The sequence below is a fragment of the Populus alba genome, chromosome 3 (genome assembly GCF_005239225.2).
Source record: "Populus alba chromosome 3, ASM523922v2, whole genome shotgun sequence".
Taxonomy (NCBI): Eukaryota; Viridiplantae; Streptophyta; class Magnoliopsida; order Malpighiales; family Salicaceae; genus Populus; species Populus alba.
In genome coordinates this window covers 669,436-741,524 of record NC_133286.1, presented here as the reverse complement: position 1 = coordinate 741,524, position 72,089 = coordinate 669,436, and the positions used below count along the sequence as shown (strand labels likewise).

Sequence of the window (72,089 nt, the reverse complement as noted above, 5' to 3'; positions counted from 1 at the left end):
GATCGGTGAAGGGATCTCAGTTTAGCCTAACCACACAAAGATTTTGATTCTGGTTAAAGGGGATCGGCGAAAGGGATCTTAGTTTAGCCTAAACACACACAGACTTTGGTTCTGGTTAAAATGGATCGGCGAAGGGATCTCAATTTAGCCTAACTACAAAGGATTTTGGTTCTGGTTAAACGGGATTGGTGAAGGGATCTCAGTTTAGCCTAACCACACACAGACTTTGGTTCTGGTTAAAGAGGATCAGCAAAGGGATCTCAGTTTAGCCTAACCATAAAGGATTTTGGTTCTAATTAAAGGGGATCGGCGAAGGCATCTCAGTTTAGACTAACCGCGCAAAATTTAGCTTTGGTTAAATGAAATCACTAGATGGGATTTCAAGTTCACCGAGCTACACACCGATTTTGGTTCTTGTTAGATCGTCAAATGGGATCTCAGGTAAACCCAATCAAAAGGGTAGGTCGCCTTTGAAAATAGACCAAAGTGAGTATATGTGGGCAGGTTGCTCGTGAAAATAGACTAGTGTGAGTGTGTGGCTGGTCGCCCTTGAAAATAGACCACTTTGAGTATGGGTGGGCAGGTCGCCTGTAACGGCCCGGCCCAACTTGCCATATATTGTCCACTTTGGGCTTTACCGCCCTCACGGTTTTGTTCCTGGTGACGCGAGCCCACTTCTGAGCCTGACGCCCCAAAACACGTACAGCAGAGTTACGCAGCGGAATGGGCCCCACCGTATATTGTCCGCTTTGGGTCCCCCCTGGCCTGAGTCGCAGCCTACCACAAGGGAAGCAACCCGCACGGTTTTAAGACACGTACAACAAGTTAGCAACCAGCACCACTTATAAGGCCCTGGCTCTGGACACTCGCTTCCGATGTGGGATATCACAATCTCCCCACCTTAAGACGAGTCGTCCTCGGCTCTGATACCAAATGTAACGGCCCGACCCAACTTGCCATATATTGTCCACTTTGGGCTTTACCGCCCTCACGGTTTTGTTCCTGGTGACGCGAGCCCACTTCTGAGCCTGACGCCCCAAAACGCGTACAGTAGAGTTACGCAGCGGACTGGGCCCCACCGTATATTGTCCGCTTTAGGTCCCCCCTAGCCTGAGCCGCAGCCTACCACAAGGGAAGCAACCCGCACGGTTTTAAGACGCGTACAACAAGTTAGCAACCAGCACCACTTATAAGGCCCTGGCTCTGGACACTCGCTTCCGATGTGGGATATCACATCGCCCGTGAAAATAAACCAGTGTAAGTGTGTGGGCTGGTCACCCGTGAAAATAGACCACTTTGAGTATGTGTGGGCAAGTCGCCTGTGAAAATAGACTAGTGTGAGTGTGTGGGCTGGTCACCCGTGAAAACAGACCACCTTTCTTCAAAAGAACAGGTCGCCCAAGATAATGAGATCGTTTTCATTTTCTTTTCTTTACAAAGCTTACTATGCAAAACACGAAGAGTTTTGCTTCGTAAGCATTGTAAAGAGGGGGCATCTGCTGTTACCTAATTTTTTACCCACCTTTTTTATAAAAAATTTCAAAAATCCAAAAATAGCTAAAAACAACTAAAATCCAAAAAAAAATGTTTTTAATATATTTGTATCATTTTTTTAGTATTTTCAATGTCGTCTGAAAATAATTTAAATTTTCAAAAGTCTTTCGAACACGTTTCACTTTTCACGCGTCATTTTTAAAATCATTGATTTTCCTCATTTAAGCCAACGTTGATATTGCTCGTTTTCAAAAAAGACAAGAAAAATCAAAATTTACAAAAAAAAAAAAAAAAGAAAGTTGAGGGACCAATTTTGAGGCCCAAACAACATTTTACCTATAAATATAGGTCCACAACTCAAAATACAGGGGGCCAATTTTGAACATTTGGGGGAGGCAACACCAAAAACAAAAACCATAAAAAGCTTAACTCTTTCTTCTCCCTCACTCGAAGTAGCCGCCGCCCCCCATCATCCAAAATCTTTTCTTCTTTCCCCAGCTTCCAACTGTCGCTCACCATCTCCTCCCACTCTTCCTTGCCTTCTGCCCAAATAAAACCAGCCGCTCAAGTTCCCCCCAGCGGTTGCCCGATCTTCTCCTCCTTACCCGGCCATCTTCCCCCTTCCTTTTGAAAAAAACTAGAAGACCAAGGCTGCCACCCCTGATCTCCTTCATCCCTAGCCTCTCTTGGCCACGCCTCTATTTCGGTTGAAAATCAGAGAGCCCTTCCATGCACAAGCCTCCATTTTCACCTCTCAACATCGTCCTCACCGTTAACCGCAGCAGCACCGTCCTCACCGGAGATCTAGCAGCCAACAGATCTTCCTTCTTCAACCGGCCTTTAATAATGCCCACAGACCAGCCTCTAATAGCACCCACAGCCATAGCCCCTCCCTAAAATCTCTCTCACTCGGCCAACCACGAACTCCATCTCCACCAAATGCCACCCAACATTTGCTCCTCCTTATCGCAAACTACCTAAAGTTGAGGAGAAGACGGCGAAGCCCAAAGAACTGATTTGAGAAAGAACAAAGTGAAGCAGAATAGAATGGAAAGCAGAAGAAAACAGATCTAAAAAAACAACTAAAACAGACTACTTGTGCGTTTTCTTTTTGTTGTAGGTGACGGGGATCTTCATCACCGGCGAGGAAGGGAAGGAGGAGGGAAGCCAAGCCAGATCCACCCATCTTCCCTTTTCTGGCAGCGGCGCGTGGAGCAAAGTTAAGGTCATCACTCTGTTTGCTAGGCCATCTCCAGGACAAGCTCTTCTTCCCATCCCGAAGGGGATGAACTTGCATGCATCAACTCTGCCTGCAGATTCAAATCTCTCAGGCTTGAAACTCGTGTAGGGTCTCTATGGTTTGATTTCAGTTTGATTATATGGGTCGAACATTGTTTGTTTCCTTTGTTTTGTTTGGGCTGTATTAATTCATGTCATGGGCTGAGTGTATATATATTTATATTTTTTTTTTTTTTTTTTTTTTTTTTTTTTTTTTTTTGTTTACATGGGTTGCACATTTTATTTGAGTTTTATATACAAATAACAAAAAATCAAATTCCTTATATTTTTAATTATATATGGAAACGTCTCTCGAAAATAAACATAAAAAATCATATTTTTCATAAATAATAAAAATAAAAACAACATACAAGGCATGATTTAAGGTGTATTTGACACCCCGTTCCCTCAAATTTTGAAAACTTTTTATTTTTTTACTTAAAATAAATTATTATTTTTATGTTTTTGGATCGTTTTTAATTTGATGATGTCAAAAATAGTTTTTAAAAAATAAAAATAAAAACTTTATTTTAATTCATTTCTAAACGAAAAACAATTTGAACTGCCACCGTTACCACAATCTTAAACACACCCTTAACATCTTTAAATACAAAATTTCAAGAAAAATAGTTTTGTTGATATATTTGCAATCATTTTTAGATTTAATAACTAATTTATGAAATACATTAGAACTTGGTTTGCATTTTAAAAAAATTAGTTTGATTGTTTGAATATCAAGTATTACAAACTTATATGTAAGGACGTATTCCAGATATTAAAAGAAAATTATAAAAGAAATGGACATTAAAATGGTTAAGATTTAACTTGATAGGATAAAGATTTTTTTATTAATAAGAACTTTTTCTAAACCTTATAAACATACCAATAGTTAAAAATACAAAACAATAAATTAGTTTATATTAGACAAACAAACAATACAACTTACCTTAGGTAAGATGTACTAGGAGCGATACATCCTCCTTATATACAATCAAATCCTTTATCTAGACCCTAAAACCAGTAAAGGTTTCTAGTAATCAAAATACTAAGTGGTGACTCCATTCTTTTTTTCTTTTTTTTTTTACTAATAAGAAATAAGAATTTCTTGTTCTTTTCTTCATCACCACAAAGATCTTGCTTCGACAGAAGATCGTCGCAACGTCACATATGTGCAACACTTATTATTCTAGTTCAGTCTTGGAGTGTGCTACAACGTCTTGCTTCTTAATTGTACATGATATTTATTCGACTGTAAAGAGTGTTTGGTGTAATGTATGTTGTGGTCTAGAATCCCCTTTAAGTATTGAATAACTAGTTTAACAACAACAACAAGATGATTTGTACAAATTTAAAAATAGAAGAGAATAATTTTATTTAATAATTTAATATATATGAATTAAGTTAACTCATGTGGAGTTTATATAGCTATATAACAAGACATATAAAGAAATAGAATAAAATAAATTATATAAAATGCTTGATCATCTCTTTTAATTAGATAATTGAAATATTTTTTTTTATCCTTTTATTAATTAGGAAATGATTAAGAATATTTACCTTGATTATTTTCTTAGCATGTCACAATCTCTTAACGCTCTCCCTCAAACTCATGATAATTTTACTTTTCATGCGTTTGATGTATATTAACACTATTTATATTGCCGTTGTAACCTCATCTACTTGTCAAAATGATCACAATCGATAAACAATCTTATTTGGTCATTAAATAAAATTTTTGTTGAGGTCGTTATATATGCTTGCAACAATAAAAAAGCGGAGGGAACAAAAATGTTCAATAAATCAAATTCCAAGTCAAACTTTCATGCTTACTACTTGGATGTAACAATAAACAATGAATACCATAAAGGCATAATGATGGTTTTTATAACAATAACAATGAGAGTATTCAAACTATTTAAATAATAGAGATTTTAAGGATGATGAATCAACAAATCATGAATTGATGTATCATTAAAAAAGATAATAAATAAAAAATCATCTAAAGAATGAAGAGGATTGAAACAAATTGTTTTAAAGTGGTTAAATAAACAGCTTAAAATAGCCTGAAATAAAAACATAAGCTAATATTTAGAGCAATAACTTGCTTTGATACCAAATTAAAACTAAGAAATGAATAGCATGGTTCAAAATGGAACTCAACAATGTTATATTGATCCATATATATATATATATATATATATATATATATATATATTATATTCAAAAATTATTGCTCTAAATATAGAGATGTTATCTAAAACTCATAGTGTGATCTCCAGGAGATCTAATCATAGTTAGTTTAATCCTATCATGATATTTAGAATTATAGAATATACATACTAGCTAGCATTATCTTCACAATCTTTAGCATGATGTTCGATTGTGAGATATCAAATCTTTAGCGTTGCAAGGTACTGTATCCTTCTTCCTTGTTTAAGTTGCTTGATTGTTGATCAAGTAGCGATTCTTTCTCAGTGGTTTGGTGAGGTTCAATGCTTGTCAATTAATCCTTTGAATGATGAGATATGCATGCATTCAAAATGAACATTTATCATAAATTAAAGATATCTTATATTATCATACTTGTTATTATAAAACATACTTAAGTTAGGGAATTTAATGATACTTTAAATGTAATATGATGATATAAAACCTTAATGAAAATGCACTTTTAAGTACTAATCACCTCCTCTACCAAAAGCTAATGGGTCTGGTTTAGTAGATGGACCCAACGCTATTGAGTCTAGCTTCCAAGCCAAGCCCAAAACACTTCCAAAAGGAGCCAACAACGTTGGATCCTACTGCTCAACAGGACCCAATAGTATTGGGTTTAGCTTAGCCAAATCCAAAATACTTCAAAAGGGATGTGGGTCTAGCTGCCTAGTAAGACCCACCGATCTTGAGTCTAGGTGGGGAGCTGGACTCAATATTCTTGGGTCTAGCTATTCACCCATACCCAAATAAATTATTATTTGTATTATAAATATTATAAATTTTATTATTATTAATATTATAAATTTTATTATTTGTATAATAATTTTTTTGTATATAATTAAAAGCATTAATGTAAAAAAATAGTATTATTGGTATTATAAATAATATTATAATTAACAATATTAAAATTAAAAAATAGTATTATTCATGTTATAAATATTATTGATTTTACTATAATTAATAGTATTACTATTAAAAATAGTATTATTTATGTTATAAATATTGTAGAGCCCCGGGAGGCATTCCTCTGCTATGTTTTTTTGTCAAGAATTGCGGTTGGGGGCATTGCCCCTCCTCTACTATGATTTTTGTCAAGAATTACAGCTGGAGGCATTGCCTCTTCTGTTAAAAGCTATGGGGCTGGCTTGGTAGTTGGAGTCAACGCTCTTGGGTCTGGCCAAAAACACTTCCAAAATAAGCCACTAGTGTTGGGTTCTGCTTCCCAGCATGGCCCAATAATGTTTGATTTGGCTAAGTTAGACCCAAAACACTTTAAAACGGGGCTGGGTCTGGCTAGGTAATAGGATCCAATGTCCTTAGGTCTAGTTGTGCAGCCACATCTAAGGATATTATTATTTGTATTATAAATATTGTTTTTTTTTATTATAATTAAAATTATTAATTTTAAAAAAAATAGTATTATTCGGGTTATAAGTAATATTATTTTTATTATATTTAAAGGTATTAATATAACAAAAATATTATTATTTGTGTAATAAATAATATATTTTGTACTATAATTAAAAGTATTAATATAAAAAATAGTATTATTTGTGTTATAAATATTATTTTTATTTTTATAATAATTAACAGTATTAATATAAAAAATATTATTACTTGTGTTATAAATAATATTATTTTTATTATAATTAATAGTATTAATATTAAAAATAGTATTATATGTGTTATAAATATCATGAGAACTTAGGTCAAATGAGTTTAATATTATTATTAATATTGTAAATATTATTATATGCATTAATATTATTAAATTTGTAAAAAAAAATTATTATTATAAAAAAACATAGAATGAATTTGAAAGGTAAAATCAATTATTTTTGTTGTTGTTGTTGTTGTTGTTAACTTGGGTCAGACATTCCCTTCTCAGATCTAAGAAACTTGGAGCTGGAAAACAACACCTAACCTAAAGAGTTCGGTGTAGCTAGAGCGCAGACCCAAATCTCTTGGGTCACCACACCTGACCCAAGACTTTTGGTTTTTTCTTCTGGACTCAATCTCTTAGGTCTTGTGTTAGGATCTAAGGCTAATGGGTCCTGTTTCAGGACCCAATGTTCTTGGGTCCTGCGTCAAAACCCAAGGTTCTTGGGTCTTGGGTTTCTAAATATAATTATTTGTATTATAAATATTATTATTTTTATTATAATTAAAATTGTTAATATCAAAAATATTATTGTTTGTGTTATAAATATTATTATTTTTATTATAATTAAAAGTATTAATATTAAAAATAGTATTATTTGGGTTCTAATTATTATTATTTTTAATCAATAATAATCCATTTTAGATTTCCACTAAGTTATTTTCCACAGGTGGATACAAGGTTTTTTTACATAAAAAATAAATATTAATTATCTACTTATACTTTGTCATGGACATAAAAAATAAAAATACAGATTTTTTAAACAGATTTTTTACATTAAAAAATTATAATAGTAGATAAAAAAAGCTGATATATATATATATAATTAGATAATTTGATAGTCCACGTTTATTATCATCAACCTTCATTTTTATCCCTTCTGGATGGAAAAAAAAAAAAAACCCTTTGCTGAAGTTTATAGTTTAATATCATTTTGACATTTGGTATCATCATGTCGCAAAATAATAAGAAAATCAAACCCTAAGGGGTGATTTATTATTATGTTTTGAAAAATAAAAACATACATATAATATTGGCAGCACTCTTGACAATTTTATATTTTTTGACCACTTAAAGAGAGAAGCATGTCTAGAATCGGGCGAGCTCTACACATGAGCTCTAAGGGCTCAACTTTGAGCATGGTCATTGCTGTCTTCTCTGTCATGTTTAGTGAACAACATATTTAGTGAATTAAACTCAAGCCAGCTCTGACCCGAAAGCTAAGATGAGAAGGGTTTACCGGGTTGATACACAACCCAGAGCCCTAGAGTTTCACGTTGATGAATTGTTTAATACGCTGACACAAAATTTGATGAAGCGGTGGAGAGAAAAACAAGTGGCTTTAGGCATCATTTGTGGTTTTGTTTCCCTCTTTAGTGAATGAAACTCTAAAAATTGAAATGGGAGATGATACCAAAAATTGAGTGAATCAAAACAAAAACATCATTTTTCCTTAACAAGTTAAATGATTGAATCAACATAAAAAGGGTTAGGTTTGACTAACCAGAAAGTTGAGAATAATTAGGAGGCTTAACCTAATAGGTTAGCCAACCCTTTCTATATATATAAGTAGGGCAATATACAATAGTAAAGGTGGAGATTACCACATAAGAATATGACTACCATATTTCCTATATAATTACATTCTATAATACGCCCCCTCAAGCTGAGGGTGGAAGATCAACCCGAAGCTTGAATCTAAAAGCAGTAAATGAAGCAGCAGGAAGTGGCTTAGTGAAGACATCGGCAAGTTGATCCTGAGAGGAAATAAAATGAATCTGAATCTCCTTCTTCGCAACTCTATCTCGGACAAAATGATAATCAATCTCAATATGTTTTGTGCGAGCATGAAATATAGGGTTTGCGGACAAATACGTGGCACCAAGGTTGTCACACCAGATAATAGGGGCAGAAGGAGTCGGAATCTAAAGATTCGTTAACAAGTACTGAAGCCAGATAACTTCAGCCGTGCCATCGGCTGAGGCTTTGTACTCAGCTTCCGTCGAAGAACGAGCAACAGTGCGTTGCTTACTCGATTTCCACGAAATTAGCGTCTGACCAAAGAACACAAGATAACCACCTGTAGACTTTCTATCCTAAATACTACCTGCCCAATCTGCATCTGTAAAACCGTGTAAAGCAAAGGAAGAGCTGCGAGTAATATGTAAACCATGTGATGCCGTACCACAGAGATAACGCAAGATGCGTTTCACGGTAGCCCAATGGGATTCTGTAGGAGCATGCATAAATTGACAGACCCGGTTAACAGCAAAGCAAATATCCAAGCGTGTGAAAGTGAGATATTGGAGAGCACCAACAAGTTGCCGAAAACGAGTAGCATCAGAAAACAATGGATCCGGCATAATGGTGGCTTTGGATGCCGAAATAGGAGTATCAACTGGTTTACAGGATAACATACCAGCTTGTGTGAGGATATCAAGTGTGTAGTTATGTTGACAAAGCATAAGTCCCAGACCAGTACACTGCACTTCAATACCCAAGAAATAATGAACATCACCCAAATCCCGAAGTTTAAATTCTGAGCTCAGTAGCTGAATGAGGCGTTGTAGCAGAGTTCCATTATTACCCGTAAGCATAATATCATCAACATAAACCAAAAGATAACAAATATCACTACCAACCGAGAAGATAAACAATGAGGTATCCACTTTAGAAGCACGGAAACCAATGGATAATAGAAAATCATTCAGACGAGTGTACCAAGCCCGTGGAGCCTGTTTTAACCCATATAGAGATTTATGCAATCGACATACATGACCTGGGAGTGCAGAATCAACAAAACCTGGAGGTTGTTTCATGTAAACCTCTTCATCAAGGACTCCATTTAGAAATGCATTATGAATGTCAAGCTGATGAATTTTCCAACCACTCGAAACTGCAATGGAGAACACTAAGCGAACTGTTGCCTGTTTGATAACAGGACTAAAAGTTTCTGAGTAGTCAATACCTTCTTGTTGAGTGAAGCCCCTAGCAACCAGGCGCGCCTTATACCTCTCAATGCTACCATCAGATCTGCGTTTAATTTTGTAGACCCATCGGCTACCAACAACATTCATGGACGGATGAAACGACACTAAAGTCCATGTTCTGTTTTCCCGTAAGGCCTGAATTTCCTCTCGCATAGCATTATGCCATGCCTCATATCTGTTAGCATCAGGAAAAATAAGTGGCTCATGCGAGGGAGGAGAAGTTACCCGACTGAAGGAAGCAGCAGAGGTGGCTGCCGTGGTGGTGATCAGCGCTGTCTTGGGCTGTCTCGGATGAAGAACCATGGGGTGTTTAGGAGCAGGTGGACATGGAGTAGCAGCACCTGTACCTGGAATGTGCTGAAGAGGATAAGAGGAGAGATCAACACAAAGTTGCAGACCAGGAGGTGAAGCCGGGGAGGTGCGGGGTTGTGCCGCTACTGAATCCTGCAAGTCAGAACTTGTTCCTGCACAATAATCATTGGAAAGACAAGCACGTGGTGATAGTATGGCTGTGTGGGGTGGTGAGGCAGGGTTGGCTAAATCAACGGGCAGGGGAGTAGGCTGGGGGGTTGAGGCAAGGGGCAAAGGTGGGTTGTGTGTTTTGCCGAGTTGGGAAGGAAGAGGCTGAAAACAGGAAGGGGGTTGCAGTGATGGAAGATAGGTAGGTGGAGTGGGGGGAACCGGGGGTGTTGTTACCTGTTCAGACTTTTTAAAAGGAAAGACACATTCATGAAAACGAACATGACGGGAGACATAGACATGACCAGACTCTAAATCAAGACACCGATAACCAAGATGAGACGAGCTATAGCCTAAAAACACACAAGGAGAAGACCGAAAATCTAATTTATGAGCATGATATGGACGTAAAAATGGAAAACAAAGACACCCAAAAGTGCGTAGAAAGTTATAATCAGGAGTGCGATGAAACAGACACGCAAAAGGAGATTTATTTTGAAGAACAAGAGTAGGCATGCGATTAATAAGATAGACCGATGATTCCATAGCATAGTTCCAAAAACGCAATGGGGCATTACACTGGCCTAAGAGGGTTAGGCCAGTTTCGATAATATGTCTATGACGACGTTCAACTGTGCCATTTTGTTCATGAGTATGAGGACAAATTAATCGATGATGAATACCAATTGTTTGAAAAAATGTATTTAATTTACGATATTCACCACCCCAATCAGTTTGAACAGATTTAATTTTAAGAGAAAACTGACGCTCAACAAGTGTCTGAAAACGTTGAAACGTGGAAAATACATCAGATTTCGTAACAAGCGGATAATACAAGATATATTTAGTGGGCGCATCAACAAAGATAACAAAATAACGAAAACCATCAGAAGAAAACATTGGAGCAAGGCCTCAAACATCACTAAAATTAATTCAAGTGGGTAGAAGTTTTGTGACCGTCGGTCGTAATGACAAACGGGATGACTTGTGACACGACCAAAAGCTTGATGTCTTCTCCCAAGTGCAGGCGTGTCGAAGTAATAAATAACCCGGCAAGACCGGGGTCGAACCACAGAGAGGTTAATTGTATAAATTATAAATAATAACACAATAACAACAACAACAATAATAACAATATTAACGATAATAATAACAATAGTAGTAGTAGTAGTAATAATAATAATAATAATAATAATAACAACAATAAAGAAGAGAAGGAAGAAATTAATGAGAACTTTGAGTTGGAAGATTAATGTAAGGATTAAACAATGATAAAAATAAATGTCAAGGTTAGAGGATCCACTAATGGTACTTCAAACAAGTATAATATAAAACTCTTATTACTCAATTGGAAACCACAATATAAAGGAGGTTCCAATCAGATTATAAATTGTTAACATGATTACATTAGTTATCTTATTCGAATAAAGCTAATACTTGTAAATGTTGGCAGGCATTCATGATTATAACTTATGTTAACAACAAATCAAGTTCCTTTCATAGCTCAGGTGTCGGTTATACCATACAGTATGGGCTATGAAAGTGCCAAGTATTTGTTGTACCAAGTGTTATACAACATAAAATCTAGATTAACCATTTAACAAGCAAAAGAATTAAAAGTGAACAAGATAACAAATATAAAACATGTTAGTATCCAACGTTAAGGTCCATGTTAAGTTTATATTATACTTATTCTTACACCATTAGTGTACCCTTTTCACCTTGACATAATTAACTTAGCTAAACATAATGAAAGAAAGAAACATAAATGAACAAGATAAGAACATAAATGAGAAAGAAGTTAACTAAGTAAAAGGAAAGGAAATGAAGTGCATAAACTTGATATTAATGAAAGCAAAACATAAGCAATACAAAGAGAGAAAGCAATAGCATGATCTTGATCTGGAAACCAAGATGCCTCAATACATGGTAAGTGCCTCCTTTTATAGGCCAAAATTTGGAACTATTGATTTGTTGACTAATTGATGAGTGGGTGGCCATATCTTGACTTGATAACAATCCTTATCTTCTTGTCTGAACAAGACGTCATTGCTAACATCATAATTTGCCCAGAATCCTCAAGAATGTTCTAGGAAATTGTCTCAGCTTTCCAACAAAAAAAAGATGAGGTCATTTGAACTTCTAGAACTCAAGATATGGGCTGAACACTAAATAGTGTCTGGGCTGCAGGACAGCTTCGGACTTCTTTGTTGTTCCTATATTTTGGACTTGAAAACGGCCTTCTTAGATCTTGGTGTCCGAATGAAAGTTGTAGGCCTATGTTTTACCTTTCCATCCATATAAAATGGACCTAAATCCGAGATCTAGAGCTCCAGATATGATCCAATTACCGAGCACTGTTCCGGTTTGGACTGCACCGACATCTCTTTTCTAAGTTTGGCCATCTCTTTGTCCTTTAACTTTCAATGCTTAAACTCATCAATCAATCCTTTTATTTATGTGATAGTCCTGCATTTAAAATGAGCATTTACCATAAATTAAGGTATCTTATAATATCAAACTTGTTATTATAAAACATACTTTAGTTAAGGAGTTATTGATACTTCAAGTGCAAAATGATGATATAAAACCTTGATAAACATGCACTTTTAAGTACTAATCAACTTGCCTAATGAACATGCTTGACATTGAGTAAAAGATCGTTTAGATGTACAAATAATTTTATTATCAGAAACTAACAAATTTAGAATGTGAGGAGTTGGATGACCTAAACGACGATGCCACAAGTCGGCAGTCGCGGAAATGCAAGGAGACCAAAAAGCTTGAGGAACTGACATAGCCGAGGACTCGGAGAGAACATAAAGACCATCATGACTCTGACCGGAAAGAAGAACTTCCTTGGTGACGAGATCCTTCACATAAAACACAGAATCATGAAATTCAAAATAAACATGATTATCACGACAGAATTTTTGAACAGATAACAACGGTTTGGTAATGTGAGGCACACGAAGAACATTAGTTAATGTAAACAAGCGTTTGGGGGAATATAAAGTAGTATGTCCAACATGGGTTATGTCAAGGGCCTTACCATCACCAACATGCAAGAAATCATTACCAAGATAAGGAGTAGAATCAGTTAGAGTTGCAAGATCGGGCGTCACATGTTGATTCGCGTCGATGTCGGGAAACCAAGTCGTTGCAGCAGAATTATTCGCAACAGCAAGGTGAGCAGAGGGCTGCTGTGTGCTGCTGCGAAACTGATAGCATTGAAGAGCTGAATGGCCAGGAGTGGAACATAATTGGCAACGGACATGTCCAAACCACTGCCCCTGATTTGGCCGGAAATCTGCAGCAGAGGTGCTCCTGTTCTGCCACTGATTTTGCCTCCAATCTGCAGCAGAGTGACCTCTGTTTGGGGCCTGAAATCGGTTAGTGTTTGAGCGCCAATTACCTCTAGAATGTCCCCTGTTTTGGCTGTGATTAGTCATGGCATAATAAGCAGAATTCGGAGGTGTTGGCAGCAATGGTGGCTGCTGCGGCAGAGAAGAAGAAGACAGCAGTGATGAAGAGGATGAACCGACAGCCATGGAGTGAAAGGAATTCTTGTGCAGAAACTCATGGGTAAGAAGATGGTTATGAAGATCAGCATACGATAGCGGTTCAGCCTTGGTTATGAGACTAGTTACCAAGTCTTTGAACTCACCGCGAAGTCCATGAAACACATAGAGATTGAAATCTTCAAGGGACATTGGGCGACCAGCAGCAGCCAATTCGTCAAATAACGATTTGGCTTACTGCATATACATACTAACCGATGCATCACCTTGCCGAAGGTCTTGAAAGGAGCCATGTAGTTGCATGATCCGAGAATTAGATGGAGAGGCAAGTGCCTTCTCAAGCGTACGCCAAACACAATGTGAAGTAGAACAATCTACTACAAGATGCAGCACATCCACAGAAAGAGAGGAGAGTAGAGCACTCAAAATAAGTTGATCTTGTTGCTTCCAACGAAGAAAAGAGGGGCTGATGGCAGAAGAAGAATCAGCCGAAGCATCAATCATATGAGATGGAGGACACGGCAAGGAGCCGTCAACAAAGTGAAAAACACCTTGACCAAGGAGATATGGCTTCATCTGCATTCTCCAATAAAGATAGTTTGTGTTCGTAAGTTTCAACGACACAACATGGTGGGTGTTTGATAGAGGAACCATTGTTGTAGATTGTGTTCCCATGAGAGGCAAAGGAACGGCAGAGCCAGCAGCAGGAAGAGGGCTGGCCGGTGATGATGCATCACCGGTGGAGGGAGAGATTGGATCAATGGCAGCAGGAGGAGAGTCCATGGGGGAGAAAATTAGGGCCAGCTGCAAAGAGAGAAAAAATTAGGAGGCTCTGATACCAAGTTGAGAATGATTAGGAGGCTTAACCTAATAGGTTAGCCAACCCTTTCTATATATATAAGTAGGGCAATATACAATAGTAAAGGTGGAGATTACCACATAAAAATATGACTACAATATTTCCTATATAATTACATTCTATAATACAGAACATAGCCTTTGATTATGTCATCAGTGTAGTATTCAGGCTGTTCTTCTTGCAAAGCGAGAAACCGGTTTATCATAGTGTTTCTGTCCCTGTCATCTCGATGCTCATCAACCAGTCCCTGTAAGAACACATCCATCTTCTTACTTAGTCTATCCAACTTCTTCAAGTGGCCTGTAATATCAACCCACTGCAACATTGGAATCAGATCCCCCACATTTATCATGGAAAGCATGGAAGAAGAAGAGAGTAGCAAATGGTGAGGGGGGTTCTAAGGAATGTCTCAGAAATCAGTGTTGTTGGCTAGTATGAAGCAGAGGGATGCAAATACAGGGAATAAGATGGTTTATGAACTCCATCCTGTGATGACACTCACATCCAGTAATCCTACTTGTATGCAGGGATTATGATGGGAAAGATACTCCTGAGGAGGTGGCAGCTGCTGCGATGTACTTGAAGGATACATCAGGCAAGGAAGGCATCCAAGAACTCACCAGCTGCGGCGATGTACTTGAAGGATGTATCATTTTGAATGTGTCTGCATGTTTCAACATTCATCACTTTCTTCTTATTAGAGGATTAATGCATTTGTTCTCTTGAGCTCAGCTCCTACATGCAAACTGGTTTTGGTTCTAAGAAGCCACACATCTTATTTTGCTGAATTTTAGAAGACATCTTATCATCTTTCCTCTTTTTACCATGCCACATGAAAAAATATTTCTTCGCCGCCAAAGCAAACAAGTCATACCTCTTATTTACCAAGAACCTAGTCAACAGATAATTTTCTCAATCCAATTGGGTGTTTTGAGTTGCTTATGAAAATCTATCAAGGGTCAGAAAATTAACATGATGCTTTTCTTCTACCTTGTAGTTTTTCTCTGCTTCTTGTCATTTTGTTGAGCATTTGCTAAATTTAGTATTTTCTTCTTTTTTACCTTGTATAACTGATGCCTAGATCATTTTGAATCGAACAGATGGAAAGATTCTTGTGGAAGACATTGTCAAATTAGGCAGTTGGACGGAAGATGCCAAAGCAACTGAAGAGAGGGAGATGTAAAACAATTTTCCTTCAAATTCTTTCCTGCTGTTGTCTGGATAGTACCCTACCTAACGAATAGTTTATTTAACGATAAAATGGCATGCCATCTAATGTGATTAGGTCCCATATCTGTTAGGGTCATATATATACAAGTAACCTTGGTTTTCCCAGCTCATTGATAAAGCTGGACATGCTTGCTAGTGCTGTAAAAGTGAATTCTGATGAATATATAATGATCTAATGATCCAAACTAGATTTGACAATTATACTTCTCGTGCTATTATATCTAGTTCGATCTCCAGGGGGGGGGGGATGCTAACTTTAAAAGATTATAGTATGATGGTTATTAAGAATGTTTACTACATTTTTGGATTTAAACTTTAGCAACAACGTCCAAAAAAAACAATTAGATCTGTTAATATATGTATTAGGCTGGCATGGGAGTGCGATGTAAATACTACAAAAACACCTTGGATCAAAGAGGAATTCTTTAATAGCAGCTTGTTATCACATGCTTAGCAAGACTGCACGCTACGAAAAACAAGTAGTAGATTTTTCTCAGCCTTAATTCACACCATTGAGATCAAGTACAAGCATGAAATTCTTCTTGTTTTGTTTTTTTCTTGAAGCAGATAATTATATTTGGTTTATTGATAAAAAAAAAAGATATATTTTTCTATTATTGTTATATGTTTATATTTTATTTTAAAATCAAGTATATAAGATGGAAACTTGTGACAAAATCATAAGATTATTCTTAGATGTAATAATATTATGTACTTATCTTCGTTTTATATTTATATTTTTATAATATTTTTTTATGTTTTAAAATCTATTTTTATATTCCAAGATATATATATTTAATCACATTTCTAATAATATTGATTTAAAAAAAAAAATAATGACAACCCTTGCAAACTTGAGTTCGTGACACTTTGATCTTACAGTAAAAGTCTTTTCGGTGCGTTTTTGATTTTTGTCAAGAAGGATAGATTGGAAGTATCCATTAATTTTGTGTATTGTAATAGAATCGTCTGTTCAGCTTGGCTTAACAAAATTAATGAAGCAGAAGGAAAACAGAGAAATGAGAGAAGAAATATGACTCTTACATATATATTAATCCTCCTACGTACCATTATATACTTACTCTAACCGACTCCTACCCTAATTAATCTGCACTAACAGTTCTCCAACTTGTTGGGTAAACTTCTTTGCTTTTTCTTCATAGACATGCATCAACTTGTTGTGTTCTTGTGGAATAAAAAAGTTTCTTCCTTGACTTTTTTAATGGATTGAAGTGATTTGCCGACAGTTTCATCATCCACTTGCACTTCTTTTTCTTCGTGGACTTGTGAAGTCAAGATTCCCGAAAATCAATATCATCAATTAATTGTTGCTAATTTGGTTGAAGAAAGAAATATCTGTTAGGCTGATGTACTTCCATATTAATTATTGTTGGATTCTTAATCTGAATTTTAGAGTGGTTCTAACTTCTTAATCTGAATTGATGGAAACAATTTGCTTTCTTAATTATTGTTAATACGTTGGATATGTAATTACCAGTGTATTTATATACCTTTTTTCTCGACCAAACCCTTCAACTCCATAATATTTGACAAAAATAAAAATAAAAACCTATTAATTCTCTGTAAATTATAAAAAAGTATAATTTCTGTAAGCAAACAATCATAATTGATCTTTGACATTTCAAGCAACTTGTTGTCAATCATTTTTTCATGGCCCTACAATTATTTTCATTAGTCTATTACTTGTTGTTGTTTTTCTTCAAGCTTGTGGAACGGGTGTTCTTTCGACTTGTTGTTTAAGCTACTTTGCTTCTTTTTTGTTTTGCATAGACTTGGGAAGTCATTTTTGGATTAAAATAAAAATTTTAAAATAAATACAATAACTCAAAAATAAATAAAATAATTTTTTGGATTAAAATAAAAATTATCATAAATTTTGTGTGAGGCAAGTAATTATTTTTCTAGTTTTACTTTTGGGTCCTCTTTCTTTAAGTTTTATTTTATTTTTTTTATGATAATTTGAACCTAATTCAATTTAATTTGGTGTGAAATTAAAAGGAAAAAAAGGTTAAAATAAAACAACAAGCAAAATTAAACTGACGCATGTCTTTGCTAATATTAAAGTACTATGCTCTTCACTGTGTTTAATTTATAATTTTATATAGATCAAAGTCTGTTCATATATTAGTTGACTGAACGGTCCAAGACGATCACTACCTTGATTTTGTAATTGCTGCAAAGTCGTAAAAGCTGCCTTCACTTTCATTGGTGGGTACCCCTTCTGTGCATTTTTATAAAATTCAAAGTTGGCTTCCCCTTTTCTTTGGTGGGAACTCATCTTGTAATTTCCTAATGCTTCAGTAGGAACCATGCCATAATTAATTCGTAGACTTGACCCATGATCGATCCCCTTTTGTATTGTATAAAACTCCTCCTGTTTATATATATATATATGTGCCCTGTTTATATATCGGTCACTTTCGTATTGAATGAGGATGGACCCTGTTTATATAAATATCCAGTTTAATTAATTCATATAATTAATTACTGTTGTTTATAAATAAAATTACTGAGATTAAAAAGTTGTTAGTGTTATTTAATGATTTTCTAAAAAAATTAAATAAAATTTAAATTAAATATTATATACGGAATGATTACCAAATTAAAAAATTTAAAAGTGATCGTTGATATTTTGTAATTACTTTCACTTTCGTTGGTGCGAACTCCTCATGTAATTTCCTAATGCTTCAGTAGTAACCATGCAATTATTAATTCGTCGACTTGACCCATGATCGATCCCCTTTTGTATTGAATGAGGATGGACCCAGTTTATAAAGTAGTATTGTTCTCAAGACCACATAATATATATATATATATATATATATATGCAGGCAGCGTAACAAAACAAAACCATTATTTTATTTCCCTGCAAGTTTTCTCTCGATGTTGAGTGGAATATCAAAGCACCTTTTCGGTGCATACCCAGCCCTTCTTCTAGTCATCCTAGCCGGCCACCAGAGTTGCAGTGCTAGAAAGAACAGTGTTTACTGCGCTCCATCTTCTTGTGGCAACATCCATAATATTAGCTTCCCTTTTCGACTAAGCACCGATCCCAAAAGCTGCGGCAAAAAAAAATATCAACTTACTTGTAAAAACAACCGCCCAGCTTTATACTTGAAGAAGAAGACGGTAAAATATTACGTTCAGGCAATCCATTACAGCAACTTGACGATTCGACTTGTGGATGCTGATGTTCAGAAGGGTCATTCTTTAATCATAGATCCCTATGACAACACGGATTATCTTCCATATAATCTTGGCTTGTTCGAATATTACAATGATATTTCCCTCGATTCATCAAGTTTTATTTTTATAAGTTGCCCAAAGCCAATAACGAGTCCTTCAGACTATATTGTGGATGCTTCTTCATGCAAAAATGGTAGTACTCTTTTTAATTCCCACAATATGGAGGGTTATTCCAGCTATGTCTTAATTGATTCTTCCTTTAGGGACATACCGGACTCGTGCCGTGTAAATTTGATGTATTACGCGCCTTTTACTTATCAGCCGAAAAATTGGACCAATATTTCCTGTATAGATGTCCGCGATAGTATTCTATATGGGTTTGATCTTTCATGGTCTGGGTACTGTTGTGATTTTCTGAAAGAGAACCCCTGCAAACTTGATGCAGCCAACATACGCACGCGTTGCGGTACGTTACTCTCTCTCTCTCTCTCTCTCTCTCTCACACACACACACACACGCACGCACAGAAATATCTCAACAACACAGTTTGCTGATAAAAAGAGAAAAATAATGCGTTACCGTTTGTCTTAAGCTCGTGTTAGCTCTTTCATTCATATCAGTTGCATAATTATTCTCTTAACAGGATTTTAATTAATTTCATTAATTTAACTCTTTCTTTTTTATATATATATATATACATGTAGGATTAAGCGGTTTCTCCAATCCAAAATGCAATAGGTAAGTACCTCTCTTTCACATCACAGTTATATTTTTTTATATCACATATGCGAATATAAACGTGATTGTCATATTTATTTTATTTTATAAATCTATTTTTTTGTTTGAAATAATAATAATAATAATTAATTGTTATTATTATTACCAATACATGGAACATTAACATTTATTATCCAATGGGCAATGACCAGATTTTTAAAACACCCCCTCAAGACCACATAAAATTGCATGGAAGATGGTGAAAGGTTGAGTATGAAGTAAGGATATCCATTATAGATGCCTATTTCTAGCTAAGTTTAAAGTAAATTTAAGAAGTTTTAGCGTTAAAAATATATGAATTTGTTGAAATGATTAGCTCTCAGAATGATAATCCACTCTGTTAATAATGAATTCAATTCGATAATCTTTTAGTACATTTCTTCTTAATTTTGCTTTAAACTCTCCAAGTCTATTTCTAGCTATCATGTTATTTGAATACCAAAACACACTTGCATGCTCTTTCCTTCAGTTAAATTTATGAATTATAAGATTCTGAATATTGACGCAATGTTATTATCTTTTCCTTGAAATGTAGTTGTCGCTGTATGGCCGCTATATAGGTATTTACCAGGTGAGGAGTCTTTATTTATTATGGTTCAATTTTGCAAAAAGAATATACGGATTAGATTTGATACATTTATCTCAAAGGCATTTTCTTTATTTTTTTGTATACCAAAATCTTAGACACTGACAAGTGACAATACCTTTTATTCGTCTTCTTTTTTTATGAATATAGCTGGCGACTTGACATTTTATAGAAGCTCGGGTGAGTTAATTTATTTTATCTTATTATAACACTTTCTAAGAAGAGTAGTACTAATAAATTTATTTGTGAATTGTGATATATGAAAACAAAACATATATATATATATATATATATATATATCCTAAAGGATTTAAATAATGCCCTTTTTGTTCATGCTAGCCTTTTCACTTATATTTTTTATATATATATTTCACATATTTACTTTGCTTTTTTTCTGTTATTGTAGGGCGATTGGAATTAAACTTTTATAAAAACGGTGAGGATTAATTAGCTCATGCATGTCTTATTTAGGCTAAATTACAATCTTTCTCTTACAAAAATGGATGTGAAAGTTTTCTTTTATTCGGTTCAAAGAGTTAATCTAAATATTTGGTGTTAGTTTAGATAATTATACTTAATTATATATTAGTTTAATTAGAAGTATCATAAAATTATTACAAAAACCATACAAAAGTTTAAAATTACTACAATTCAAAATTCCTTAATAATGTTTCTTGAAGGGATGGTTTTAAAAAACGTTTAATGCATATATATTGGGTATAAATAGAATTTTTTTTTTAATATTTTATTTTCCTTATAAGAGGTTATTATAATTTAATTAAGAATCTTACAATTGCTAAAATATGATGTATAAACTACGTACATTTTCATATGATTATACATGCATTGTTTAGCGCATGAGAGCATCGCGATAGAAGTTTTTTTGAATTTACCAGAGATTCTTAGCAAGTTTATCCATATAATCTTATTTTAGTCCTTATCTATTCTTGGTTATAATTATTACAATTTTAGTTTCTCTCTTCAAATTAGAATTTTGTTGAAACTTTCTTGGCTCATAGAGGAGGGGAGTGTCCAAGGCAACTATCCAAATTAAGCGACTGTCAAGAGCATAGCCTTTATGTAATATTGTTTGTGTTTCTTAGTTTTCTATTTGTTTTCATTCCCTTCATTTATTTATTTGGTAGGAAAGTATGGCACGAAGATCATCGCTTCAAATGCACTAAGCATTCTCATACTTTTGCTCATTACACTACTTGAGCTACTTGTGTTCATCGGTAAGTGTTCTCTTTTGCTTTCTTGGAATAATTGTGAACCATTAAATGTATGTATATATTAATATGCAAAATCTTTAAAAGATAATATCAATTTTAGAGATACATATTTAATGGTTTCATCCATGCATTACCTTTTGCTCATTTTCATCATTTAAATTGTTAAAAAATAAGTCTTTCAAATTTAAATTCCTCAATTCAATTCTAATTACTTATTCTCTTGCAACCGATGCCAATTTTTCCATTAAATATGGATAAGTGGCAAAAATTTAGAAATGCAAAGTTACCAAAAATAAAAGAAAGATAATACAAATTATAAAAAATAACAAATGGGAAACATTAGGGAAAAAAATCAAACTTAAAATCTCTAAAACTCTTAGAGACAAATTAAATACTAGATTAAAATGGAAAAAAATAAATTGTAACCCTTCATTGAAATTTTAAAATGGACAATGAATGTATATTAAGATTCGAAACCATTAAGTGCGATATTATCTCTAAGTATTGGTACTTCAATGGTTTCAGCCATTATCTTTTGCATATCTAAAACATTATCAATTAAAAATAGAAAAAATAAATTGCAAAGCATCTAGTAAAAAAAAAAGAAATGGAGTATTTAAAAAAAATTTAAATATTTAAAAATAAAAAATTTAAATAGAAAAGAATGACTTAACATATTTTATTTTTCTCTTTTTATTTGTTATGAAAAAAATAATATTTACAATACTCTATGGTGTTTTTTTTTTCTCTAATGGTTTGTCAATTTCATTTTCAATCTAATTTTTTTATTCAAATTTATCTCAATTTTCAAAATTTGAAATGTTTTTCTAATATTTCTCAATTGTTGATTTTATAAAAAATTTTAATTATTCTTTTTAAAAAAAAATTATAGGTGTAAAATTCTATATTCTTGGCGTGCGTTGAGATTCAATGGAAACATTGATCAAATCACAATAGAGGGATCATATTAAAAAAAATATCTAGAGTAAAGGGATTGAACGAATAAAAAGATAATATTAAAAATATCAAGAATGGAGGTGTGAAATATACAATTATTTTCATTGTTTATTAGAGCTCTGAGTTTAAAATTAGAGGATTAGGATGGAATTAAGAAAATGAATTAAAGTTTGAGGACTCATTTTAATTGTTGTTCTAAGAAATAAAGAGAGATATTTTATAAGTTAATGAATAAAATTACAAAATTTGAAAACAACATATATTGGCAAGAAAAACTTGATATATATATATATATATATATATATATATATATATATATATATATATATTAATGTTTTCATGTTTTGATTTTTCCCTTAAATCAATGAAATCTCAATTAAATTTTATTTGGTGATAAGAATTTCAAATTAAAAAAAAAAATCAATGCTTTTGTTGATACATGTTTGAATTAAGAATCATAATTTCATTTAGAAAAAAATTTTACATGGCAATCTAATAACAAATAATATGTTTCCATAATTGATTAATGTTCTTATAATGTCTATATGCAGGGATATATCATACATTATTATTCATTTGTGGGCTTCCATGTCTCATAACCTTATTGCTCTATAAATGGCGAAGAAGACATTTATCAATGTATTGTAAGATTGAAGAATTCTTGCAAAGTCATGATCATAATCTCACGCTTATAAGGTACTCTTACTCGGAGATTAAGAAGATAACTCACGGATTCAATGACAAGTTAGGTGAAGGAGGTTATGGCTCGGTGTACAAAGGAAAGCTTCGTAGTGGCCGTTTTGCAGCTGTAAAACTTTTGCGCAAAGAAAAAGGTAATGGGCAAGAATTTATCAATGAAGTTGCAACCATTGGAAGAATTCACCATTGCAATGTGGTGCAGCTCATAGGCTTTACTGTTGAGGGCTCAAAGCGTGCCCTTATATATGAGTTTATGCCTAATGGATCTCTTGAAAAGTATATTTTTTCTAGGCAAGGTACCATACCGCTGAGCAACCAGAAAATATATGAAATTTCTCTTGGGGTGGCTCGTGGCATTGAATATCTACATCAAGGTTGTGACATGCAGATTTTGCATTTTGACATCAAGCCTCACAACATTCTTCTCGATGAAAAGTTCACTCCAAAAGTCTCAGATTTTGGACTTGCAAAATTGTATCCAACTAATAATAGCATTGTGTCCCTTACTATGGCTAGAGGAACGATAGGATACATGGCTCCTGAGTTATTTTACAAAAGTATCGGAGGCGTCTCTTACAAAGCTGATGTCTATAGTTTTGGGATGTTGTTGATGGAAATGGTTGGTAAAAGAAAAAATCTAAATGCATTGGCAGATCATTCAAGTCAGATGTACTTCCCTTCATGGATTTATGACCAAGTTAATGAAGGAAAGGATATACTTGAAGATCAAGCGACAGAGCAGGAAAAGAACACAATAAAAAAGATGACTATAGTGGCATTATGGTGCATACAATTGAAGCCTATTGATCGTCCATTGATGCATAGAGTTGTACAGATGCTTGAAGCAGATATTGAATCTCTACAAATGCCTCCTAAGCCTTTTCTCGTTCCACAACAGACATCAAATGATGATAGGATCAATATGGCTAATCCAACAAGTTTAAGAGATCCGTCGAATGTTTGTAGCGTTGATTCTTCATATCAATTTGGTCGTTGATAGAAATACTCTTATATGTTTGTTTATTTAAGTAATATGTTAATTTTGTATACCTTAACTATCTAAATTTTGATGATAGTCGTGTTTGTTGTCGCATGCGTGCAGCGTCGCGGCGATCGCTCACCCCCCCATCATCGAGTGTGGTAAGTCTATCTATTGTGAAAAATATGGTGAGACAAGGAATTCTTTGTCTCTTAGCGGTGAAAAATAGAGTGGGAGTCGCCACCTAGTATTTTGGTCACTAGGAACCCTAACTGGTCTTAGAGATTGGGTACAGAGACTGATTGCGTAAAGGGAAGGTATTAGCTTTTCAAATACGCCCTGCCTAAGGTAAGCTGCATTGTTTTATTGTCTAAAAGATTCTAAGGTCTTATCATGTTGGTCCGTCTAGGGTTCAAGAAAAGCCCTCCTCAATAAGGAGGTTCTTATCTTTTGGGGTAAAAATCTAACCGGTCTAATACTATAAAGGACTACCTTTTTAATATTGGGAATACATTTTACGTATAAATTCGTAATCGCAGACATTAAAACAAAACAAAATATTTTTTTGAAATATTAGCCAAGTTCTCATGACTTTAATAAATTGGTTATTAAAACCAAAAATGCATGCTAAAATAATATATTTTTTTGAAGTTTTCTTTGTTGTATAAAAAATAAAATATGAGTTTTTTTTTTTTAAGCTTTGAGAGACTTGGCCGTATGCCTAAAGACAAAAGTTCTTTTTTTGAAAATCGGGTATTTTTAATACCGGATTTGTATTTTTATGATATAAAAATACAGACCAATCTTAGTCTAAATGACGTAGAAAAATCCGTGGAAAAATCACAATTTTAATATATATAATAAAAAACACAAGAACAAAAAAAATAAAAAAATAAATAAATAAAATGGACTGGGCTGGGCCTGACACGACCAAAAGATTGATGTCTTCTCCCAAGTGCAGGAGTGTCGAAGTAATAAATAACCCGGCAAGACCGGGGTCGAACCACATAGAGGTTAATTGTATAAATTATAAATAACAAGAAAACAACAACAACAACAACAATAACAATAACAATAACAATAACAATAACAATAACAATAACAATAACAATAATAATAATAATAATAATAATAATAATAATAGTAATAATAATATTAATAGTAGTAGTAGTAGTAGTAGTACTAATAATAATAATAATACTCAGTACGTGGCGTTGTTATACCTGAGAATGATCTAAAAGATCGGGTCACAAGTTTCCAGCCTATATACTGATTTTATGATAATAATAATAATAATAATAATAACAACAACAACAACAACAATAATAATAATAGTAAAAAGAAGAGGAGGAGGAAGAGACAACAATAACAACAACAACAATAATAACAATAATAGGAATAGTAATAACAATAATAATAATAGTAATAATAATAATAATGACAATAATAATAATAAAAGAAGATGAAGATGAAGATGAAGAAATTAATGAGAACTTTGAGATGGAAGATTAATGTAAGGATTAAATAATGATAAAAACAAATGTCAAGGTTAGAGGATCCACCAATGGTATTTCAAACAAGTATAATATAAACTCTTATTACTCAATTTGGAAACCACACATAAAGGAGGTTCCAATCGGATGATTTCTCATTAATAACTCATTATAAATTATTAACATGATCATATTAATTATCTTAATTACATAACACCAAACTTTTAAATATTGTGAGGAATTCATGATATTAACTGATGTTAACAACAAATCAAGTTATTTTCATAGCCCAGGTGTAGGTAATACCATACTGTTGGGCTATGAGAGTGCCAAGCATTTGATATACCAAATGTTATACAACACAAATGTATATTAACAATTTAACAAGCAAGGTATTAAGAATTAGCAAGATAAAAAGATAAGACATGTTAATATTAAACATTAAGATCCATATTGAGTTTACACCATACTTGTTCTTACACCATACTTGTTCTTACACCATTAGTGTAACCTTTTCACATTGACATAATAAACTTAGCTAAACATAATGAAGAAGAGAAACATAAATAAACAAAACAAGAACATAAATAAGATACAAGTTAACTAAGAAAAAGAAAGGAAATGAAAAGCATAAACAAGAAATTAATGAAAGCAAAACTTAAGAATTACAAAAAAATATAAAGAGAGAAATAAAGAGCATGAACTTGATCTGAACAACCAAGCCCCAAAATACATGGAAAATGCCTCCTTTTATAGGCCAAAATTCGGAATTATTGATTTGATGAATAATTGTTGAGTGGGTGGCCAACTTTTGACTTGGTGAAAATCCTTATCTTCTTGTCTGAATAAAACAAAACTTCTACCATCCGAACTGGGTCCTCTGGTAAACATGAAAGTTGTAGGAAATTGACTCAGCTTTCCAGGAAAAAAAAGTAGAGGTCATTTGGACTTCTAGAACTCCAGATATGGGCCAAACACTGAACAGTGTTCGGGCTGTAGGACAGATTCGGACTTCTCCGTTGTTGCTATGATTTGGACTTGAAAACGGCCTTGTTAGATTTTTATGTTCACATGAAAGTTGTAGGCCTATGTCTCACCAAGTTTTTTTAAAAATTTGAAATCATTTGGACATCTAGAACTCGAGATATGACCCAAATATAGAATAGTGTTCCAGTTTGGACTGCACCAACATCTCTTTTCTAAGTTTCACCCTCTCTTTATCTTCACAAATTTCAGTAGTTGAATTCATCAATCAATCCTTTGATTTATGTGATAGGCCTGCATTTAAGATGAACATTTACCATATATTAGGGCATTTTATAGTATTAGACTTGTTATTATAAAACATGCTTTAGTTAAAGAGTTATTGATACTTTAAGTGCAAAATGATGATATAAAACCTTGATAAATATGCACTTTCAAGTACTAATCAGGGCCTATATTGGTTCAGCCACAAGGCTGGACTCAGCCCAGCTGCGTGGGCTAGGCTGATGTTCCACCCTTTAGCTAACAGGGCTGGACTTAAGCCAGCCACGTGGGTTGGGCTGATGTTCCAGTCCGCAATAAAACAAGGCTGGACTGAGCCTAGCCGCATGGGCTGGACTGAGCCTAGCCGCATGGGCTGGGCTGATGTTCCAACCCGAAGCAAAAAGGGTTGTACTGAGCCCAGCCGCGTGGGCTGGGCTGATGTTCCAGCCCGTCATAGAATGAAAAAAAACCATGACTGATTATTGTGCATGAGCATAGTAACCAGTTAATTAATGAGCAGGTTACTGTGTGCATGAACAGTAACCGACTAATTATTTTCTTCTTGCATGCAGAACGTGCACAATGCACGTTCTGTTGGCAAGAAGATGATTAATGATCGGCGTGAGGGGAAGGGAATTTACCTGAGGCGATGATCTCGAATGGCTGAGCTGACGATGGTAATGGTGACTGTTCTCGGTGGCACTGCGGTGGCGGTGACAGTGAAACCTAGTGACAGCAGCGGCGCTTCTTCTCCACTGTGCAGAGACACCAGTCGGTGTTTTCTTCCCCGCCGATTTATCCCTTCTATTCCTTTTCTTCCTTCTCCCCGTCTGTCTCTCTAAGTTTCCCAGTCGATATCCCCTGTTTTTGTGTTTCTCAGTTTCAGTCGTTTCTCTCTCAACACTATCAGTTTCTCTCTCTCTCTCTCGGTTTCCCTCCCGTTTTCTGTCGTTTTTCCTCTTTTCCTCCCCCTTTTTTTCCCCCTGGTTTGGGTGGTATTTATAGGGGCAGGGGGAGCGAGGTTGACCCTGCCCCGTCCCATCGCCGCCCGTGCATGGTGTGCACGTTGCCTACTCTTCCTTGGCGCCGACAGCGGTGCCCAATAGAGGCGTCGCTTGCGGGGCACGAGTGCTCTAGCATCTCATCATGAGATGGGTGGCATTTGACTTTGGCTCTAAAGCACGTGGGAGGAAGAGACAAGGGGAAGAAAATAAAAATTCTCTTCCCCTGCTGCACGTCCAGGGGAAGAAGAAGAAGAAACAATGCCGTCTCAAAACGACACCGTTTCGTCTCTTTTTTTTTTATGCATGAAACGATGTCGTTTTGCTTAAAACACGTCATTTATTTAAATGAAAAATGGCACCAAAGTGCCAGATTTCACATCAATCCTTCAATTTGTGTGCGTTTTGCATTTTGGTTCTTGGTCTATCAAAACATATATTTTTTTGCAATCAACCCTCCATAAATTCAATTAATAAAATTTAATTGAGTCTATTAACATTTGATTTTGTATTTTTCTTCCTCAAATAAAATTTTCTTAATAAATAGGGCTCTCACCAGTCAATGATATACTGTCAAATTTCAATATTTGTATTTTGAACCTCCTAAACCAATTTTGACCATTTTTTGGGCGCTTTGGCATCCTCTTTTCATTGATATCTTTTTGTATTATTTATTTATTTATTTATTATTATCTTTGTATAAATAAATAAATAAATAAGTTTATAATAAATATATATATATATATATATATATATATATATATTGTATTTTCTGTTTTCTTGTGTGGGGATCCAAAAATGAGTTACAACATTTGTTAAAACTTGCAATTAACTGGCTTACAAAGCATCCAATATACACTAGTCATGTATCGTTCTCACATTAAAATATGAATTTCTAAAATTACTTAATGTTTGTTCCATTATGACATTGTTTCTTTTTATTTTATTTTATTTTATAAAAAATAACTTGTTGACTCTTATAGTTATTCAAAACTTTAACTGGTCTTTAGAGATCTATGATAAGGGACATGTTAAGTCTAAGAAAAGATAATATCATCCCTGAAACATTCAACCTGAAATAGATTGCACTGTCAGTCTTGTCTTCATTGCTAATAGTTTGTTATGCTATACTATTATGATTTATTTACAAGGTGATGGTGAGTTCATCACAATATATTAAACTCTTTATTGAGGGTTCAAACCTAACCATTTTAAAAGTCCAGTTGGTTAATTTTGTCACTCTCAATTACTTAGTGAATTACCAACTCTAAGTTGATCAATCCAAATCACAACTCAAATTATATCTATGAATATACTAGTGAGCCTATATTAAGCTTAGTGAACCCAACTCAGATCAACACTTCCAACTCTAATGTAATGTCAATAAATATTAAACCTATAAAAATAGCTTTTTTTTTAAAAAAATAGAAACGTGTTATACTTCTCTTAACATTCAAAGTAATGGTTTGTTGTGAGTATATTTATTTTAAGCATAAAAAATAAAGAACAAAAAACTTTTTTTTTATTTGAGAAAAAAAAGGACAAAAGTTTGTTTTGTTAAATTTTTGGGTATGTCAGTCTAATGAGCCTTTACATTTTAACAAAAACTTATTTTGACTAATAAACTTGTCATTAAGTTCAAATATGCATGCATAATTTTTTTTTAAAAAAAATAACATAAGAACATTTTTATTCAGATGCGAATGCAAATGTTTTTTAAAAAAATTATATTTTTATACTAAAACAAGTTTTTTATAGAATGCTAAAATATAAAAAAATATTTTTTTGCCTTTATTTTTTTTAACAAACAGACTAGGAAGACAAATGTCTTTTTTTTTTTTTAACAATGATAGAATATACAAAAATGATTATTTTTTGAAGACTAAGTAAAGAACAAAAAAACATTTTTTTTTATTTGAGAAAAAAAAATATCAAAGTTTGTTTTGTTAAAAATTTGGGTATGTCGGTCTAATGAGCCTTTTGATTTTCACAAAAACTTAATATGACTAATAAACTTGTCATTAAGTTTAAATATAAATGCACAAATATTTTTTTTAAAAAAATAACATACGGATATTTTTTATTCAAATGCAAAAACAATGTTTTTTTTAAAAAAATTATATTTTTATAATAAAACAAGTATTTTTATAGAATGCTAAAATATGAAAAACATTGTTTTGCCTTGTTTTTTTTTTTTTTTTGAACTTATAAACTAGGAAGACAAATGTTTTTTTTTTGTTTTTTTACAATGATAGAATATACAAAAATGATTATTTTTGGAAGATAAAAAACTTAACATAAAACTTGATGTCCCCCCCCCTCTTTTTTTAGTTTAACGTGGGTGTCCGGGCTAGCTTACGCGCACCTCGACTAATCCCACGGGCCCTGAAGTTAACGATCATGTAAGCCTACAGTGGCCATCATATGAGTAACCCAGGGCTCGAACCTGAGACCACAGAGGGAGCAAACCTCTTGGTCCCAAGCTTTTACCACTGGGCCACCACTTGAACGTGAGTATGCTTGACCCTAACCCATCAAACCCTTGAATGTAGCCCAAAACAAACCAGATCAAATAATAAAAACCATGGCCGTAAACTCATCAATATTTATCAAGGAAAGTCTATGCCCAGCCTATTGTACATTGAAACCTAAAAACACTAACCCACAGCCCCGTTACCTGGCCCATAGCCCATCACACACATCCCAAATTAGAAGCCGAACGATCCAAAAAGAAGACGCACATTAGCCTATTGTCATACAAAACCCCTAAAGCTCATCTCTTTTACTGACCCTAATAACCTAAACACGAATTCACGCAGCAACCAGAGGCGTGGAAGGAAAGAAGGAATAGCAAAGAAACTACTGCAACTTGAAACAAACAGGATGCAAGCTTAGATTAATCAAATTGGAACTTTTTCTAAAAATCTCTTCAAAAATCATTGCAATAGCAAAATGAAATCAACTCCATTCTCTCGTCATTCTTCTATTTATACAAACAAAAACATCCATAAGCGGAAAGAATTCATGGAAGCAAGCTGAAGTTTTAAGAACAAAAAAAAAAAAGGGAACATACCTGGAAAGATGATGGTACTACTTGTTGTAACTCATTTTTGGGTCACCGGACAAAAAAATAATAAAATACAAAATAATAATAATAAATCAAACAATATTATCAAAAAAATATGACAGTGAAAAAGGATTTCAAAACACTCAAAAAAAGGTTAAAAATTGGTTGAGGAGGTTTAAAAATACAAATATTAAAATTTGACAGTATTTTATTGATTGATGAGAGCCTTGTTGACAAAGAAAATTTAATTTGAGAAAGAAAAGTCCAAAATCAGATGTTTATGGACTCAATTAAATTTTTGGAGTTAATTTGGGCTTTCATTGGAAGAAATTAAAGTTCTGGGGTCAAATTAAAGTTTTGGTCAAATCAAGGGCTTAATTGCATAAATATTGAAGTTTTATGGCCAATTAGGGACTTAATTGAAGAAATCCGAGACCAAGGACCAAAATGCAAAACACGCGCAAATTGAAGGCCTAATTTTGAATATGACGCGTATTGGCGTCAAAATCTATTTAAATGAAACGACGTGTTTTGGGAAAAACAGCGCCGTTTCATGCACTGTTCATAAAAAAAAAACTTGAAACGGTGTCGTTTTGAACGGCACCTATGCCTTCTTCTTCCCTTGGACGCGTGAAGTAGGGAAGGAAGAACAAGATTTTTTCCTCTGTTCCACCGCCAGGTCTCTCTCAAAAAGACGCCGACAACCCACTTGCTTGCCACGTGGTGGAAGAATGGAGGGGATGTACCCCTTGGGTGGTTTGGGGCGGTAGCACAATGGCCGCCATAGCCACGTCTCCTTCCCTTATTTTTGCCTATAAAAATAGGGGAAGGGGAAAACAAAAAAAGGAGAGTGTACAAAAGGGGAAGAAGAAAAACAAAAACAAACAGAAAGAGAGACAACAAGAGAAGAGAGAGAACACAAAAGAGGGGAGAGGGAAGAGAGAAGAGCAGAGAAGGTCGAGGAGACCGAAAGAGGAACAAAACTGAAAGAGAAAGAAGAACATAAAAAAAAAAACAGAGGAACAGAGAGAGAAGAGAGGAGAAGCACGTGGATATAGAGGAGAGAACCGAGAGTAAAAATAGAAAAAAGAGAAGAAGAAAATGCAGGGGTTGTTGTCTTTACACAGAAAAAGAAGAAGTATTGCAGCCGTTGCCACCGAGCTTCCCTGCCGCCGCTGCCGCGAGCCACAATCAGCACCGCCTCCACGCCACTACAGGTCAACCCTTCTCCTTTTCTTCTTTCTCCTACTTCTTCTCCTTTGCTGCCATGCTCCACTGTTCACGTAGCATGTGAACAGTGGAGGGCACTGTTCACACACGTAGATGGGCTAGGTTCGGCCCAACCCATGCATTTGGGCCTAGTTCGGCCCATTTCAATATATATATATATATATATATATATATATATATATATTAATATGTTGTGATTTGCTCACCTTTTGATTTATGTCTTTTTTTTACTTAATATCGATCTGTATTTTATGTCGTTAAAAATATAAAATCCTGTATTAAAATATCAGGTTTTCGTCAAAACTTCCAGAAATACAAAAAAAAATTGAAAAAAGAGAAAAATATTTTGGTGCATACGGCCAACTGTCCAAAGCTAAAAATCTTATTGTATTTTTCATACATAAAAAAAAAATGTTTTAGCATGCATTTTGACTTTAATAACCAGTTTATTAAAGTCAAGAGAACATTGGCCAAAATTTCAAAAACAACAAAAATTTTATTTTGTTTTGTTTTAATATCAGGGTTTATGAATTTATACGTAAAACGTATTCCCGATATTAAAAAGGTATTTTATTTTGATGACTTAAAACAATTAGGTTTTTTACCTGATAAGATAAGGATCTCCTTACAAAGGAGAAATTTTCTTGAACCATAGACAAATCAACAAATAGAAACCACAACAAGATCTTAGATTTTATCAGACATTAAAGCAATGCATCCTACCTTAGGTAGAGTGTATTTGGGGTGTTAATACATTCCCTTTACGCAACCACTCTCTGTATCTAATCTCTAAGACCTGTTAGGGTTCCTAGTGACCAGAATACTAGGTGGCGACTCCCATTCAAATTTTTCACTGATAGGAGACAAGAATTCCTTGTCTCCACACATTTGCCAGGTAGACCCTTATAATTTTTTCTTGAGGGTGGACGATCGTCGCGACGCTGCACACGTGCGACACTACTCTTGAAGAACATGAACAAATTTGTTTCATTAAGAAAAGTATGTCAATAATAGTTTTTTTATTTTTAAAAAATTAGTTTTGAGATCAACACATTAAAATGATTTGAAAACATAAAAAACATATTAATTCAAAATAAAAATAAAAATAAATTTGTTTTCAAAAGCACTTTTAAAATGCAATGCTAAACATGTCTACGCTGTGATTGGAGCAAAACATGGGTAAAAAATCACCCTTTCCATATATGTTTGCAAACCCAGATTTTATGCTAATTTAATATGAAAGGTACCAATTTTAGTCGAAAGAAGAAAGTAGTCTGTTTTATGCCAACCTTTTGATTTTGTAGATTTTATCTCAAAAAATCAAAATAGATTTGATACAATAAAAACTTATTTTAAAATATCATCACTAATGGAATAAGGGTTGAATAAGACCACAAAAGTAGGTTAATTTTTTATACATTCAAGAATAAAAAAACACGTTAAATTAAAAAATTTAGAAGTATTATTCATCAAAAGCTGCCAAAATTTAAGTTATATATGTTTAAATAGTTTTCAGAAATTAACTCTAATGGATCTATTATTATATGCTGAATTGATCCACTTATAAAAATTAACTAAAAACCTTTACTAATAAACTCAAACTCTAATTCAAACAAGCCTTGAGCTATAGCAAACAAAAATAAAAATAAAACTCATAAATCATAAGTCTTTATCTACCCAATGATCCTAAAAATCAATCTGTTATTAAATACCACCCGTTTTTTCTTCCTTGTGTAATTAGGATGAATAAAAATTCTTTGTAATAAAATGATTTTAGAACATTAATAAATTCTAACCATACTTAGAAATTATGTTGTAACTCATTAAAGATCCTTGTAAAATTAGAAAAGTTTCAAAAAAAGTTGTCACATCTTCGTAGAAAAAAGATTTTTACCAAATAAAAAGTCTATAAGTAAAAAAAAAACATAATAAAATTTAAATAGTCTGTTCCGACCTATATTACAAGCCCGTACCGAACACCGATTCACTTGAAAGTTTGCCTCAATATAAAAAATTATCTTTAAAATTTTTTGATAAAATTTTAATTCAATTCAATAATTTAGTTAAAATTATATTTAATAACGTATAATTATACCATAGTTTTACTATATAATTCGAATCTACCTTCCATAAATAAATAAAATATTGAAGGAAGATAGACTTTGGGACGCCTCACATCACGGGTGACCATAGGAGAGGTGGATGCATTGGAATTTTGAATGCCAAGCCTGTCAGTTTAAAAAAAAAAAAAAAAAAAAAACTATATATGCACGTCGTTTAAGGACCACCCACTAGTTGGCCTACTGGTATTTCCATTTACAATTTTGGGGACGAAGAACTAGCTACCTACTGATTACTCCTTTCAATGTTGGCAACTATCCAACTATAGATATTTAATCGGCTTATTTATTGCTATATTTTTATTAATATGTATGTTCAAATCAGCTTGTATGCATCTCGATTAATCACACGAGCTTTGAAATTAACGACCATATAAATCTCCAATGGCCATCAATATTAGCAACCACAAGGCTCGAACCTGAGACCTCAGAAGAAGCAAATATTTTAATCCCAAGCTTTTACTATTAGGTTAACTACTAGAAAATTGGCTTATTTTATACCATATTGCATGTGGCAAAGGCCAAAAAAGCAACGACTTTTGCTCGTGTGTGTGTGTGTCTATATAAACATAAACTTGAGAGGTATAACTCAATGAGTTAGGTCTTGAGTTTGCTCTTTAAAGATTATCAATTTGAGTTTTACAAACCTCAGGACTATTAAAGATTTACATGGTTATTAACTTTAGAATCTTAATAATAAAGTTCCGGACACCTATGATTAAAAAAATTAATATATATGAAACACCCGATGCAATGTGCTGCGTTCAAATTTTTTTTCTCCCATTTAGGATTTTTGTCTAATAAAGACACTCAAAATGCAATCATTTAGTTTTTGTTTGGTAATATAGTAATTTCTGTGGTTATATTGAAAAAATAAATATAAATTATAATTTAAAAATTATCCTGTGTTTTGCTTATTCAAATGATTTTAGTAGGAAAACATGTTTAATAAATAAGCATGCAATTGGGTAGTGTGAAACCATTAAATTACAAACAAGCATACGATCGCTAGCTAGTCAACAATCGCTAGCTAGTCAAGCTTGAGACAACCTTGAAACTTCAAGATTATGTCAACTTGATGTTTGTCAAGTTAGAGATAAGTTCATTGATGTTGGAATTTGAAGTCTCCTCCACTGATCAAGTCCTTGAAATGAAAATCACTTCTTCTTTCGACAAAGCAATGTCTTCTGTTTTCACACTTCCATGTTCATTATCTTTATAGCTGTAGATTGCCACCTTCCCTACATGGGCGGCAGGTTACTAATTCTGAACAAAAGACCGTGTGTCTCTTGGCTTTCCGCGAGCAGTGATTTTCCATATCCAAAAGCCAAGCCCTGTGGACTGCAATTCAATGTTCAAATTTGATGGCAAAAAGTAATTTAAATGAACCGGCAAATAATTCAGATCTAGATGCCATCTTCATTACTTTAGATTCGTGTAAAGTCAAATCATGCCAAAACAAGAAGCTCAATCATGTCGACTAGCTTGACTTTCCTAACTGGATCAATTCTGCCCCTGGATCTGTTATTCCAGAAAACATGACCAATATTTCCTACAGAGATGTCCATGATATTTTGTTATATGGATTTGAGCTTTCATGGTACTCAGCTTGTTGTGATTCTGTCAATGAGATCCAGTACTGCAACTATGATAGTACATATTGTGATTCATACGGTGCGTTTTCTTCTCTCTATCTCTCTCTCAGCTTACCTTAATTTGAATATAGATTTCATAACAGCACAAATCTCTCTATTTTGTACTTGATAAAAGAAGGTGTTTTATGCAAATCCATCATCCATGATCATTGTCTTGTTGTTGTGACATTGCTTAAAGCTTTATCTTGTTCTGGGTTTATCTATTTATCTCATACCCGTCCAGATATTTCATATGTTGTGAGTGTAGTCAGTCAATTTATGCACTGTCCTAGCAAAGATCATATGGATGCAGTTGTTCGAATTCTTCGATACTTGAAATCGGCGCCAGGGAAGGGACTTATGTTCTCCAAAAATGACCACGTAGATATTGAAGGCTATACAGATGCTGACTGGGCAGGAAACTTATCTGATAGAAAATCTACATCCGGATACTTCACGTTTGTCGGAGGTAATCTAGTTACATGGAGAAGCAAGAAACAAAAAGTGGTCGCACTATCAAGTGCTGAAGCCGAGTTTAGAGGTATGGCAAAGGGGCTTTGTGAGCTTCTATGGCTTAGAAGACTACTCTCAGAAATTGGCTTTGCTCCTAACTCAGAGATGAATTTGTACTGTGACAATAAGGTCGTAATTGAAATATCTCAGAATCCAATCCAGCATGACAGGACAAAACACATTGAGATAGACCGACATTTTATTAAACAGAATCTAGAAGAAAAAGTAATTTGTTTTCCCTTCGTCAGGTTAGAGGATCAACTTGCTGATATGCTTACAAAAGCGGTCTCCAACAAAAACTTTCACAACTCTCTTGACAAGCTTGGTATCAAAGACATTTTTTCACCAACTTGAGAGGGAGTGTTGGCATGAGCTGTACAAACCTACACACAATAGGAAACTATACATGTAATATTCTAGTATATCTTCTATTTATGTAAATCCCGATTGTTATGGGATATTATTTGATTTCTTTCCAAAGACAGCTAGTAGAGGTTGAAGGCTGCATTGTATAAGTATTGAGAAAGTATCAGAAATAAAAGAAAAAAGAATTCTTGAATGAAATCTCGTCACGTTTACATATATCTTCCCATTGATCATACATATTTTCTTCTTCTTGTTAGCTCTTGGTGGCTTTGAACTATATTTTTTTTTCTTCAAACTACTAGAGGTAGTATAATCAATCTTTTTTTTTTTAAGTTTAACGCGGGTGTCCGGGCCAGCTTGCGCGCACCTCGACTATTCCCACGGGCCCTGAAGTTAACGACCATGTAAGCCTCCAGTGGCCATCATATAAGCAACTTAGGGCTCGAACCTGAGACCACAGAGGGAGCAAACCTCTTGGTCCTAAGCTCTTACCACTGGGCCACCACCTAGATGGTTAGTATAATCAATCTTAACAGTACATTGTAACGACAAAAAAAGGGGAAAAAAAACGAAAAGAAAGAAAATTGATTCTACTGAAAGTGTTAATGTTTGTGTCTTCAAGCTCTTGCTATATACATATTTCCTTCATATCTCAATTAAACACAACTTCAAATCTTCATTTCCTTCCTGGCTATGATTCATTATTCTTTATTATCATCTCCCGTCTATGTTTATGGCTAAAAGCTATCCATTCTGATTTCCCATACTCCCCTACAGATCTGATCAGATCGGCAAATGGCTTGCTTCGGTGGTCCAATGCTCACTTCTTCAGGATTAACAATTTGTGGTCTCCTCCTATGATTAATAGCCTCAAATGGAACATGGATGGCTTTTCTCTTGGTAAGCCAGGCCCCTCTGGAATAGGTGGTGTGCTGCGAAACCACCATGGCCACCTTCTTGGTATGTTCTCTGTTCCAGTTGGGATTTTAGACTCTAATATTACTGAGTTAAGGGCCATTGTCAAAGCCATTGAACTATCAGCATCTAATTGTCTCTTCCACCATCAACACCTCATCATAGAATCTGACTCTGTCAATGCTATTAGTTGGATGAATAAGCCCCACAGCTGTCCCTGGAAACATCATAATCTGTTCTCCTCTGTTAATAGACTGATAGCATATTTTGGGTCCATCACCTTTTCCAATATATTTCGTGAAAGTAATTGCATGGTAGATTGCATGGCTAAACAAGGTGTGCGGAGATCAAGTGAATTTGTTGCCTGGCTTTGACTCAACCATTATTTATGTGGCCTTGCCCTTGTGTCTTCTGCCATCATGTCTTTGAATTATTTATGTTTTGTATTGTAGGGGAATGTTTAGCATTGAGCCAATTCGGATGGATATTAAATGGTTTTCTTTGCTTTTTTTTTTCTTAGTCCGCGCTTTATCCTATATATGGTTTTTTGTGCCATAGTAAGATATCGTGTGGCTTCTGTTCTTCTCTCGCCAGAATTTGGTGTTTAATAATATACACATCTTTCAAAAAAAAAAAAACGGTTCTTTATTTCAATCAATTAGGTATTCAATGACAACGCAAACCTTCAAAACTCAAGTAATTTGATGATTTCTTCTTTTATATGAACGCAGGCCTCAATGGTGCTCCTATCAGAGTGGCAATAGGTGACACATCTTGTCTTTGTCTGCCAATAAATATTACCAATTATTGAGATCACTAGTTTCTTTAAAAATTATTTGTTTTTTCTTGCAGACTTTCTGACTAATCGCATACTCAGTTATCTCAGTAAGAACCTGCCTTTTTCTTTACTCAAACATGAAGTCTAAACTGCATGCATGGAACACAATTTTAATTACATGAATTGGTTCTGCAAAGGCTGAACACTGACATGACCTTCTCTTTTCTTCGCAATGAAGTCTTTGGGCCGATAACCAAGTGTTTTCCAAGTGGAACATGGATATACTATTCAAGAAGAGAGGATGAGTTAATTTAGAGTTCTTTTTTTTGTAATCTGGAATTGTTTAATTAATGATAGACAATATGCGCAGAAAAACCATTTAAAAGCATTATATAGGGAATAAGTAATGATTAATTACTTTATTTCTTTCTTGTACATGATTGCCACTTGTTTACTATCTATAAGATTTCCCCATATTGATTTTTCTCCTTTTCTATAAATCTTGTAGGACAACCGCACTTGGGATTCTGAATTTACATAGGTAAATTACAATAACTCTGGAGTTATCATGTAAATATTGAGATTATCGAGTTCATCTAAAAAACCTTTTTAATATTATTTATTTATTTTCCAATGTCTTCATGTTTTCATATGGCAGAATACTATACGTATGTTGGGACCAAGACCATATCTTCAGATTTTCTCAGAATAATCATAGTTGTGCTCATAGCACTACTTATTTTCACTGGTAAGTACTTTCCTATGCTTCTTTGGATTCGTTGTAGAACATGAAATGTGTGCATTGTAAGATCAAAACATAAGATTAAAAGAAAAATGGAAAAGCGCAAGAAAGTATCTTCAGTGACTTTGGTTTCATGGAAATAAGCCCTTCAACTTTTTAGTTTTTCTAATTGAGTCTAATTCTTTAATTTTATTAGCAACTTTAATGACTTAAAAAAATCCAAAGCTAAGATGGATAAAATCAAAATTCACTAAGATGCTCAGTGAAAAATCTTTTTTTTCTTGCATTTTTGTAAGAAGTTTTTACCTTTTGGTGCAATGGATTTGAGATTTGAAAAAAGTTGATGCTTCCATCAATACATAGTAAGCTTGTAAGGGTTTATCAGGAGGCAAACACATCAGAAATCACATTTCATTTATAAAATAATTTTGATGCGGCAATCTATCAAAGTAGCACTATTTCATTCTGCCATTGACTGTTCTTGTTGTTTCTCTGCACAATGATATTCCGTGCAATATTATTCCTTTTTGGGCTTTCATGCCTCATGACCTATTTAATCTACACATGGCGAAGAAGGCACTTATCAATGTATGACATCATTGAAGAGTTCTTGCAGAGTAATGGACAAGACTTTACCAATGAAGTTGACACCATCGGAAAATTTACCATGTCAATGTGGTGTAACTTATAGGCTTTACCGCCGAGGGATCAAAGCGTGGTCTTATATATGAGTTCATGCCTAATGGTTCTCTTGATAAGTATATTTTTCCTAAACGAGGTAGTGTCACATTAAGTAAAGAGAAAATGTTTGACATTTCTCTTGGGATTGCTCGTGGCATTGATTATCTACATCAAGGTTGTGATATGCAAATCTTGCATTTTGATATCAAGCCTCACAATATTCTTCTTGATGAGAATTTGTTCTAAAGATTTCAGATTTTGGATTAGCAAAATTGTACCCAACAAATAATGGCATTGTGGCCCTCACTGCGGCTAGAGGAATAATGGGATACATAGCTTCTGAATGCAGACAGCAAGGCCAATGAAGATCAAATTGCCGGGGTCTGAGTCGTGTCTTGGTCTTTCTTTCTCTAAAACGAGAAGTTCCTTATACAAAAACAACCCTCCCGTAGTACTGCTTTGCGTGTCTTACAAAGCAGATGTTTATAGTTTTGGGATGTTGTTGATGGACATGATAGGAAGAAAGAAGAACTTGAGTGAATTGGTAGAGGATGCGAGCCAAATCTACTTTCCTTTGTGGGTTTATGAGCAGGTTTGTGAAGGAAATGACCTAGAAGTACCAGGAGACACCACAGAGCAAGAAAAGAAGATAATTATAGTGGCATCATGGTATATACAATTAAAACCCGAGGATCGTCCCTCAATGCATGAAGTTGTAAAGATGCTCGAAGCTGATGCTGAATCCCTGAAAATGTCTCGTAAACCTTTTCTCACCACTCGCAACAAATGCCAAAACATGATGATGTGGCCAATCAATCAAATCTGTCAAGTTATTGTATAAATTCCTCATATCAGTTTGGTCGTTAATAAATATATAATTGTTTGTTTATAGATTTCAATAATGGATTAATGAAGCATCCAAGATGTATTTATTATATCAATCAAGCTCTTCATGCTTTTATTGAATCCAAGTAATAGCAAGAGCATCACACGCCAAAAATTATATCATTAATCTTAATACCTATATATTCATGAATGATTTAGTTTGATTTGCTCTCAAGTAAAACTAAACATCTTCTTTTTCTTTTTTATATAGTTTGATTGATACAATATCTGAAATCAACTTTTTCGACCAAGAAATATTTAACATTATCAAGATTTAATGCGAGACATAACCTGTCGAGGCACCACTGTAGTGAAAACCATAGCAACCAATTAACAACATTATAAATAAAGGTAGAGTAATGTCTTAATTTCATGATTATCTATCAGAGTACGTCCACACAAAAAAACCTTTGTTTATAAAACGAAAAAGAAGTCCATTCTTCATAAATCAAGTGGTCTCAAGCATGAGAGGGCCTTTATTCCATAAAATATGGTGATTACTTGTGGGTCGCAACCAAAAAGTATATTATGTGGCTGAAGAAGCAGCATGTTTTATTCTCTTCATGTTCATCTTGCATATGTCCAAATGACTTCAATACAGATGTCTCAACAGCTAGTACATGAACTTGCATATTCAAATTTTGTTTGCAGGGAAAAGTGCTACATTCAAGCACCAATAAGCAGTAATATTGTTGATTCATGAGGTATTCTGATCAAATGTAATGATTCACAATCACCCCATGAAGATGCATTGATGTCTACAAAATATTTTACAAGAACAGAGAGAAATGAATGTATTGATATATGCCTATAACATCTTATAGTAGCAGATCAAGGCAGCAAGGGCCTCACTCTATGATACCTTTGGGACTTGCACGCAACCTCAGTTACGAACTCCTCAATATTCTTATTAGAGCTTCCACCTACATCTACTGCCATTTTGGCTATTCTCTTCAATTTATCAGAACTCCCTCTTATCGCATTGCTTCTTTCACTTTCCAGGACTTCCCTTATGCACCTTTCTACCTCTTCTTTGGTGACAATCCCCTTTTCATTTACATTTACTCTAACTCCAACATGCCAAACATCAGTGATATACTTAGCATTGGTTGGTTGATCAATCCACTGTGGCATTGCCACCATTGGCACTCCTAAGCTCAATGCCTCGAGTGTTGAGTTCCACCCACAATGAGTAATGAAGCATCCAACTGATTTGTGAGCCAGAACTTGTAGTTGAGGACACCATTTTATGATTAGGCCTATGTCTGATGTCTCCTTTACAAAGTCCCTTGGAAGTTTACTCTTTTCTGACTCTCTTATTATCCATAGGAAGCACCTATTGCTTCGTTTAAGACCCCAGGCCAGCTCTGCCATTTGCTCTTCTCCGACGGTAGCCAGGCTTCCAAATGAGACATACACAACTGGAAGCCACTTCATGCAAACATCTGAATTAGGCTTGAAAAGGTTTAAGCCATAATCTTTGTCATCTCCTAACCATTTGTCCAAGAACATTGATGGAATCATTGGTCCTATTGGTTTGATTGGCCATTTATTGATTCTCATCCAGTTCACTACCGGGTACAGAAATAGCAAAATGTCAAGCAGTATTCAACATCCAATGAATGAACAAAAGAAATGACTATATTATGAAGGAATAGGAGTTCACACTTCAACTTCAAGCTCATTAAAGCTGTTCCATATCAGCCATCTTGCTTCAAGAAAATTTGAGAACTGACCAAGGAGGAGTTCTCGTATAGCTGGATATGAACCTGCATCACTAACAAATGATGGTAGATCATTGAACTCAAAATGGATATTCACTGCCATTATATCTATTAATGAGGTTGGATAAGCTGTGAGGCATTGTGAGCTTGTAACGCTCGAAATACTTATCAATGTTTGCTGCCATTTCACCTTCCTTGGATCCATCAAAGATTGGTTCCAAATTGATGGAATAGTTTAATAAAATATCACTCTGCAATTTCTGTCCTTCTCATCAAATTGTTTTTTTCTGAACATATGAAGGTCCACGTCCTGGATTGAACTAGATAAATGTCTTCAAAATATATGCCCAAGCAAATCATAGGCAATACATGTGCATTATTGTGAAGAGATTAGAATCAAAAGTATCTTCCATCGTGGGTGATAAATCACCTCATCAGTTATGTAATTTGCTTTATTTGGATTAACGAGTTTCAATTATTATTATTTTCTAACTCTAATTTGCTAGAAAAAATAAAATACAAATGCATTGTGCATAAGGTGACATAATTTAAATCATTTGGTGCTTCTCAACATAGCTACCAGTACATTAATGGTAGTATCAAAAGTTCCACCTTTGCTTGTAGCCTCGATAGCCAGCTCTTTCCATTTCTTGGAATTCATTTTCATTTCTCTACCTCTATCTCCCTCCATCTTCAACGAGTTTAGAATTCGTTTGTTGATCACTCCATCCTGGCATTGTCACCATTGGCACACCCAAGCTCAATGCCTCGATTGTTGAGTTCCAACCGCAATGTGTGAAAAAACCTTATTTGCTAGCACTTTCACTTGAGGACTCCAATTCACTAGCAATCCCTTATTCTCCATTTCTTCAACAAACTCTTATGGGATCTTCCCTTTCTCACCACCCACAAGAAGTGAAAATTTGCTTGTTGCTTAGAGTAGCACAGCTACCAAAGGACACATATACAACTGATGCAGTGGGCTTAGTGCTGAGCCAATTGATAGAAAGAGATGCGTCTATTTCACAGAGACTAATACCGTAGTCATCCTCATCATCAATACTCTTGTCCAAGTATATTGATGGGATTGTTGGTCCAATTGTCAATAACGGGCAAACTTTTGACATTGTATCCACTACCTGAAGGAACAACAAAATATTTGTGGAGATTTGGACCCTTAATTTACATAACATAAAAACACAACAAGTTCAAATTATTTATCTCTAAATATTCATGATTCTGTTACCCTTACTGCTAAGAGTTTCAAATTTTAATCATTTACAATTCACAATTATTTGGGATGGAATTGATGGAATTGATGAAATTAATTGGTTTGGGATGGAAATTGAAAGAGAATGAGATTTTACCAGAAACCGTAAAAGAAGTGCAAATAGTTTTAAAGTCCAATTATGCGGTACAAAATTGCCTACCTCACACTCCAGCTTGTAGAAAGTGTCGATGAGGATCCAATCAGCCTTGTCCAAATTAGCAAACTGACTCATGGTCATCTTAACATTAGCAGGATATGAATCTAGTAGAACAACAAATGTTGGCAAGTCTTGAAGCTCAAGCAGTAGTGGTAATCCCTCGATCAACACAGGGGTTGAAGAAACTGGCATCTTTAACGCTTCATGGTAGACATTGTAAAAGATGTAATCAACAGCACAAGCATGTGTAAAAAAAGCAGAAAAAATAACCCGAAATCCTTTGCCACATCGAGAGCCCAAGCCAAGAAAGGCTCGTATATTACAGCATGGATAGGGCTTGAAGAGGTTTGGTATCTGTTGATGAGATCTGATAGGGTTTTTGGACCAACATCATGTAGGCTTGAAAGATAGGGTTCCCTGCTACCAGCTTGATTAAATCCATCATCATAGCCATCTGATATGGTATCGAGTTGAATGGGACCAATTGATGAGGATATGAATTTGGTGATTACGAAGGTGACTTTGAGCCCTTTGGAGAACAGACGTGGCTAGAGAATTGCAGCATGGGATTTATGTGGCCTGCGCCTGGCAATGGAACTACTAGTACATGGCTCCTATTGACCATCTTTTCCATCTCTCTCACCCTCTCCGTAGGGCTCATTGTTGATTCATTTCAATAGTGAAAAGAGTCTTTTGGAAGTGAGTGGATGGTTAGGAACTCTCCACGTTATCAACGATGACATATACTGCAGATTACAATACAGTGAATATTAATCAAAAGAATATGAAAAAAAATAAAAAAAAATTGAAAGGGGTGAGATTAAAAAAGAATTCCAATTCTATAAATTATTAAAAATAAAAAAAATAATCAAAAGAATAAAAATTAAATATAAAGGATTAACAAATTGAAAAATTGTTCTAAAATATGTAGAGGACATGCTCGAAAACTTAGGAAGAAAGGGAGCACAAGGGGAAATATTATATCATGATCTTCAGGATTAAAAATTGAAAGGAAGTAAGGGCCTTGGTTAAATATCAATAGGTTTATCACTAGGGAGATATGATATCATGATATCCTAGCATGATCTTTAAGTTCATAGGATATCCTAGCATGATCTTCAAGCTAATGGTGAGAGAATGAACCATAAGCTTGTCACGTGGCATTAAGAACCAAAAGCTTGTCATTGGTAGAAATGTAATGAGCTTAAATGTTTTCATTAAAAAATTTCTTCCAGATAAAGTTATAATCCACTTCAACTAGATTGGAAGACAAGGAAAGGACTCGAAAGTTATTAACCTATAGGCAAGCAAGGTGTTCTGTTGAGAGTGACATGGGATTCTTTAAGAAGCATATAAACCAATAAAGTTCTCTACCTATGAATGTCATTGCTTAGTGTCATAATCTAATTTTGAACCCTTTAAATTTATCTTATAAAAAAATGTGTATTTAAAAAAATCCAAAAAAATATATAATATAAAATCCAAAAATATTTTTGAGACACGAGGAGATAATCTTCAAGCTGCAAAAAATCAAAATACCAAAAAAACAACTAGATTATGATAGTTTGACAAGATATGATGGAAAAAGGAAGAAAATTAAGGTTAAAATTCAAACTTGATCAAAATTGGAAGGAAATATTCCAAACTTCTAACAAGTTTAATTGACTTATTTAAGGACTTAATTAAAGAAAAAATAAGTTTAAAAAGTCTATTGGACAAAAATTGAAAGAATTAATTAAATTCAAGGACTTAATTAAACTTCTAATGGGTTTTGTAGATTTAATCAATGACTCAATTGAAAAAAAATCAAGTTTAAAGGTCTAATTCGAATCAATTCACAAAGTTTGTAATATTAGAGACAATTGAAATTTTAAAATGCTAAATTGGTGTAAATAAGGGCTTAATTAAAAGAAATTTGAAATATAAATTTTCAATTGAAGACCACATTGAAAAAATCTAAAATCAAGAACCACTTTGGCATCAACACATTTTATCAAAATTATTCAAAAATATTTAAAAATTAATTTAAAATAAAAACAAATCAAATTAGGTATCGAGCATGTACATGCCTCTAATGTTGCGCGATAGTGTCATCCCTTTCTTCTTTTTTTTCTAGTTTTTTTTCCCCTCGCACACCGTTTTCAAAAGTTCACCATGATGGTGGATAAGAAATGTGGAAGAACATGGTTTGATTATATGGGCGAACATTGTTTGTTTCCTTTGTTTTGTTTGGGCCGTATTAATTCATGTTATGGGCTGAGTGTATATATTTTTGTTTTACATGGGTTGCACATTTTATTTGGTTTTATATACAAAAAACAAAAAATCATTCCTTATATTTTTAATTATATATGGAAACGTCTCTCGAAAATAAAAAATAAAAAATCATATTTTCATAAATAATAAAAATAAAAACAACATACAAGGCATGATTTAAGGTGTATTTGACACCCTGTTCCCTCAAATTTTGAAAATTTGAAATTTTTTTACTTAAAATAAATTATTATTTTTTGTTTTTTTGGATCGTTTTGCTGATGTCAAAAATATATTTTAAAAAATAAAAAATTATTTATCTCTAAATATTCATGATTCTGTTACCCTTACTGCTAAGAGTTTCAAATTTTAATCATTTACAATTCACAATTATTTGGAATGGAATTGATGAAATTAATTGGTTTGGGATGGAAATTGAAAGAGAATGAGATTTTACCAGAAATCGTAAAAGAAGTGCAAATAGTTTTAAAGTCCAATTATGCGGTACAAAATTGTCTACCTCACACTCCAGCTTGTAGAAAGTGTTGATGAGGATCCAGTCAGCCTTGTCCAAATTAGCAAACTGACTCATGGTCATCTTAACATTAGCAGGATATGAATCTGGCAGAACAAAAAATGTTGGCAAGTCTTGAAGCTCAAGCAGTAGTGGTAATCCCTCGATCAACACAAGGGTTGAAGAAACTGGCATCTTTAACACTTCATGGTAGACATTGTAAAAGATGTAATCAACAGCACAAGCATGTGTAAAAAAAGCAGCTGCAAATAACCCGAAATCCTTTGCCACATCCAGAGCCCAAGCCAAGAAAGGCTCGTATATTACAGCTTGGATAGGGCTTGAAGAGGTTTGGTATCTGTTGATGAGATCTGATAGGGTTTTTGGACCAACATCATGTAGGCTTGAAAGATAGGGTTCCCTACTACCAGCTTGATTAAATCCATCATCATAGCCATCTGATATGGTATCGAGTTGAATGGGACCAATTGATGAGCCAAGCTGCCTGGACTTGGATATGAATTTGGTGATTACGAAGGTGACTTTGAGCCTATTGACCATCTTTTCCATCTCTCTCACCCTCTCCGTAGGGCTCATTATTGATTCATTTCAATAGTGAAAAGAGTCTTTTGGAAGTGAGTGGATGGTTAGGAACTCTCCACGGTATCAACGATGATATATACTGCAGATTACAATACATTCTTCGAACTTGCATGTTTTAATTATTAGATTGATGGCTTACTTATAAAATCGGATGTGGTGATCCGATCACATGTTGGGTAATATAATCAATGATTAAAATAACTTTATTTTAATTAAAAAACATTTTTTTAAAAAAAAGTTGATAGTTGAGTTTTGATTTAAGTCGATTCGAGTTTTTAATCGAATCACATTAAGTCAATCTTTTTTTATTTTTCTTCAACCAAGTCAGTTCAAGCTCAAAGTTGACCGGATTGACTATTAGACTATTATAAATTTTAACTAGAATTGAAGGACTGGATTGGATATCAATGAAATTAAAAATCTAATATGCTATAATCATTAATCTCATATATTAAATTGTTTTATGTTTTGTAAGTAATCATATTCTTCTAAATATTCACAATAATTGATTTGTAATTTATGACTAGATTTGTGGTCATTTGCCACCATAAACCAGAATATTTTTTTATTAGTAAAAAAAGATGCTCGGGTGACACATGTATGTTTTTAAAAAAATATAAATAAAAAAAGAAGAGTTTTGTCTCTAATTAAATAAATACTAAAGAATAAAACCGAATAAATATGAGTTTAAAGAAAGGAAAGAAAAAAAAACAAGCAAATCTAAGTGAACCTTCTAAACCTTTGTTAACCTTTAAAATCCACAACTCATGAAATTTTATACTCGAGCACAATCAAAAAGCTCAAACCCCAACCAATTTAATATTGAATGATGAAATAAAAAAAATCAATTTAAAAAAATTTGAAAAGTAAAAAAAATGACAATCAAAACAATGATAATCAAATTTGATAGGAAAAATGAGGATGAAATAGTAAAAAAAACCCATAAAAACAGTGAATAGTAATCAAAAGAATATGAACAAAAATAAAAAAAAATAAAAAAATTGAAAGGGGTGAGATTAAAAAAGAATTTCAATTCTATAAATTATTAAAAATAAAAAAAAATAATCAAAAGAATAATGATCAAATATAAAGGATTAACAAATTAAAAAATTGTTCTAAAATATGTAGGGGACATAAGCTTGTCACATGGCATTAAGAACCAAAAGCTTAAAAAATTTCTTTCAGATAAAGTTATAATCCACTTCAACTAGATTGGAAGACAAGGAAAGGGCTCCAAAGTTATTAACCTATAGGGAGGCAAGGTGTTGTGTTTGAGAGTGACAGAGGATTCTTTAAGAAGCATATAAACCAATAAAGTTCTCTACCTATGAATGTCATTGCTTAGTGTTATAATCTAATTTTGAACCCTTTAAATTTATTTTATAAAAAAAATATGTATTTAAAAAAATCCAAAAAAATATAAAATATAAAATCCAAAAATATTTTTGAGACACAAGGAGATAGTCTTCAAGTTGCAAAAAATCAAAATACCAAAAAAACAACTAGATTATGATATTTTGACAAGATATGATGGAAAAAGGAAGAAAATTGAGGTTAAAAATCCAAACTTGACCAAAATTGGAAGGAAATTGAGGTTGAAAATCCAAACTTCTAACAAATTTAATTGACTTATTTAAGGATTTAATTAAAGAAAAAATAAGTTTAAAGTCTATTGGACAAAAATTAAAAGAATTAATTAAATTTAAGGACTTAATTAAACTTCTAATGGGTTTTGTGGATTTAATCAATAACTCAATTGAAAAAAAAAAATCAAGTTTAAAGGTCTAATTCGAATCAATTCACAAAGATTGTAATATTAGAGACAATTGAAACTTTAAAATACTAAATTGGTGTAAATAGGGGCTTAATTAAAAGAAATTTGAAATATAAATTTCAATTGAAGACCACATTGAAGAAATCTAAAAATCAAGAACCACTTTGGCATCGACACATTTTATCAAAATTATCCAAAAATATTTAAAATGTAATTGAAAATAAAAACAAATCAAATAATAATAATAATAATAATAATAATAATAATAATAATAACAGGTTTAATCTCAATTCCAAATGATCATTCCCTCTATAAGAAGTGTCAGCATACCTTTCAAAAGCTGTTGAATGGGAGTTTCTCCATCATCTTTGGCAATTCCTTGACTCCATCATCATTGGAAACTCCGTGACAAGTACAGAACAGTGGGCGAGTTTAAGAGTCCATGTCCTAAAGAATTTACGCATGAAGATGAAGATGACATAGAATCCAGCTCTGTTGCATGGGCTAGCGATCGTGATTTTCTCCTTCAAATAATCTCAGATTTTTCTGTTGAGCTGCCCCCTGAACCTACAGCGAGTTAACTCATAACTTGCTCATAAGAATTGAAGGGTTCAGCAAGCATTCAACAGAAGTACCTATAGGAGCATGAATCTCCTTTTCTGTTCTCTCCTGCTAGCATCGTTCTTGGGCTATACATCAGTCACCATTGCTATGTTCTGATGTTTCAAAAGACTCCTAGAATTTGCTTGACTTGCATTTTTATAGCTAAATTCCTAGCAAGCTTCCACTTCAGCTTCTATAAATTAGGTATCGAGCATGTACATGCCTCTAATGTTGCGCGATAGTGTCATCCCTTTTTCTTTTTTCTAGTTTTTTTTTTTTTTTTTTTCTTGCACACCGTTTTCAAAAGTTCACCATGATGGTAGATAAGAAATGTAGAAGAACATGGTTTGATTTCGGTTTGATTATATGGGCCGAACATTGTTTGTTTCCTTTGTTTTGTTTGGGCCGTAGTAATTCATGTTATGGGCTGAGTGTATATATTTTTGTTTACATGGGTTGCACATTTTATTTGGTTTTATATACAAACAACAAAAAATCATTCCTTATATTTTTAATTATATATGGAAACGTCTCTCGAAAATAAACATAAAAAATCATATTTTCATAAATAATAAAAATAAAAACAACATACAAGGAATGATTTAAGGTGTATTTTACACCCCGTTCCCTCAAATTTTGAAAACTTTTTATTTTTTTTACTTAAAATAAATTATTATTTTTATATTTTTAAATCGTTTTGATTTGATGATGTCAAAAATAGTTTTAAAAAATAAAAAAAAACTTTATTTTAATTCATTTCTAAACAAAAAATAATTTGAACCGCCACCGTTAACACAATCTTAAACACACCCTTAGCATCTTTAAATACAAAAATTCAAGAAAAATAGTTTTGTTGATATATTTGCAATCATTTTTAGATTTAATAACTAGTTTATGAAATACATTAGAACTTGGTTTGCATTTTAAAAAAATTATTTTGATTGTTTGAATATTAAGTATTACAAACTTATATGTAAGGACGTATTCCAGATATTAAAAGAAAATTATAAAAGAAATGGACATTAAAATGGTTAAGATTTAACTTGATAAGATAAAGATTTTTTTACTGATAAGAACTTTTTCTAAACCTTATAAACATACCAATAGTTAGAAATACAAAACAATAAATTAGTTTATATTAGACAAACAAACAATACAACTTACCTTAGGTAAGATGTACTAGGAGCGATACATTCTCCTTATATACAATCAAATCCTTTATCTAGACCCTGAAACCAGTAAAGGTTTCTAGTAATCAAAATACTAAGTGGTGACTCCATTCTTTTTTTTTTTACTAATAAGAAATAAGAATTTCTTGTTCTTTTCTTCATCACCACAAAGATCTTGCTTCGACAAAAAGATCGTCGCAATGTCACATATGTGCAACACTTATTATTGTAGTTCAGTCTTGGAGCGTGCTACAACATCTTGCTTCTTAGTTGTACATGATATTTATTCTACTGTAAAGAGTGTTTGGTGTAATGTATGTTGTGGTCTAGAATCCCCTTTAAGTATCGAATAACTAGTTTAACAACAACAACAACAAGATGATTTGTACAAATTTAAAAATAGAAGAGAATAATTTTATTTAATAATTTAATATATATGAATTAAGTTAACTCATGTGGAGTTTATATAGCTATATAACAAGACATATAAAGAAATAGAATAAAATAAATTATATAAAATGCTTGATCATCTCTTTTAATTAGATAATTGAAATATTTTTTTTTATCCTTTTATTAATTAGGAAATCATCAAGAATATTTACCTTGATTATTTTCTTAACATGTCACAATTTCTTAACGCGCTCCCTCAAACTCATGATAATTTTACTTTTCATGCGTTTGATGTATATTAACACTATTTATATTGCCGTTGTAACCTCATCTACTTGTCAAAATGATCACAATCAATAAACAATCTTATTTGGTCATTAAATAAAATTTTGGTTGAGGTTGTTATATATGCTTGCAACAATAAAAAAGCAGAGGGAACAAAAATGTTCAATAAATCAAATTCCAAGTCAAACTTTCATGCTTGCTACTTGGATGTAACAATAAACAATGAATACCATAAAGGCATAATGATGGTTTTTATAACAATAACAATGAGAGTATTCAAACTATTTAAATAATAGAGATTTTAAGGATGATGAATCAACAAATCATGAATTGATGTATCATTAAAAAAGATAATAAATAAAAAATCATCTAGAGAATGAAGAGGATTGAAACAAGTTGTTTTAAAGTGGTTAAATAAACAGCTTAAAATAGCCTGAAATAAAAACAAAAGCTAATATTTAGAGCAATAACTTGCTTTGATACCAAATTAAAACTAAGAAATGAATAGCATGGTTCAAATGGAACTCAACAATGTTATATAGATCCATATATATATATATATATATATATATATATATATATATATATCAAAAATTAAAATATAGAGATGTTATCTAATCATAGTGTGATCTTCAGGAGATGTTATTTAATCCTAGCATGATATTTAGAATTATAGAATATACATACTAGCTAGCATTATCTTCACAATCTTTAGCATGATGTTCGATTATGAGATATCAAATCTTTAGCGTTGCAAGGTATTGTAGCTTTCTTCCATGCTTAAGTTGCTTGATTGTTGATCAAGTGGCGATTCTTTCTCACTGGTTTGGTGACGTTCAATGCTTGTCAATTAATCCTTTGAATGGTGAGATATGCATACATTCAAAATGAGCATTTATCATAAATTAAAGATATCTTATATTATCATACTTGTTATTATAAAACATGCTTAAGTTAGGGAATTTAATGATACTTTAAATGTAATATGATGATATAAAACCTTAATGAAAATGCACTTTTAAGTACTAATCACCTCATCTACCAAAAGCTACTGGGTCTGGTTTAGTAGATGAACCCAACGCTATTGAGTCTAACTTCCAAGCCAAGCCCGAAACACTTCCAAAAGGAGCCAACAACGTTGGATCCTACTGCTCAATAGGACCCAATAGTATTGGGTTTAGCTCAGCCATATCCAAAATACTTCAAAAGGGATGTGGGTCTAGCTGCCTAGTAAGACCCACCGATCTTGAGTCTAGGTGGGGAGCTGGACTTAATATCCTTGGGTCTAGCTATGCACCCATACCCAAATAAATTATTATTTGTATTATAACTATTATAAATTTTATTATTATTAATATTATAAATTTTATTATTTGTATTATAAATTTTTTGTATATAATTAAAAGCATTAATGTAAAAAATAGTATTATTGGTATTATAAATAATATTATAATTAACAGTATTAAAATTAAAAAATAGTATTATTCATGTTATAAATATTATTATTTTTACTATAATTAATAGTATTACTATTAAAAATAGTATTATTTATGTTATAAATATTGTAGAGCCCCAGGAGGCATTCCTCTACTATGTTGTTTTGTCAAGAATTATGGTTGGGGGCATTGCCTCCTCTACTATGATTTTTGTCAAGAATTACAGCTGGAGGCATTGCCTCTTCTGTTAAAAGCTATGGGGCTGGCTTGGTAGCTGGAGTCAACGCTATTGGGTCTGGCCAAAAACACTTCCAAAATAAGCCACTAGTGTTGGGTTCTGCTTCCCAGCATGGCCCAATAATGTTTGGTTTGGCTAAGTTAGACCTAAAAACACTTTAAAACGGGGCTGGGTTTGGCTGGGTAATAGGATCCAATGTCCTTAGGTCTAGTTGTGCAGCCACATCTAAGGATATTATTATTTGTATTATAAATATTATTATTTTTATTATAATTAAAAATTATTAATTTTAAAAAAATAGTATTATTCGTGTTATAAAGTAATACTATTTTTAGTATATTTAAAGGTATTAATATAACAAAAATATTATTATTTGTGTAATAAATAATATATTTGTACTATAATTAAAAGTATTAATATAAAAATAGTATTATTTGTGTTTATAAATATTATTTTTATTTTTATAATAATTAACAGTATTAATATCAAAAATATTATTACTTGTGTTATAAATAATATTATTTTTATTATAATTAATAGTATTAATATTAAAAATAGTATTATATGTGTTATAAATATCATAAGAACTTAGGTCAAATGAGTTTAATATTATTATTAATATTGTAAATATTATTATATGCATTAATATTATTAAATGTGTAAAAAAAATTATTATTATAAAAAAACATAGAATTAATTTGAAAGGTAAAATCAATTATTTTTGTTATTGTTGTTGTTAACTTGGGTCAGACATTCCCTTCTCAGACCCAAGAAACTTGGGGCTGAAAAAGAACACCTAACCTAAAGAGCTTGGGTGTAGCTAGAGCGCAGACCCAAATCTCTTGGGTCTTACACCAGACCTGACCCAAGACTTTTTGGTTTTTCTTCTGGATCCAATCTCTTAGGTCTTGCGTTAGGATCTAAGGCTAATGAGTCCTGTTTCAGGACCCAATGCTTTTGGGTCCAGCGTCAAGACTCAAGGCTAATGGGTCATGCGTCAAAAACCCAAGGTTCTTGGGTCTTAGGTTTCTAAATATAATTATTTGTATTATAAATATTATTATTTTTATTATAATTAAAAGTGTTAATATCAAAAATATTATTGTTTGTATTATAAATATTATTATTTTTATTATAATTAAAAGTATTAATATTAAAAAAAGTATTATTTGGGTTCTAATTATTATTATTTTTTAATCAATAAATAATCCATTTTAGATTTCCACTAAGTTATTTTCCACAGGTGGATACAAGGTTTTTTTACATAAAAAATAAATATTAATTATCTACTTATACTTTGTCATGGACATAAAAAATAAAAATACAGATTTTTTAAACAGATTTTTTACATTAAAAATTATAATAGTAGATAAAAAAAGCTGATATATATATATATCACTCTGTTTGCTAGGCCATCTCCAGGACAAGCTCTCCTTCCCATCCCAAAGGGGATGAACTTGCATGCACCAACTCTGCCTGCAGATTCAAATCTGTCAGGCTTGAAACTCGTGGGCTCATCCCACAGTGATGAGACACAACCCAGAGCCCCAGAGTTTCACGTTGATGAATTGTTTAATACGCTGACACAAAATTTGATGAAGCGGTGGAGAGAATAACAGGTGGCTTTAGGCATCATTTGTGGTTTTGTTTCCCTCTTTAGTGAATGAAACTCTAAGAAATTGAAATGGGAGATGATACCAAAAATTGAGTGAATCAAAACAAAAACATCATTTTTCCTTAACAAGTTAAATGATTGAATCAACATAAAAAGGGTTAGGTTTGACTAACCAACATGGCCTTTGATTATGTCATCAGTGTAGTATTCAGGCTGTTCTTCTTGCAAAGCGAGAAACCGGTTTATCATAGTGTTTCTGTCCCTGTCATCTCGATGCTCATCAACCAGTCCTTGTAAGAACACATCCATCTTCTTACTTAGTCTATCCAACTTCTTCAAGTGGCCTGTAATATCAACCCACTGCAACATTGGAATCAGATCCCCCACATTTATCATGGAAATATATGCAAACAACTCTTCCAAGATCTCCCTAAAAATCCTGGCCTCGTCGATTTCCTTAACATCTACGCCATAATACCTCTTTCCCGCAACCATTCTCATTATAATATTACTCGTCAGGTCCAAGAGCATGGATCTCAACTCTACCTTAGCATAGTTACCATGCTTGGAAACACCGTGAAGTCTACGCAGTAAGACCATGACTTCCTCTCTTCGGATGCTAAACAAGGAAGTGAGGCGTGGAGAGGAGAAGATTTCAAGAGCGTTTATGCGGCGGAGGTTGCGCCAATGGTCGCCGTATTCGACTGTGCCCATGGTGGTGTTGTTGTAGTTTAAGTACTTGCTGACCGAAAAGTGAGGACGGTTGGCCAAGACAATATCGTTCTTGGTGAAACATTCTTCCACGGCCGATGGTGAAGATATGACAACGGCAAGGCGGGAACCGAGTTTGAGAGAGAATATGGGACCGTGTTTTTCTGAGAGGGAGTGGAGTGTTCGCTGGATAGGTTGTTTGAGGAGATGGAGATGGCCTATAATTGGAAGAGCAAAAGGGCTTGGTGGGAGATTACTGATCATCTTGCCTTGATTTCTTTTCTGGAGCAAGAACTTGGTTGAAAGAACAAGAAACACAAAGCATGGAAGAAGAAGAGAGTAGCAAATGGTGAGGGGGGGTCGAAGGAATGTCTCAGAAATCAGTGTTGTTGGCTAGTATGAAGCAGAGGGATGCAAATACAGGGAATAAGATGGTTTATGAACTCCATCCTGTGATGACACTCACATCCAGTAATCCTACTTGTATGCAGGGATTATGATGGGAAAGTTACTCCTGAGGAGGTGGCAGCTGCTGCGATGTACTTGAAGGATACATCAGGCAAGGAAGGCATCCAAGAACTCATCAGCTGCTGCGATGTACTTGAAGGATGTATCATTTTGAATGTGTCTGCATGTTTCAACATTCATCACTTTCTTCTTATTAGAGGATTAATGCATTTGTTGTCTTGAGCTCAGCTCCTACATGCAAACTGGTTTTGGTTCTAAGAAGCCACATCTTATTTTTCTGAATTATAGAAGACATCTTATCATCTTTCCTCTTTTTACCATGCCACATGAAAAAATATTTCTTCGCCGCTAAAGCAAACAAGTCATACCACTTATTTACCAAGAACCTAGTCAACAGATAATTTTCTCAATCCAATTGGGTGTTTTGAGTTGCTTATGAAAATCTATCAAGGGTCAGAAAATTAACATGATGCTTTTCTTCTACCTTGTAGTTTTTCTCTGCTTCTTGTCATTTTGTTGAGCATTTGCTAAATTTAGTATTTTCTTCTTTTTTACCTTGTATAACTGATGCCTAGATCATTTTGAATCGAACAGATGGAAAGATTCTTGTGGAAGATATTGTCAAATTAGGCAGTTGGACGGAAGATGCCAAAGCAACTGAAGAGAGGGAGATGTAAAACAATTTTCCTTCAAATTCTTTCCTGCTGTTGTCTGGATAGCACCCTACCTAACGAATAGTTTATTTAACGATAAAATGGCATGCCATCTAATGTGATTAGGACCCATATCTGTTAGGGTCATATATATACAAGTAACCTTGGTTTTCCCAGCTCATTGATAAAGCTGGACATGCTTGCTAGTGCTGTAAAAGTGAATTCTGATGAATATATAAATGATATAGGTACACAGTACAGAACAAGAAATCGATATATTGGGCGTGACAGTTATATCTCGTGCCTTGGGAAATAAAATGCTCTGTGCAAGTTTATTCTTGAGATTGAGAAATCATGCTTTTGCATATGGTGTTGATCTAGTTGAATCAGGTGGATGTGTAATCAAGTTTATGATTGAGGCAAACTACATCAGCTAAATAAGATGCATTTTCAAGTTTTAAGGCCATGCATATGTAGGCTTTCACACCCTTGAATCTTTGGTTTCATGGAACTTCCTTGCAAGTTCTGCTGCAAATTCCGTAATATTCTTTTCAGAGCTTCCGCCTTCATCCACTGCTGTTTTGGCCAGTTTCATCCATTTCTCAGAGTTCCTTCTACCTCTTCTTTAGTGACAAATCCCCTTTTCATTTTCCTTCACTCTAACCCCTACATGCCAAACATCGGCAATGCACTTTGCATTTGTTGGTTAACCATTGGCACTCCTAAGCTCAACGCCTCGAGTGTTGAGTTCCACCCACAATGAGTCATGAAGCAACCAACGACGGACTTGTGAGCCAGAACCTCTAGCTGCGGGCTCCAGGTCACAAGCAGAGATTTCTTTGATGACTCCTCCACAAAGTTGCTTGGAAGTTTTTTCCTTTCCGATTCTCTGACTACCCACAGGAAGCAGCAGGCACTCCTCTTTAGGCCCCAAGCAATTTCTGCCATTTGCTCCTCTCCAAGTGCAGCCATGCTTCCAAATGACACATAAACCACTAAGCCAGTTTCCTTTGAATCTAGCCACTCATTGCACCCGTCCGGATTGGGATTGAAGAGGCTGAGACCGTACTCTTTATCGTCCTCCAGCTGCTTGTCCAAGTAAAATGATGGGATCATTGGTCCTATTGGCTTTATTGACCTTTGGCTTGCCGGCCAGTTTACCGCCTGATGGAATTCAACAAAATTTTGAGTGCCATTGAAGTAAAAGGAGCATACTTTGAAATATGGTATCGTCTTGTGAGCAAAGAAAAGAGATTGTAAGTAGGAATTTGAATCATTGCTGCTCTCGTTTATGTTGCTTTGTTTGTCAATCATTTGTTGACTGCTTGCTTGTTTGATCGCACTTATTTTCAAGTATTATTTGTCATAATACTTGAAAACTTTGTGGACTTTTGTTGAAACTCAAGGCAACTGCTGAGCCACTTTATGTGAGGTTTGCTCAATAAGTAAGCATAGAGGCCCATTCCTCCTCGTGTCTGGTCTTCTTTGTCCAGCTCTCAATTATGTACTCATAATTGACTAGAAATAGAATCACTACAAGGCTGCTGGCATGGTATCTTCATATTTACACGAAAACATTGTTTTTCATGGGCTTTTCTACCCAGTTCTCAGTAAATCAGGCCTATGTTATGTAGCGAGTCCTTTGCTAATCAGTATACTTCCATGATAGGTTTACATGGAAATAGCTTGACTCATAGCTTGATCTGGGCTAGTTTTCAAGTTGAATTGAAACGAACTTTAGCATAAATGGCTCGGTTGAATTCACACGCGATAATCTAATGATCCAAACTAGATTTGGCAATTATACTTCTCGTGCTATTATATCTAGTTCGATCTCCAGGGGGGGGGGGGATGCTAACTTTAAAAGAATATAGTATGATGGTTATTAAGAATGTTTACTATATTTTTGGATTTAAACTTTAGCAACAACGTCCAAAAAAACAATTAGATCTGTGAATATATGTATTAGGCTGGCATGGGAGTGCGATGTAAATACTACAAAAACACCTTGGATCAAAGAGGAATTCTTTAATAGCAGCTTGTTATCACATGCTTAGCAAGATTGCAAGCTACGAAAAACAAGTAGTAGATTTTTCTCAGCCTTAATTCACACCATTGAGATCAAGTAGAAGCATGAATTTCTCCTCTTTTTTTCTTGAAGTAGATAATCATATTTAGTTTATTGATAAAAAAAAAAAGATATATTTTTCTATTATTGTTATATGTTTATATTTTATTTTAAAATCAAGTATATAAAATGAAAATTTGTGAAAAAATCTTAAGATTATTCTTAGATGTAACAATGTCATGTACTTATCTTCGTTTTATATTTATATTTTTATAAAATATTTTTTATGTTTTAAAATCTATTTTTATATTCCAAGATATATATATTTAATCACATTTCTAATAATATTGATTTTTTTTTTGAAATAATAATGACAACCCTTGCAAACTTGAGTTCGTGACACTTTGATATTACGGTAAAAGTCTTTTCGGTGCGTTTTTGATTTTTGTCAAGAAGGATAGATTGGAAGTATCCATTAATTTTGTGTATTGTAATAGAATCGTCTGTTAAGCTTGGCTTAACAAAATTAATGAAGCAGAAGGAAAACAGAGAAATGAGAGAAGAAATATGACTCTTACATAATATATACTTACACGATTTATTATATTGTAAACTAACTCTAACCTAATTAATCTGCACTAACAGTTTTCCAACTTGTTGTGTAAACTACTTTGCTTTTTCTTCATAGACATGCATCAACTTGTTGTGTTCTGAACAATTTATTTGATCTTGTGGAATAAAAAAGTTTCTTCCTTGACTTTTTTAATGGATTGAAGTGATTTGCCGACAGTTTCATCATCCACTTGCACTTCATTTTCTTCGTAGACTTGTGAAGTCAAGATTCCCGAAGATCAATATCATCAATTAATTGTTGCTAATTTGGTTGAAGAAAGAAATATCTGTTAGGTTGATTTACTTTCATATTAATTATTGTTGGATTCTTAATTAATCTGAATTTTAGAGTGGTTCTAACTTCTTAATCTGAATTGATGGAAACAATTTTCTTTTTTAATTATTGTTAATACGTTGGATATGTAACCAGTGTATTTATAAACCTTTTTTCTCAATCAAACCCTTCAATTCCATAATATTTGATAAAAATAAAAATAAAAGCCCATTAATTCTCTGTGAATTATAAAGAAGTATAATTTCTGTAAGCAAACAATCATAATTTATCTTTGACATTTCAAGCAACTTGTTGTCAATCATCTTTTCATGGGCCCTACAATTATTTTCATTAGTCTATTATTTGTTGTTGTTTTTCTTCAAGCTTGTGGAACAGGGAAGTCATTTGTTCAAACAATTGATTTTTCGACAAGTCTCTTACTCTCATGATCCACTAGCACTTGTTTTTCTTCTTCGTAGACCTGTGAGCTCAAGATTCCCAATTATCCACTTCATCAATCTCTATCCCGTCAAAATGAATTTGGGGCAAGAAAACAATATCATTCAATAAATTAGAAAGTGTAAATTGTAAAACCCAACCAATAAGATAAGATATATCTTCATAGTAGTTTTTTTTTTCTAATCATATTTACTATCGCAATAATACATCATTGCAACATTTATTTTTAGATTTATTTAAATCCTAGATAATAATATATGAAAGAGAAAACAATTTACTACTTATGATCGTCATCAACTCAAGGATTATAATCTCTTCTCATAGTATAAAAATGGGACAACATTACAATTACTATAATGAAACATCATTTCTTTTTTATTATTTGTATAATATTTTTCAAAAAAAAAGTGTAAGGGAAAAAAATATAAAAAAATTACAAAATAACGAAGATAAAAACACAAAGAAATGTTTATAAATTAAATAGGCCAAATTCAAAGTGTTAAATATGCCAAGTATAAAGAGGGGGGAAATCTGACAAAAATATGTCTAAAAAACCCTATATATATATATATGTGTGTGTGTGTGTGTCATCACTACAATACCCACTACAACAAAAAAGAAAAAAAAATATTATTGTATCATTTCTATTAGAATTTACCATTTCCTTTTACTTTTTAGTACATGTATAATTTTTCTTGGATAATAAAAAGATTAAAATAATAAAAATAATTGATTTATTTTTCATTTAAAAACACCACAAACACTCCCCCAAATCATATAATAACCCAAAAAACCTCAAAATCATTTAAAAAATTGCAAATCAACAAAATTAAAATTCTTCAAATGAAGCTCAATCTCCTTTCTCAAAAGTTTTTAAATAAAACAATAATCACTATCAAACTTTCATTATCAAATAAAAACACTAAGAACGATAAGTGTCATATCTAGAAAATAGCTCAAATGATTATTATTTTTTTTCTATTTATTTTTTTTAAGCGACTTTCTTTCTTCTCTCAAATACAATAACTCAAAAATAAATAAAATAAATTTTTGAATTAAAATAAAAAATTATCATAAATTTTATGTGAGGGCAAGTAATTATTTTTCTAGTTTTACTTTTCAGTCCTCTTTTTTTTAAGTTTTGTTTTTTTCTATGATAATTTGAACCTAATTCAATTTAATTTGGTGTGAAATTAAAAGGAAAAAAAGGTTAAAATAAAACAACAAGCAAAATTAAACTGACCCATGTCTTTGCTAATATTAAAGTACTATGCTCTTCACTGTGTTTAATTTATAATTTTGTATAAGTCAAAGTCTATTCATATATTAATTGACTGAACGGTCCAAGACGACCACCACCTTGATTTTGTAATTGCTGCCAAAGTCGTAAAAGCTGCCTTCACTTTCATTGGTGGGTACCCCTTCTGTGCAGTTTTATAAAATTCAAAGTTGGCTTCCCCTTTTCTGTGGTGGGAACTCCTCTTGTAATTTCCTAATGCTTCAGTAGTAACCATGCCATAATTAATTCGTAGACTTGACCCATGATCGGTCACTTTCGTATTGAATGAGGATGGACCCTGTTTATATAAATATCCAGTTTAATTAATTGGTATGGTTAATTACTGTTTTTTATAAATAAAATTATTGAAATTAAAAAAGTTGTTAGTGTTATTTGATGATTTTTTAAAAAATTAAAATAAAATTAAAATTTTAAATTAAATATTATAAACGGAATGATTACCAAATTAAAAAAATTAAAAAAGTCATTGTTGATATTTTGTAATTGCTTTTCACTTTCGTTGGTGCGAACTCCTCATGTAATTTCCTAATGCTTCAGTAGTAACCATGCAATTATTAATTCGTCGAATTGACCCATGATCGATCCCCTTTTGTATTGAATGAGGATGGACCCAGTTTATAAAGTAGTATTGTTCTCAAGACCACATAATATATATATATATATATATATATATATATATATATATATATGCAGGCAGCGTAACAAAACAAAACCATTATTTTATTTCCCTGCAAGTTTTCTCTCGATGTTGAGTGGAATATCAAAGCACCTTTTCGGTGCATACCCAGCCCTTCTTCTTCTAGTCATCCTAGCCGGCCACCAGAGTTGCGGTGCTAGAAAGAACAGTACTGTTGACTGTGCTCCATCTTCTTGTGGCAACATCCATAATATTAGCTTCCCTTTTCGACTAAGTACCGATCCCAATAGCTGCGGCAACAAAAATTATGAACTTGCTTGTGAAAACAACCACCCAGCTTTATACTTGAAGAAGAAGACGGTAAAATATTACGTTCAGGCAATCCATTACAGCAACTTCACGATTCGACTTGTGGATGCTGATGTTCAGAAGGATGATTGCTTCTCTATCCCTCATCATTCTTTAATCATAGATCCCTTAGACAACAGTGGACTTGTGGATTATCTTCCATATAATCTTGGCATGTCCGGTTACGATATTTCGTACTTTGTAAGTTTTATTTTTATAAGTTGCCCAAAACCAATAAGTCCTCCAGATTATAGTGTGGATGCTTCTTCATGCAAAAATGGTAGTACTCTTTTTAATTCCCACAATATGGAGGGTTATTCCAGCTATGTCTTCTTTGGTTGTTCCTTGGGGGACATACCGGACTCATGCCGTGTAAATTTGATGTATGACGCGCCTTCCACTTTTCAGCCGAAAAATTGGACCAATATTTCCTGTATAGAAGTCCGCGATATTATTCTACAAGGGTTTGATCTTTCATGGTCTGGGGCCTGTTGTGATTTTCTGAAAGAGAACCCCTGCAAACTTGATGAAGCCGACATAAGAAGGTATTGCGGTACGTTACTCTCTCTCTCTCTCTCTCTCTCTCTCTCTCTCTCTCTCACACACACACACACACACGTTACCGTTTGTCTTAAGCTCTTATTAGCTCTTTCATTCATATCAGTTGCATAATTATTCTCTTAAAAGGATTTTAATTAATTTCATTAATTTAACTCTTTCTTTTATATATATATATATATACACACACATACATGTAGGATTAAGCGCTACTCCAATCCAAATTGCAATGGGTAAGTAGCTCTCTTTCACATCACATAAATTATATAAAACTGACTTTCACCTTGTAATGATAATTTAAAATATTATATACAATTTCTCAACCTTTTTAAATCAAAATGCAGAATTATTTTATATTCCCCAATAAAAAGTCATATCAATGTTACTTAGTCTCTTTATTATTTGTTTGTTTTCCTTGCAGATATTCTGGCTAATCGTATACTGAATTACTTTGGTAAGAACTTTTTTATTTATCTAAATTCTTGAACATAAAACCTAAATAAGGTTCAAGACATTTGAAAAATGGATTGGAGAGAGAGATCTTTATAAACTTTGCTATTATATAAACTCTCTAATTTTTCTACCTAAAATCTTGAAAAATTGCATGAAAGATGGTGAAAGGTCGAGTATGAAGTAAGGATATTCACTATAGATGCCTATTTCTAGCTAAGTTTAAAGTAAATTTAAGAAGTTTTGCCGTTAAAAATATATGAATTTGTTGAAATGATTAGCTCTCAGAATGATAATCCACTCTGTTAATAATGAATTCAATTCGATAATCTTTTAGTACATTTCTTCTTAATTTTGCTTTAAACTCTCCTAGTCTATTTCTAGATATCAGGTTATTTGAATACCAAAACACACTTGCATGCTCTTTCCTTTAGTTAAATTTTTGAATTATAAGATTCTGATTATTGACGCAATGTTATTTTTTCCTTGAAATGTAGTCGTCGATATATGGCAGCTAAGGAGGTATTTCCCAGGTGAGGAGTCTTTATATATTATGGTTCAATTTTGCAAAAAGAATATACTGATTAGATTTGATACATTTATCTCAAAGGCATTTTCTTTTATTTTTTTGTATACCAAAATCTTAGACACTGACAAGTGACAATACCTTTTATTCTTTTTTTTTTTTTTTTATGAATATAGCTGGCAGCTTGATATTTTATGGAAGCTCGGGTGAGTTAATTTATATTATCTTATTATAACACTTTCTAAGAAGAGTAGTATTAATAAATTTATTTGTGAATTGTGATATATGAAAACGAAACATATATATATTTCACATATTTACTTTGCTCTTTTTATGTTATTGTAGGGCCATTGGAATTCAAATTTTATAAAAACGGTGAGGATTAATTAGCTCATGCATGTCTTATTTAGGCTAAATTACAATCTTTCTCTTACAAAAATGGATGTGAAAGTTTTCTTTTATTCGGTTCAAAGGCTAAATATTTGGTGTTAGTTTAGATAATTATACTTAATTATATATTAGTTTAATTAGAAGTATCATAAAATTATTACAAAAACCATACAAAAGTTTAAAATTATTACAATTCAAAATTCCTTAATAATGTTTCTTGAAGGGATGGTTTTAAAAAAGTTTAATGCATATATATTGGGTATAAATAGAATTTTTTTTTATATATTTTATTTTCCTTATAAGAGGTTATTATAATTTAATTAAGAATCTTATGATTGCTAAAATATGATGTATAAACTACGTACATTTTCATATGATTATACATGTATTGTTTAGCGCATGAGAGCATCAAGATAGAAGTTTTTTTTGAATTTAACATAGATTCTTAGCAAGTTTATCCATATAATCTTATTTTATTCCTTATCTATTCTTGGTTATAATTATTACAATTTTAGTTTCTATCTTCAAACTTTCTTGGTTCATAGAGGAGGGGAGTGTCTAAGGCAACTATCCAAATTAAGCGACTGTCAAGAGCAAAGCCTTTATGTAATGTTGCTTGTGTTTCTTAGTTTCTATTTGTTTTCATTCCCTTCATTTATTTATTTGGCAGGAAAGTATATCTCGAAGACCATCTCTTCATATGCACTAAGCATTCTCATAATTTTGCTCATTACATTGCTCATTACACTACTTGTGTTCATCGGTAAGTGTTCTCTTTTGCTTTCTTGGAATAACTATGAACCATTAAATATATGTATATATTAAGATGAAAAATCTTTAAAAGATAATATCAATTTTAGAGATACATATTTAATGGTTTCATCCATGCATTACCTTTTGCTCATTTTCATCATTTAAATTGTTAAAAAATAAGTCTTTCAAATTTAAATTCCTGAATTCAATTCTAATTACTTATTTTCTTGCAACCGATGTCAATTTTTCCATTAAATATGGAGAAGTGTCAAAATTTTAGAAATGCAAAGTTACCAAAAATAAAAAGAAAGATAATACAAATTATAAAAAATAACAAATGGGAAACATTAGGGGAAAAAATCAAACTTAAAATCTCTAAAACTCTTAGAGACAAATTAAATACTAGATTAAAATGGAAAAAATAAATTGTAACCCTTCATTGAAATTTTAAAATGGACAATGAATGTATATTAAGATTCGAAACCATTAAGTGCGATTTTATCTCTAAGTATTGGTACTTCAATGGTTTCATCCATTATCTTTTGCATATCTAAAAAATTATCAATTAAAAATAGAAACAAATAAATTGCAAAGCATCTAGTAAAAAAAGAAAAGAAATGGAGTATTTAAAAAGTTATTAAATATTAAAAAATAAAAAATGTAAATAGAAAAGAATGACTTAACATATTTTATTTTTCTCTTTTTCTCTGTTATGAAAAAATAATATTTACAATACTCCATGGTGTTTTTTTTTCCTAATGGTTTGTCAATTTCATTTTTCAATCTAATTTTTTTATTCAAATTTATTTCAATTTTCAAAATTTGAAATTTTTTTCTAATATTTCTCAATTGTTGATTTTATAAAAAAATTTAATTATTCTTTTTTTTTAAAAAAATTATAGGTGTAAAATTCTACATTCTTGGCATGCGTTGACATTTAATGGAAGCATTGATCAAATCACAATAGAGGGATCATATTAAAAAATATATAGAGTAAAGGGACTGAACGAATAAAAAAATAATATTAAAAATATTAAGAATGGAGGTGTGAAAATACAATTATTTCATTGTTTATTAGAGCTCTGAGTTTAAAATTAGAGGATTAGGATGGAATTAAAAAAATATATTAAAGTTTGAGTACTCATTTTAATTATTGTTCTAAGAAATAAAGAGAGATATTTTATAAGTTAATGAATAAAATTACAAAATTTGAAAACAACATATATTGGCAAGAAAAACTTTATATATATATATATATATATATATATATATATATATATATATATATATATGTTTTTATGTTTTGATTTTTCCCTCAAATCAATGAAATCTCAATTAAATTTTATTTGGTGATAAGTATTTCAAATTAAAAATAAAATCAATGCTTTTGTTGATACATGTTTGAATTAAGAATCATAATTTCATTTAGAAAAAAGTTTACATGGCAATCTAATAACAAATAATATGTTTCCATAATTGATTAATGTTCTTATAATGTCTATATGCAGGGATATATCATACATTATTATTCATTTGTGGGCTTCCATGTCTCATAACCTTATTGGTCTATAAATGGCGAAGAAGGCATTTATCAATGTATTGTAAGATTGAAGAATTCTTGCAAAGTCATGATCATAATCTCACGCTTATAAGGTACTCTTACTCGGAGATTAAGAAGATAACTCACGGATTCAATGACAAGTTAGGTGAAGGAGGTTATAGTTCGGTGTACAAAGGAAAGCTTCGTAGTGGCCGTTTTGCAGCTGTAAAAATTTTACGCAAAGAAAAAGGTAATGGGCAAGAATTTATCAATGAAGTTGCAACCATTGGAAGAATTCACCATTGCAATGTGGTGCAGCTCATAGGCTTTACTGTTGAGGGCTCAAAGCGTGCCCTTATATATGAGTTCATGCCTAATGGATCTCTTGAAAAGTATATTTTTTCTAGGCAAGGTACCATACCGCTAAGCAACCAGAAAATATATGAAATTTCTCTTGGGGTGGCTCGTGGCATTGAATATCTACATCAAGGTTGTGACATGCAGATTTTGCATTTTGACATCAAGCCTCACAACATTCTTCTCGATGAAAATTTCACTCCAAAAGTCTCAGATTTCGGACTTGCAAAATTGTATCCAACTAATAATAGCATTGTGTCCCTTACTATGGCTAGAGGAACGATAGGATACATGGCTCCTGAGTTATTTTACAAAAGTATCGGAGGCGTCTCTTACAAAGCTGATGTCTATAGTTTTGGGATGTTGTTGATGGAAATGGTTGGTAGAAGAAAAAATCTGAATGCATTGGCAGATCATTCAAGTCAGATGTACTTCCCTTCATGGGTTTATGACCAGGTTAATGAAGGAAAGGATATACTTGAAGATCAAGCGACAGAGCAGGAAAAGAACACAATAAAAAAGATGACTATAGTGGCATTATGGTGCATACAATTGAAGCCTATTGATCGTCCATCGATGCATAGAGTTGTACAGATGCTTGAAGCAGATATTAAATCTTTACAAATGCCTCCTAAGCCTTTTCTCGTTCCACAACAGACATCAAATGATGATAGGATCAATATGGCTAATCCAACAAGTTTAAGAGATTCGTCGAATGTTTGTAGCGTTGATTCTTCATATCAATTTGGTCGTTGATAGAAATACACTTATATGCTTATATGTTTGTTTATTTAAGTAATATGTTAATTTTGTATGCCTTAACTATCTGAATTTTGATGATAGTCGTGTTTGTTGTCGCACGCGTGCAGCGTCGCGGAGATCACCCACCCCCCCCATCATCGGATGTGGTAAGTCTATATATTATGAAAAATATGGTGAGACAAGGAATTCTTTGTCTCTTAGTGGTCAAAAATGAAGTGGAAGTCGCCACCTAGTATTTTGGTCACTAGGAACCCTAACTGGTCTCAGAGATTGGGTACGGAGACTGGTTGCATAAAGGAAAGGTATTAGCACCCCAAATATGTCCTACCTAAGGTAAGCTGCATTGTTTTATTGTCTAAAAAATTCTAAGGTCTTATCATGTTGGTCCGTCTAGGGTTCAAGGAAAGCCCTCCTCAATAAGGAGGATCTTATCTTATGGGGTAAAAATCTAACCGGTCTAATGTCTATAAAGGATTATCTTTTTAATATCGGGAATACATTTTACGTATAAATTCGTAGTCCAAGACATTAAAACAAAACAAAATATTTTTTTGATTTTTTTTGAAATATTGGCCAAGTTCTCATGACTTTAATAAACTGGTTATTAAAGCCAAAATGCATGCTAAAATAATATTATATTTTTTTTGAAGTTTTCTTTGTTGTATAAAAAATAAAATATGAGTTTTTTTTTTAGCTTTGAGACACTTGGTCTTATGCCTGAAGAAGACAAAAGTTCTTTTTTCAAAAACCGGGTATTTTTAATACCGGATTTATATTTTTATGATATAAAAATACAGACCAATCTTAGTCTAAAGCACGTGGGAGGAAGAGACAAGGGGAAGAAAACAAAACTTCTCTTCCCCTGCTGCACGTCCAGGGGAAGAAGAAGATGAAACAGTGCCGCCTCAAAACGGCATCGTTTCGTCTTTTTTTTTTATGCATGAAACGACGTCGTTTTGCTTAAAATGCGCCATTTTATTTAAATGAAAACTGGAGCCAAAGCACCAGATTTCACATCAATCCTTCAATTTATGCGTGTTTTGCGTTTTGGTCCTTAGTCTTGGATTTCTTCAATTAAGTCCCCAATTGGCCATCAAACTTCAATATTTATGTAATTAAGCCCCTGATTTGACCAAATCAACTCTCTAAAATTATAATTTGACTCCAGAAATTTAATTTCTTCCAATTAAAACCCAAATTGACTTAAAAACATATATTTTTTGCAATCAACCCTCCATAAATTCAATTAAATCCTTAAATAAAATTTAATTGAGTCTATCAACATTTGATTTTGTATTTTTCTTCCTCAAATAAAATTTTCTTAATCAATAGGGCTCTCACCGGTCAATGATATACTGTCAAATTTCAATATTTGTATATTAGACCTCTTAAACCAATTTTGATCATTTTTTGGGCGCTTTGGCATCCTCTTTTCATTGATATATTTTTGTACTATTTATTTATTTATTTATTTCTATTATTTTTTATTATTTTTATATATATTTTTTTATTTTTTGTATTATCTCTTTTCTTGTGTGCAGATCCAAAAATGAGTTACAACATTTGTTAAAACTTGCAATTAACTGGCTTACAAAGCATCCAATATACACTAGTCATGTATTGTTCTCACATTAAAATATGAATTTCTAAAATTACTTAATGTTTGTTCCATTATGACATTGTTTCTTTTTATTTTATTAAAAATAACTTGTTGACTCTTATAGTTATTCAAAACTTTAACTAGTCTTTAGAGATCTATGATAAGGGACATGTTATGTCTAAGAAAAGATAATATCATCCCTGAAACATCCAACCTGAAATAGATTGCATTGCCAGTCTTGTCTTCATTGCTAATAGTTTGTTATGCTATACTATTATGATTTATTTACAAGGTGATGGTGAGTTCATCACAATATAGTAAACTCTTTATTGAGGGTTCAAACCTAACCATTTTAAAATCCAGTTGGTTAATTTTGTCACTCTCAATTACTTAGTGAATTACAAACTCTAAGTTGATCAATCCAAATCACAACTCAAATTATATCTATGAATATACTAGTGACCCTATATTAAGCTTAGTGAACCCAACTCAGATCAACACTTCCAACTCTAATGTAATGTCAATAAATATTAAACCTATAAAACCATCTTTTAAAAAAACAAAATAGAAATGTGTTATACTTCTCTTAACATTCAAAGTAATGGTTTGTTGTGAGTATATTTATTTTAAGCATAAAAAATAAAGAACAAAAAACATTTTTTTATTTGAGAAAAAAAAAAAAGAAAAAAGTTTGTTTTGTTAAATTTTGGGTATGTCGGTCTAATGAGCCTTTAGATTTTAACAAAAACTTATTATGACTAATAAACTTGTTATTAAGTTCAAATATGCATGCATAAATATTTTTTTTTTAAATAACTGACACGACCAAAAGATTGATGTCTTCTCCTAAGTGCAGGAGTGTCGAAGTAATAAATAACCCGGCAAGACCGGGGTCGAGCCACAGAGAGGTTAATTGTATAAATTATAAATAACAAGAAAACAACAACAACAATAACAATAACAATAACAATAATAATAATAGTAATAGTAATAGTAATAGTAATAATAGTAGTAGTAGTAGTAGTAGTAGTAGTAGTAATAATAATAATAATAATAATAATATTCAGTACGTGGCGTTGTTATACCTGAGAATGATCTAAAAGATCGGGTCACAGGTTTCCAGCCTATATACTGATTTTATGATAATAATAGTAATAGTAATAATAATAATAACAATAATAATAATAATAATAATAATAATAATAATAATAATAGTGTTAGTAATAGTAATAGCAATAGCAATAATAATAATAAAAAGAAGAGGAGGAGGAAGAGACAACAATAACAACAACAACAATAATAATAATAACAACAATAATAACAATAATAATAACAATAATAATAGTAATAATAATAGTAGTAGTAGTAGTAGTAGTAGTAGTAGTAGTAGTAGTAGTAGTAGTAGTAATAATAATAATAATAATATTCAGTACGTGTCGTTGTTATACCTGAGAATGATCTAAAAGATCGGGTCACAGGTTTCCAGCCTATATACTGATTTTATGATAATAATAGTAATAGTAATAATAATAATAATAACAATAATAATAATAATAATAATAATAATAATAGTGTTAGTAATAGTAATAGTAATAACAATAATAATAATAATAATAAAAAGAAGAGGAGGAAGAGACAACAATAACAACAACAACAACAATAATAATAATAACAACAATAATAACAACAATAATAACAATAATAATAACAATAGTAATAATAATAATAGTGTTAGTAATAGTAATAGTAATAACAATAATAATAATAAAAAGAAGAGGAGGAGGAAGAGACAACAATAACAACAACAACAATAATAACAATAACAACAATAATAGTAATAGTAATAATAATAATAATAATAATAATAATAATAGAAGAAGAAGAAGAAGAAGAAGAAGAAGATGAAGAAATTAATGAGAACTTTGAGATGGAAGATTAATGTAAGGATTAAACAATGATAAAAACAAATGTCAAGGTTAGAGGATCCACCAATGGTATTTCAAACAAGTATAGTATAAAACTCTTATTACTCAATTTGGAAACCACACATGAAGGAGGTTCCAATCAGATGATTTGTCATTAATAGCTCATTATAAATTATTAATATGATCATATTAATTATCTTAATTACATAACACCAAACTTTTAAATATTGTCAGGAATTCATGATATTAATTGATGTTCACAACAAATCAAGTTATTTTCATAGCCCAAGTGTAGGTAATACCATACTGTTGGGCTATGAGAGTGTCAAGCATTTGATGTACCAAATGTTATACAACACAAATCTAGATTAATCATTTAACAAGCAAGGTATTAAGAATTAGTAAGATAAAAAGATAAGACATGTTAATATTAAACATTAAGATCCATATTGAGTTTACACCATACTTGTTCTTACACCATTAGTGTAACCTTTTCACCTTGACATAATAAACTTAGCTAAACATAATGAAGAAGAGAAACATAAATAAACAAAACAAGAACATAAATAAGATACAAGTTAACTAAGAAAAGGAAAGGAAATGAAAAGCATAAACAAGAAATTAATGAAAGCAAAACTTAAGAATTACAAGAAATATAAAGAGAGAAATAAAGAGCATGAACTTGATCTGAACAACCAAGCCCCAAAATACATGGCAAATGCCTCCTTTTATAGGCCAAAATTCGGAATTATTGATTTGATGAATAATTGTTGAGTGGGTGGCCAACTTTTGACTTAGTGAAAATCCTTATCTTCTTGTCTGAATAAAACAAAAATGCTAGCATCCGAACTG

The 72,089-nt window shown here is 32.7% G+C and overlaps 4 protein-coding genes, 1 long non-coding RNA gene and 3 pseudogenes across 7 annotated transcripts; 4 read left to right on the top strand and 4 right to left on the bottom strand.

Annotated features, from left to right (window-relative positions):
- Positions 1 to 23,452: 23,452 nt before the first annotated feature.
- LOC118035406 (rust resistance kinase Lr10) lies at positions 23,453 to 24,210 on the top strand (the record flags this gene model as incomplete). The annotated part of the gene is made up of 1 exon (XM_035040962.2): positions 23,453 to 24,210. A coding segment is annotated over one exon (708 nt), but the record flags the coding sequence as incomplete, so codon positions are not given.
- Positions 24,211 to 35,813: 11,603 nt separating this feature from the next.
- LOC140955352 (uncharacterized) lies at positions 35,814 to 38,751 on the top strand. 2 transcript variants are annotated; one of them, XR_012169328.1, is made up of 3 exons: positions 35,814 to 35,975; positions 38,461 to 38,493; positions 38,582 to 38,751. It is a non-coding gene; the product is annotated as an uncharacterized lncRNA (long non-coding RNA). The 2 variants fall into 2 exon arrangements; XR_012169329.1 differs by having other exon boundaries at positions 38,392 to 38,493.
- Positions 38,752 to 39,748: 997 nt separating this feature from the next.
- LOC140955395 (rust resistance kinase Lr10-like) lies at positions 39,749 to 40,771 on the top strand (annotated as a pseudogene).
- Positions 40,772 to 41,634: 863 nt separating this feature from the next.
- On the bottom strand, positions 41,635 to 42,952 carry LOC118035429 (mogroside I-E synthase-like; annotated as a pseudogene).
- A 51-nt stretch (positions 42,953 to 43,003) lies between these two features.
- LOC118035428 (UDP-glycosyltransferase 74F2-like) lies at positions 43,004 to 44,720 on the bottom strand (annotated as a pseudogene).
- On the bottom strand, positions 44,678 to 47,330 carry LOC118035407 (UDP-glycosyltransferase 74F2-like). Its single transcript, XM_035040963.1, has 2 exons — positions 46,745 to 47,330; positions 44,678 to 44,712 (listed from the first exon to the last, which is right to left on the bottom strand). Exons 1-2 carry the CDS (start codon positions 47,328 to 47,330, stop codon positions 44,678 to 44,680), a joined length of 621 nt encoding a protein of 206 aa, XP_034896854.1.
- A 7,684-nt stretch (positions 47,331 to 55,014) lies between these two features.
- LOC118035408 (cytochrome P450 81E8) lies at positions 55,015 to 57,794 on the bottom strand. The gene is made up of 3 exons (XM_035040964.2): positions 57,371 to 57,794; positions 57,166 to 57,296; positions 55,015 to 55,839 (listed from the first exon to the last, which is right to left on the bottom strand). The coding sequence occupies exons 1-3, from the start codon at positions 57,792 to 57,794 to the stop codon at positions 55,015 to 55,017; spliced, it is 1,380 nt and encodes a 459-aa protein (XP_034896855.2).
- Positions 57,795 to 62,076: 4,282 nt separating this feature from the next.
- Positions 62,077 to 67,725, top strand: LOC118035433 (LEAF RUST 10 DISEASE-RESISTANCE LOCUS RECEPTOR-LIKE PROTEIN KINASE-like 2.4). 2 transcript variants are annotated; one of them, XM_073408026.1, is made up of 8 exons: positions 62,077 to 62,929; positions 63,135 to 63,167; positions 63,356 to 63,388; positions 63,882 to 63,917; positions 64,087 to 64,116; positions 64,256 to 64,285; positions 64,971 to 65,063; positions 66,562 to 67,725. In XM_073408026.1, the coding sequence occupies exons 1-8, from the start codon at positions 62,137 to 62,139 to the stop codon at positions 67,704 to 67,706; spliced, it is 2,193 nt and encodes a 730-aa protein (XP_073264127.1). In that variant the 5' UTR covers positions 62,077 to 62,136; the 3' UTR covers positions 67,707 to 67,725. The 2 variants fall into 2 exon arrangements, with proteins under 2 accessions (XP_073264127.1, XP_034896887.2); XM_035040996.2 differs by lacking the exon at positions 63,135 to 63,167.
- Positions 67,726 to 72,089: the final 4,364 nt, after the last annotated feature.

Coding starts and splice junctions, on each gene's coding strand:
- LOC118035408 (XM_035040964.2), bottom strand. CDS start 57,794: ATGATCCCATCATTTTACTTGGACAAGCAGCTGGAGGACGATAAAGAG. Junction 57,297..57,370: donor GGTTAACCAACAAATGCAAA/GTGCATTGCCGA, acceptor ACTAAAGAAGAG/GTAGAAGGAACTCTGAGAAA. Junction 55,840..57,165: donor ATGAAACCAAAGATTCAAGG/GTGTGAAAGCCT, acceptor TTCTTGCTCCAG/AAAAGAAATCAAGGCAAGAT.
- LOC118035433 (XM_073408026.1), top strand. CDS start 62,137: ATGTTGAGTGGAATATCAAAGCACCTTTTCGGTGCATACCCAGCCCTT. Junction 63,389..63,881: donor TCGTATACTGAATTACTTTG/GTAAGAACTTTT, acceptor CTTGAAATGTAG/TCGTCGATATATGGCAGCTA. Junction 64,286..64,970: donor ATTCAAATTTTATAAAAACG/GTGAGGATTAAT, acceptor TTTATTTGGCAG/GAAAGTATATCTCGAAGACC.
- LOC118035407 (XM_035040963.1), bottom strand. CDS start 47,330: ATGAGCCCTACGGAGAGGGTGAGAGAGATGGAAAAGATGGTCAATAGG. Junction 44,713..46,744: donor CACTTTCTACAAGCTGGAGT/GTGAGGTAGACA, acceptor TGTAATCTGCAG/TATATGTCATCGTTGATAAC.